At 45.9% G+C, this 72,089-nt stretch overlaps 1 non-coding gene across 1 annotated transcript; it reads left to right on the forward strand.

The window, feature by feature from the left end:
- Window positions 1–25,245: 25,245 nt before the first annotated feature.
- Window positions 25,246–25,429, forward strand: LOC123373478. Its single transcript, XR_006580758.1, has one exon. It is a non-coding gene; the product is annotated as a U2 spliceosomal RNA (small nuclear RNA).
- The last annotated feature ends 46,660 nt before the right edge of the window (window positions 25,430–72,089 follow it).

Genomic DNA, 72,089 nt, shown 5'->3' on the forward strand with positions numbered 1-72,089 from the left:
CAAGCCCCACTTCTCCCTCTATAAGCACCCCTCACTCACCATTTCGTGCTTCTGCTGTGTTATGCGTTTGGGAAAAGAATGCTAAAGTGAGAACTCCCTCAGTGTAACAATTCATGTCTGGAGATAAGTGAATACAATGCTGCCCGTGTTAAATGTTGTCATTTTCTGTGTTTCTACAGTGACCTTGGACTACTGGACTGCCAGATGTTTCAACATCACAGAGGCTTCAAAATTTGAGAAAAAATCCCCGAAAGAGCAAAGAGGACATGCTGAAAACTGTTCTTCATCACTCTGCTACAGAGAGAAAGGAATTGAAGGAGTGGAGAGAGAAGGAAAGCAAGATCCGCCAGAGGGAAAGCAGGATCCGCAAGAGAAATGCAGTGGCCAAAAGGAAAAGCACAGAGCAGCTTCTAAGCATCCTGTCGCGCCAAGCGGACTCTATCGAGTCACTCGTTGCCATGCAAGCAGAGCACTACCGTGCTACTCCCCCCCCGTCCCAAATCTTTTTGCCTTGTGCCCCAATGTCAGCTCAAACCACCTTTCCCCAGCATTCAGGTTCTTACCACCACCAGCTGCCTCCAACACCTGTACGCTCACCAACCAGCCCTGATACCTACCACCCTTACCCTCTGCACTCAACTCCCATCACCATGCAGTATATGCACCCTGAAGTGCAGGATTCGTTAAACAGCACTCCAGACAGGACATATGCAAACTTGTGACTGTACAGTTCACCAACCCACACCCCTGCCCTCTTGTGTTCATGAAATGTTGTGTGTCTGTCTGTCAAGGAAGTTTTTTTCTTTTCAATAAAACAATTCTTGGCTTTGAAAACAGTCTCTATTATAGCAGATAGTGAAAGATACCTTAGCCCAGTAAAGAAAGAGGCACTGCAAATCATTTTAGGGATAATAGAATAAACAGTGTAAACAGTGCAATTCACTCCCCATGCAAGGCAGCAAACATTACTGTTGGCTTTCAGCCTCAAATTCTTCCCTCAAGGCATCCCTAATCCTTGAAGCCCTGTGCTGGGCCTCTCTATTAGCCCTGCTCTCTGGCTGTGCATATTCAGCCTCCAGGACTTGAACCTCGGTGGTCCATGCCTCACTGAATGTTCACCCTTCCCTTCACAAATATTATGGAGGGTACAGCAAGCGGATATAACCGCAGGGATGCTGCTTTCCCCCCAAGTCTAGCTTCCCATACAAGCAACGCCAGCGTGCCTTTAAACGGCCAAAAGCACACTCCACAGTCATTCGGCAACTGGCTCAGCCTGTAGTTGAACCGGTCCTTGCTCCTGTCAAGCTTCCCAGTATAGGGTTTCATGAGCCAAGGCAATAACGGGTAAGCGGGGTCTCCAAGGATCACAATGGGCATTTCGACGTCCCCTACTGTGATCTTCCTGTCTGGGAAAAAAGTCCCTGCCTGCATCTTCCTGAACAGGCCACTGTTCCGAAAGATGCGTGCATCATGCACCTTTCCAGGCCAGCCTGTGTAAATGTCAATGAAATGCCCGCGGTGATCCACAAGCGCCTGGAGAACCATAGAGAAATACCCCTTACGATTAACGTACTCTGATGCCAGGTGGGGGGGGCAGAATAGGAATATGCGTCCCATCTATCGCCCCTCCACAGTTAGGGAAACCCATTTGTGCAAAGCCATCCACAATGTCCTGCACGCTCCCCAGAGTCACGGTCTTTCTTTAGCAGGATGCGATTAATTGCCTTGCAAACTTGCATCAAAACGATTCCAACGTCGACTTTCCCACTCCAAACTGGTTCCCCCCGACCGATCCGGTAGCTGTCTGGATTTGCCAGCTTCCAGATTGCAATGGCCACCCCCCGCTTTTTTCCACCGTTAGGGCAGCTCTCAATCTTGTGTCCTTCTTGCGCCGCAGAGTGGGGGCGAGCTCAGCACACAGTCCATGAAAGTGGCTTTTCTCATACGAAAGTTCTGCAGCCACTGCTCGTCATCCCAGACTTCCATGACGATGTGATCCCACCACTCAGTGCTTGTTTCCCGAGCCCAAAAGCAGCGTTCAACGGTGCTGAGCATTTCCGTGAATGCCACAAGCAATTTAGTGTCACACGCGGCAGGAGAATCGATATCGATATCATCGTCAGACTCCTCACTGTCACTTTGGAGCTGAAGGAATAGCTCGACTGCCAAACGTGTTGTGCTGGCGACACTCATCAGCACAGTCCTCAGCAGCTCGGGCTCCATTTCCCACAGAAATCGCGATTCACACACAGAGCAGAAAGACACTCACAATGGCGCCAAACGTTGCCAGAAAGACAGACTGCTGGGATGTGAAGCGATGCACCACGGGGCGTTGGAACAGGAAGCGGAATGACCCACACACTTCCTTCCCCTTCCCACAATACTCAGGGCCAAAACGGCGCCAAAACGGGACGAGGTGCTCTGTGGGATAGCTGCCCACAATGCACCTCTCAATACAGCGCTGGAAAGTGCTGCAAGTGTGGCCACACTGCAGCGCTGGTAGCTGTCAGTGTGGCCACACTCCAGCGCTGGCCCTACACAGCTGCATGACCAGCGCTGTAACTCCCAGCGCTGCAACTTGTAAGTGTAGCCAAGCCCACAGTCTCCCACAGTATTCTTGCCAGCAAGTTAAAGAAGTATGGGCTGGATGAATGGACGGTAAGGTGGATAGAAAACTGGCTAGATGGTCGGGCTCAACGGGTAGTGATCAATGGTTCCATGTCTAGTTGGCAGCCGGTATCAAGTGGAGTGCCCCAAGGGTCGGTGCTGGGGCCGGTTTTATTCAATATCTTCATTAACGATCTGGAGAATGGTGTGGACTGCACCCTTAGCAAGTTTGCAGATGACACTAAACTGGGAGGAGTGGTTGATACGCTGGAGGGTAGGGCTAGGATACAGAGGGACCTAGACAAATTAGAGGATTGGGCCAAAAGAAATATGATGAGGTTCAACAAGGACAAGTGCAGAGTCCTGCACTTAAGGACGGAAGAATCCCATGCACTGCTACAGACTAGGGACCGAATGGCTGGGCAGCAGTTCTGCAGAAAAGGACCTAGGGGTTACGGTGGACGAAAAGCTGAATATGAGTCAACAGTGTGCCCTTGTTGCCAAGAAGGCTAATGGCATTTTGGGTTGTATAAGTAGGGGCATTTCCAGCAGATCGAGGGATGTGATCATTCCCCTCTACTCAGCACTGGTGAGGCCTCATTTGGAGTACTGTGTCCAGTTTTGGGCCCCACACTACAAGAAGGATGTGGATAAATTGGAGAGAGTCCAGCGGAGGGCAACAAAAATGATTAGGGGGCTGGAGCACATGACTTATGAGGAGAGGCTGAGGGAACTGGGATTGTTTAGTCTGCAGAAGAGAAGAATGAGGGGGGATTTGATAGCTGCTTTCAACTACCTGAAAGGGGGTTCCAAAGAGGATGGATCTAGACTGTTCTCAGTGGTAGAAGATGACAGAACAAGGAGTAATGGTCTCAAGTTGCAGAGGGGGAGGATTAGGCTGGATATTAGGAAAAACGTTTTCACTAGTAGGGTGGTGAAGAACTGGAATGGGTTACCTAGGGAGGTAGTGGAATCTCCTTCCTTAGAGGTTTTTAAGGTCAGGCTTGACAAAGCCCTGGCTGGGATGATTTAGTTGGGTTTGGTCCTGCTTTGAGCAGGGGGTTGGACTAGATGACCTCCTGAGGTCCCTTCCAACCCTGAGATTCTATGATTCTATGATTCTATGATTTAAGGGTGAGATTTTCAAAAGGTGCATAAGGGATTTAGGAGCACAAGTCCTAAAGTTAGTGAGATTTGTGCTCCTAATTCATTAGGTACTATTGAAAATCCAGCCCCCAGGTCCCAGATCAGCAAAGCACTAAGCGTGCGCTTAAGTTGCCATTAAACTCAATGGGCGTTAGTACAGGTTTACGTGTTCCGCTGAACAGGAATGGATTTAAGCACATGCTCAAAGTTTAGCACACAAGTAAGTGCCCAAGCCTTTAAAGAGCAGGGTTTTCAAGTCCTGGCCTGAGTAGCTTGTTCATTTTCACACACCAGTCTCCCATTTCTCATTATCATCTGAACTTGTGCATGGCACAGCCAGCACCAGTGATGTGTAAGGGACACAGAACCCTTCCACTGAGAGAGGGCCCTCCCACTTCTCCCTCCCCTGGTCTCTGGTGGCTGCTGACACATGGGATCTCCTGGGACCTCATAGGTGTGACTGGCAGAGGAGACACCAGTAAGTCTCCTTTCTCTGGGAGGAAACGCCAGGGTAGAGAGACGCTCCACCTGAGTAAAGGTGAGTGCATTCGGCATGCTCAGCATGCATCCAGAGAGAAGCCAGCTTGCTCCTCCTCACAGAGATCCCCAGAATAGGGGCAGGAGAAGAGGCTGCAGGTACTAGCCAGATGGGGGAGGTGGGAGATGTGAAGAGGAACAGCTGAGTTACACCTCTTGCCCTGCAAACAGCGGCCCCTGTAGTGAGTTGGGAAGGGACTGAGCAGTCTGCTTTCCTATTCATCCCTGCCTCGCTGCAAGGATCAGTTGCTGCTGAAGCTGGGACAGAACTAAACTGCCTGCAGCCCACTGAGGCTCTAGCCTTGAGGCGAAAACCCTCCAAAGGACTGTGCCAGCAGGTGCAGCTAGCTGATGGCCTGCGGAAGCAGTGCAATGGAGTTCTGCATCCCTTTGAGATCCCACCGTAACGAAGAACTGTCTGACACACAGTACTGCCAACCTCCAGGGTTCAAAAATCATGAGATTGACTTAAATATCATGAGAGCTTTAAAATGAGACATTTGGGGCTGTTTTGATTTGTCACCTGATGGTAGGCCTGATTCCACTCTCACTTACACCAGCATAGCCCCATGGGCTTCAGTGGACTTAGTCGTGCTCTACAGCAGTGCGAGTGAGAGGACACTCAGGTCTGTTCTCCATGGGTGTGCCCCTAGAGTGGCTCTGGTGTCAGGATCCTTGCTTTGTCCAGAGGATGCTCAGGCCAGTAGCATAGAATCCACACCCCTCCTTTGAGACAGTTGTGCAGCGAGAAGACTGAAGCTACACAATGACACTGTTGGATACATGGAGGCCATCACCGTGACTGCTAAGAATCCTCTTTTTTCTCTTCTTTTTCCACACAGGAAAACTGCATGATAAACTGCCTGCATCAAGATCCAAGACGAAGTCTTCATCCATAGCTCAATGGCATTAAAGGCTGTGGTTGCTCTGTTTACCCTTAGGAGAGCTTTCCCTGTTATACCAATGACCAATTCACTTATTAGAACCCCAGCTAATAAAACTCCTTGGCCGCTCAGACTAACTAACCGAAAGCACAATCAGACGTTACCCCGGGAGAGAGTCGTTACCACAGGCTCTGAGCAGCCCCAGCACTGATCTGCATCGTGATAATGGGAAAGAGGAGGACAAAGCAATTTGCCTCATTTTCATTCCTGGCGCAGAACGCATGCTTCCATGAACAGTACATGACCTGTCCTTTCTGTTATTTCACCAGATACAACATACTGTTCATGAGCTAGGAATTTAATAGCTCTGAATATTGCTCTCATTTTCATGCCTGTTGAGCCTACATTACATATTGGATATAGATAATCGTCAACATTGATTAATTCCTGCTGCTCTCAGTGCTAGTTGTCATCAGAGGTGTTTCTCTCCCCTTTTGTGCTCAGGTTGCGGATGCAATAATTCAACCGTGTAACTGAGGTGTCATATCGTAAGCCAACCTTTCCTCTCCATGCTCATTTCCCAATACTTGGGAAACATTAGCATTCAGCTAGGATGCAAGGGGGGAAATGCATGACTGCTAATTTAAATGGACAATACCTGTCCATGCCACACTCAGATAGAGCTGCACCAGCATCACTGGGCCAGAACTTTTCTGCTACATTTTTCAGTCATTTTAATGTTTTGCTCTTAATTTCTTCTGTAATTAAAACTTTTGTGTGAAAGTGGGAGCAAGCAAAAAGCTTCCTTCTTTGACTCTTCTAGCAAAGGCTGGGCAGGGTAAGGAGTTGTGGCAAATCATCTGGTTTGAAATGAGGCAATTTCAATTTCAAGCCTAAATCCATTGTAGAGAAATTATATTTGGTGTCTGCAAAGAAAGGGTAGCAACTAATTTATAGTCCAGGAGAGTACTTATGTGAAATCTCTACAAAAATACTGGCCATTCAGAATCAGGGCAGTGATTCAAAACCACCTATTTTGGTTAGCTTGAAAGGGGTTTTAAATCACTTATTCAGAATGTCAAAGCCATATTATTGCAGAGATTTTACCTAATTGCTCAGCTGCTGCTCTTGGATCCAATATATTGTGTGTATCAGTCAAAGGGCTTGTCTATGCTGGAAATTTTTCCAGTTACATTGGTATAACTCTCCATGTGGACACACTTATTCTGGAATAAGAGTGCCCTTTTTGGCTCCATTTAAGCTGCTTCCAAAGGGACAAACTACACTGGAAAAAGGTGTTCTCATAATGCTGGAATAAGAGTGTCCCCACTGGGAGTGACACCAGTATAAGCACTTTAAATTCATACCCTACTTTATACTGGTATATTCTTTCCCTGTAGATAAACCCACCAACACTCCTCTAACACAACCTCTTCTGACTCTGACTCATTCTTAAATGCCACTCTTCTGTCCACTGTTAAGGAGTCTGTGGAGGAGACTGTTTGGACTGGAATTTGACAAGTACATGCAAAACCCCAGTTTCCATTTCTTGGTCTCTCTGTACAAATAACTGTTGGCTTTGGTCTCCACCTTATATGTTTAATGGAGGACAAGGTGGTGGTAGGCATTTCACAATGTTCACCCACATATCACTGCTAGTTCTCTCAGGTTAGCAGTTAGTCTGGTGTGTTTCTCTATGGAGCTGAACATGGATGTTATGCTTCTGGAAGTCCCTATGAGCAAATATACCTCTGTGGACTGTAGGTTTGCCATAGCTTACTCTTTTACTGCAAATATAGAGAATAATATTGGACATTACTACTGTGAAAATATTGAAACAGGTCCACAATACACATCTTGATTATTGGCTTTGCTTCAGACTCAGAAATATTTCTGTTCTGTTTTTTCAGCATTATTTATTATTATATTCAAATTCTGAGTACATCGAGCACAACATACTTTGTGAATTTCACAAAGAAATCGTATATCCTGACTCATAACCTATGAATGAGTATAATCAATAAATCAGTATAATCACCAGCAGCTGGATATTTGACAGTCACTGCCAAAATCAGGGTGGAGAAGGAGTAAAAAGGTATATAGGAATTGCCAGACTGGATCAAACCCAAAGTCCATATAGTCCAATATTCTGTCTCTGATACGCTCCAAAGCAAGGTGTAAGAACCTTTCAATAGGCAGACAATCTACCCTGAATATTATGTGTCATACTGATCTCTAATAGCTGGAGACTGATTTAAGCTCTAAAGCACTCGGTTTCATATCACTTCCAAAACCATCATAATACATTTTGACATTTGGATATTCTTGCTATCCATAAAAATATCCTATCCCTCTTTAAATCTTGCTAAATTCCTGGCCTCAAAAACTTCATGCGACAAGGAGTTTAACAGCCTAATTACACATTGTGTGAAAAAGTATTGCCATTTATCAGTTTTGAATTCACCACTTTTCAGTTTCACTGAACATCTCTTTATTCCTGTGTTTTGAGACAGGGCAAACAGAAGCTCCTGATCTACCTCTCTATTTATTATTTTATATACTTTTATCATGTCCCTTCTTATTCATTTTATTTGCAAAAGAAGCAATGAGACACAAGAATATTGATGTCTAAAAAGATGACCCTGAAACTCAAACACAACTGGAAAAGAAGGGGATGCTTTAACTTCCTACAAACAATTGGTACTTCCATAAATCATATCATTCCACCTTCCTTTGTTTAATTTATGAATTATGGTTAATACAAGAACATTAACACTCTGCATTGTTTCTATTCTCCTGGGGGCTGGTGTACATCAGCAACTGTGGCAATGAAGCAATGTCAATTTACACCAGTTGAGGATCTGGCTTCCTGGAGTAAAACATCAGGTGACATATCCGTGTCTAGCTCGAGAGTCCATCTCAAAGTCTTATTTGCATAGCAGACCTGGATTTGCTTTTGGAGTGTTGACAATTATTTTGCTCACTGTGACAGGCAAATATCCACAGTTCCCCATTTGTCTCAATCGTCAAGAGTGTGCAGGCACATTCACAGGAGAAGATGTGAATCTTTGCATTAACCAGGAACAGTAGCAGTAGAGTAGGATCAGCATAAGTGGAATGTGTGGAGGCAACATGCCAGGCTACCCCTTGGAAAACACCCAGATGCAGCCACTATGGGCTGACGCAAGCTGCTTTTCTTTTGCAGCATAATACTTAGAGCCCGATCCTCAACCTGTGTAAATCATTATTGCTCAACTGAAGTCAATGGCATTATGACAATCAACACCAGCTGAGGATCTGGGCCTTAGCACTATATTAACCCTTGCACAAAGCTTTTATAGGTTAATCATGGAGGTGAATCCTCTTCCTGTCTACATTCAAGGGCAAGGGCTACTAAAGTTAAAGAAGTGAGCAAGTGGATTAAGCTGAGATATGCAAGTTGGAACATAAGAACACAGACTGGAAGAAGCTTGGAGCTGTCTGAGGTCTCAAAGGGGAGAAGAGAAAATGCACCATGTGTACAAGAGACCAGGGCCGCCCAGAGGGGGAGGGCAAGTGGGGCAATTTGCCCCAGGCCCTGCAGGGGCCCCCACGAGAGTTTTTTGGGGCCCCTGGAGCAGGGTCTTTCACTAGCTCTGGGGGCCCTGGAAAACTCTCGTGGGGCCTGGGCCTCCGGAGCTTCTTCTGCTCCGGGTCTTCGGCGGCAATTCGGCGGCGGGGGGTCCTTCTGCTCCGGGACCCACCACCGAAGTGCCGGGTCTTTGGCGGCAATTCGGCGGTGGGGGCCCCCCGCCGCCGAAGACCCCAGACCCCCTGAATCCTCTGGAAGAGACAAAATAGAAAGCTAAAACGCTAAACGTTGTAAAGCTAAAACGCTGGTGGAGGGCTACAAAATCCTGAAATGGTGTCAGAGTTATTCTGGAGGAAACCACGAAGAGGCACATGACAGAGATTACCAGAAGGTCAGATAACAGATGGGTGAGTGTTGGAACGAGGTCACTATCCATACAGTAAGTGGATATGCACTACAGTTAGGGGACTATGAAAAGGTAAAAGAGGAGTTTTTCACTGGGTCATTGTGCTTTACTGGAAACATGCCACCCAATGAGAAGACAATTCTCAGCAGAGATCTAACTGCACATGTTAGCACTGAGAAGGCTGTGTCTGAAGTATTCCATGGAGGGCAAGACAGTGGAACCAGAAACTCTGAGCGGGAAACAGTCCCACAGACTTGTCTGGCATGGGACAAGGTGATTGCAAACACAAACTTTCAGAAGAGGGAAAGTCACCTCACAGCCAGTGGAAGACAAAAGTCCCAAACTGATTTATTTTTAAGAAGAAGTGATCAATCACAAATTATCAATTGTAAAGTGGATTGTGAACCAGCACAGACTTTTTCTTATGGACTTCGGAATGCAGAGACCTTGGAAGCATTGAAGCTCTGGACACTGCAAAAGCCTAACTGATGGAAACTTAAAGGAATAAAACTTATGGGAATAAAAAAAAAATCTTTAAACAAAACATAACGCAGAAACGTCTTGACTACACACAGGGACGTATGGAGAATAATTCGTGCCATCTAAAATTAATGCTGCTGGAAAAGGTACATGAAGTCTGAGGAGTGATGAAAACAGTGCTGAAAAAGATAAGAATGGAAATTTGACAGTGGAATCCTCAAATTAAAGACTCTGTTGAGAAGCAAAAGGTCATCTTTAAAAAATGGCAGGCCAGTGGCTTGAACAGTGATAAGAGAGTGTACATGGAGGCAAAAAAGGAAGTGAAGTATTACAGTGAAGAGCAACTCATTATACATTTTAATCTTCAAATCAGTACAAAGCACTACCTTGGAATTTTTCCATCCATTTTACCCGCTGACAAAAATTTCATGTTGCCACAAATATCAGGGCATCCTGAGGTACAAGTTAGTGCCACAGAGCATTCAGAAAGACATAAGTATAAAAGTTTTGCAGTAATAAACATCAGCTTTCAGTAGCCCACTGCTAACTTGTAACACAACTAAGTTATCATGTGTTCTAGTAGTTCACTAGACTTCTTTCTACAGATCTTGTATTAAAGCTAATAACCTTTTGCTGGTTGCAGCCTAAATTTACTATGTCCCGGGTTGCCCATTAGTTTGCCATTTGAATCTGATAGGTCATAAATAACCAGCAATGTCAGAGCTACCAGTAGGGAAACACCATCAATTCTATTATAGTAATTCATTCTGCCCGTTTAGGATCTGCTCCAAAGCACATTAAAACCAATAGGAGTGTTTCCACAAACTTGGAGTTTGGATAAGGACCTTAGTGAACTGAATACAACAGCCAAGGACCCCAGAATGATGGGTAATACTTAGGAAATCTGCATACATAGAGGAAATGTATGCTGAACCTTCTATCAGATTAAACACCAGTCACAACAAACAGATACAAAACAGTGCTCAAAGAAGGGACTCAAACATCCATCAAAGCCAAACAGATTCAGCCTTTGACAACATACAAAAAGAGACCAATAAAAACCACGTCACAAGTCATCATGTACTAACACAACATGCCTTCTTCCCATTAAAAGGACCCAGCCTTACCGCACACTCTAGCAGCAAAGGGTGGCTGGCATTAAGCTCTCAGAGAACATCTGCTTCCTTACAGAACGTGCAGCAAAGTGAGGTTTGTGCTTGTGAAAACTTTAGCTGGACAGACATGGGACCTAAATGCTCATATCACCCACAGTACAGGAACAAGGCAGGCAGTGCAAGTTTCATCCAGTTCTTACCCATGTTCCTCAGCGCTGACCTCTGTAAGAGGGTAGTTCAGTCTCCATGCCGCTGAGACAACGCACCAAAGTGTCGATCAGTGTCAGCAGGGGCAGCTCCAGGCACCAGTGCAGCAAGCGCATGCCTGGGGCGGCAAGCCGTGGGGGGCGGCCTCAGGGCCACCCGGGGGAGGGGGGGCAAGTGGGGCAGTTTGTCCCAGGCCCCGGGCCCCGCAGGGGCCCCCACAAGAGTTATTCAGGGCCCCTGGAGTGGGGTCCTTCACTCACTCTGGGGGCCCCGGAAAACTCTTGCGGGCCCCGGGCCCCCGGAGCTTCTTCCGCTCCAGGTCTTCGGCGGCAATTCGGTGGCGGGGAGCCCCTGCTGCCGAAGACCCCAGACCCCCTGAATCCTCTGGGCGGCCCTGGGAGGCCTGCCAGTTGCTGTGAGGGTGGCAGTCAGGCAGCCTTCAGTGGCATGCCTGTGGGAGGTCCGCCAGTCCCGCGCCGCTGAATCCGCGTGACCAGCGGACCACCCGCAGGCCGCCCGACTGCCGTGCTTGAGGTGGCAAAAAACATAGAGCCGCCCCTGAGTGTCAGCTCAAGGTTTGTGGGGGATTAAGCTTTATTTGCTCTTTTTAATACTTTGGAGCCACCCTTCAGTCCTTGTTTCTTCACTTCCTGGCTGCTCTGAGCATGTAGCAGATTTGATTCTGATTTAATACACAATATTTCACCATGCTCTTTTCTTTTATAACTCTGTAACCCATGTGCCTAATAGGGAGATATCTCTTTAAGAGACCAATTGGGGGGACGTAGGAGTGAGTGGTGTCTGGGTCATTGTTGCTAGGTAGATTAAGCACTCCACATCCAGAAGCTTCTGGAATTGGGTATGGTAGCTTTGGCTACATTCCCGTACAGGGATGGGCAAACTTTTTGGGCCGAGGGCCACGTCTGGGTGGGGAAATTGCATGCAGGGCCATGAATGTAGGGCTGGGGCAGGGGGTTGGGGTGTGGGAGGGAGTGTGGGTAGCGGGAAGGGGCTCAGGTCAGGGAGTTGGGGACTCATGGCAGGAGGTTGGAGTGCAGGAAGGGTTGTGGGGTGCGGCAGGGGGCTCAGGGCAGGAGGTTGGAGTGCAGGAAGGGTTGTGGGGTGCGGCAGGGGGCTCAGGGCAGGGGGTTGGGGTGCAGGGGGCATGGGGTGTGGCAGGGGGCTCAGGGCAGGTGGGTGGGGTGCAGGAAGGGTTGTGGGGTGCGGCAGGGGGCTCAAGGCAGGGAGTTAAGGTGCAGGAGGGTAGGGCAGGGGGTTGGGGTGGAGGAAGGGTTGTGGGGTGAGGCAGGGGGCTCAGGGCAGGGGGTTAGGGTGCAGGAAGGGTTGTGGGGTGCGGCAGGGGGCTCAGGGCAGGGGGTTGGGGTGCAGGGGGGCATGGGGTGTGGCAGGGGGCTCATGGCAGGAGGTTGGAGTGCAGGAAGGGTTGTGGGGTGCGGCAGGGGGCTCAGGGCAGGGGATTGAGGTGCACAAGGGATGCAGGGTGTGGCAGGGGGCTCAAGGCAGGGAGTTAAGGTGCAGGAGGGGTGCAGCAGGGGGCTGAGGGCAGGGGTTTGGTGTGCAAGAGGGCTGTGGTGGGGGATTGGGGGCTCAGGGCAGGGGTTTGAGGTGCAGGAGGGGTGCAGGGTGCAGCAGGGGGCTCAGGGCAGGGCTTGAGGTGCGCGAGGGCTGTGGGGTGCAGCAAGGGGCTCAGGGCAAGGAGTTGGGGGCTCAGGGCAGGGGGTGAGGTGCAGGAGGGGTGTGGTGGGGGCTAAGGGCAGGAGGTTGGGGTGCAGGGTGCAGCAGGGGCTCAGGCCAGGGGGTTGGGGTGCAGGAGGGGTGTGGTGGGGGACTAAGGGCAGAGGGTTGGGGGCTCAGGGCAGGGGGTTGAGGATGCAGGGGGGGTGCAGCAGGGTCTCAGGGCAGGGGGTTGGGGTGCAGGAGGGGTGCAGCAGGGGGCTAAGGGCAGGGGAGTTGGGTGCAGGAGGGGTGCAGCAGGGGGCTAAGGGCAGGGGGTTGAGGGCTCATGGCAGGGGTTGGGGTGTGGCAGGGTCTCAGGGCAGGAGGTTGGGGTGCAGGAGGGGTGCAGCAGGGGGCTAAGGGCAGGGGGTTGGGATGCAGGGGGGGTGCAGCAGGGTCTCAGGGCAGGGGGTTGAGGTGCAGGAGGGGTGCAGCAGGGGGCTAAGGGCAGGGGGTAGGGAGGCAGGGGGGGTGCGGCAGGGTCTCAGGGCAGGGGGTTGAGGTGCAGGAGGGGTGCAGCAGGGGGCTAAGGGCACGGGGTTGGGATGCAGGGGGGGTGCGGCAGGGTCTCAGGGCAGGGGGTTGAGGTGCAGGAGGGGTGCAGCAGGGGGCTAAGGGCAGGGGGTTGAGGGCTCATGGCAGGGGTTGGGGTGCAGCAGGGGGCTAAGGGCAGGGGAGTTGGGTGCAGGAGGGGTGCAGCAGGGGGCTAAGGGCAGGGGGTTGAGGGCTCATGGCAGGGGTTGGGGTGCGGCAGGGTCTCATGGCAGGGGTTGGGGTGCAGGAGCAGCTCTGGGGTGGCAGCGGTGCACAGCAGGGCTCAGGCAGGCTCCCTGCCTGCCCTGGCCCCGTGCCTCTCCCGGAAGCGGCCGGCGCCACGTCCCTGCAACCCCTGGGGGAGGGGGGACAGAGGGCTCTGCACACTGCCATCACCTGCGGTACCTTCCCCAAAGCTTCCATTGGCTTTGGTTCCCTGTTCCCGACCAATGGGAGCTGCGGGGGGTGGTGCCTGCAGGCAAGAGCAGCACACGGAGCCCTCTCCCCCAAGGGACATGGTGCCAGCCACTTCCGGGAGCCGTGCAGGGCCAGGGCAGGCAGGGAGCCTGCCTTAGCCCCACAGCACCACGGTTCCAGGGCCACCCAGAGGATTCAGGGGGCCTGGGGTCTTTGGCGGCGAGTCCCGAGGCAGAAGGACCCCCCACCGCGGGTCTTCGGAGCACTTCGGCAGTGGGTCCCGGAGCGGAAGGACCCCCCGCCACCGAATCGCTGCTGAAGACCCGGAGTGAGTGAAGGACCCCGCTCCAGGGGCCCCGAAAAACTCTCGTGGGGGCCCCTGCGGGGTCCGGGGCAAATGGCCCCACTTACCCCCTCTCCCCCCCCTCCCCCGGGCCGCCCTGCACGGGGCTGGCAATCCCGTGGGCCGGATCCAAAGCCCTGATGGGCTGGATCCGGCCTGCGGGCCATAGTTTGCCCACCCCTGCTCCAGTAGGTTCCCTGTTGCTGGGGTCAGACTCCATGAGGGGGAGCAGTCTGGGCAGCTGCTTTGCAGAAGGCCATGTACCCTGTGTGAGTTGGGAGAAGCTGAGCCCAGGAGCAGGAAGCAGGCTGCTGCCCCTAACTCTAAAGCATTTTGCAGCAGGTTAGTGATATTGCTAACCCTCTATCAGGGAAGCCCGGGCAATGCTAATTATAGCCAGGGGAAATTGGGAGGGGAAAATAACTTCTATTTTAATTGTATGTTTTGAATGTTGTTGTGATTTTAGCCAAACTGTTCCAGTTAAATTGTCTCAACTAGTCTGAGTCACCACTAGTTAGGGAGGAGGGATAGCTCAGTGGTTTGAGCATTGGCCTACTAAACCCAGGGTTGTGAGTTCAATCCTTGAGGAGGCCACTTAGGGATCTGGGGCAAAAATTGGTCCTGCTAGTGAAGGCAGAGGGTTGGACTCAATGACCTTTCAAGGTCCCTTCCAGTTCTAGGAGATTGGTATATCTCCAATTATTACCAACTTTTCTTTAAATGTAGTAATGGGGAAAGAGTCATTTCTACTTTGCTAGTCTCAGTTTTGTCTTTTCTTGTAACAGGATTTTCTTAAATCGAGACACGTAACTGAGTGGTGGGTTAATCAGTCAGCTGACTGGCTAGCAGGGATTTCAGCCGAGGAACAGGCTGCCTGGGTTCCAGCTGACAATTCCTACACGCAATGGAGGGAAGATGTTGTTTTAGACTCAGCAGACTTTCTAAATTTGGTGATCAAAGACACTAACTAAAGACTTAGGTGAACAAAACCTAAGCTTTTGGGAACTTTCAGTTTCTTCTAGCTGTATTTCTGTGGGGACTGAACTGTTCAGATTTTAATTTGTTTTCTTTATTTCTGTTTATGTATAACTGTGAAGGTAATGTCTGTGGATGATAAAATAGCCATGTCATGCTGTAAAAATTAGATTATTTGTTTCTTTATCATAAGATTTTATAAAGTTACTTAATTAAATTCATTTCGTTAGTTCCTTTTGGGACTTGAATGTGGAGAGGTTGACCCTGTCCAATCCTTGATGAAAATCCTTAGACTGAACGCTGGGTCTCCAGCTACTTTCTATGGGAGTTGGGTTTTTTTAAGACACTGGAGATGGGAAATGAAGTGAACTCTAGCCCACATAAAGGTTACAGCTCCTCACCTCTGCACAATGGTAGAAGATGCCACCACTGGGGTTTTTTTGGAAGACAATTGATTTACAAAGAGGAAAGATGATCTTGTGATTAAGGCACCGGACTGGGTATCAGGCTAAGTTCAATTCCGAGCTCTGCTACAACCCTCTGGTGTGACCTCTTGTCAGTCTTGTGATCTCACGGGGTAGATCTACACAGCAAACAACGCTCCCACAGAGTGGCAAGGTTCGTTCAGAGCCGAGGCCAACTGACTTGGGTTCAGCCCAGGCTCTGAGTCTCTCCCCAGTCGCTGGGTCTCAGAGCCCAGGCTCCAGCCCAAGGGGGAACAGCTACACTGCTGCTTTTAGCTCCAGAGAGTGAGCCCAAGTCAGTTGATCTGGGCTCTGAGACTTGCTGCTGCGGGTTTTTTTTTCCTGTGTAGACATACCCTCAGCTCCTCATCTGTGGTCTGGGGATAACAACCCTTCCTTTCTCCCACCTTTTGTCCTATCTGTTTAGACTGTAAGCTCTTTGGGGCAGAGACTGTCTCTCAGTATGCATCTGTACAGTGCAATGGAGCCCTGATCTCAGTTCCAGGCTTCAGGCACTTCTGCAATACAAACACTAATAACTTTTGGAGGTACTGTCTGGTGGTCTCCTCCCTGTCTCCAGATCTGTTGTGTTTAATACATTAGCTGACAGATGGGAGTGTCTGCTCAGGAGAGAACAAGGTCTTGAATATCCAAGGTCTGGCAAACCAGGACTGAAGGGCATTGCCAGCTGTATTGAGAGGCCTGCACAGTAACTGCCTGCATTACTACATGGCTTTAGCCAGTGCAGTTATCACCTGGATTTCACAAGCACCACACTCACATAATACCAACCAGCCTCAATCTGTTTTTCTTTTGAATGAGACAGCATACATTTTGGAACAGGCATAATACAACCAATAACAATTCATAGGGCTTTCAAACCTCATCACAGGACTTGTTACAATCGGATTAAGTGCAGTAACTTCTGAGTCAAAAATGTAAAGTTGTGCAGTGAGACAAAGCAAGACAGAGAGGAACTATGGCAATGGGACTTAAAAAAAGGCAAAACACATGCAAGACACAGAGTGGCTGAGGGACACTCAGAGACAAACAGTGGCTTTTAATTACAAAATTAATTGTTCTCCAGGGCACCCTCACAAGTGATAATACAATCATCAAGTTTTTTTCTTTTTTAAATAGGAGCCAGTAACTCATAGACCCAAAGACTTTAAGGTCAGAGGGACTATCAATGATCATCTGGTCTGACCTCCTGCACAGGGCAGGCCACCCACTCCTGTAAGAGACCCCTAAACACTATGCTGAATGTCATACATACTCATTGCAGAATATATGCATCATATCCAGTTTACCTCATGACATGCTCAGGGTCAGCAAAAGCCCTAAATCCCCAGGTGTCCTGTACAGATACTCTAGGGGCACCATTCAGTTTTAAAATTCATTTCCCTGCGGTACAAACATAGACCCAGCTTCTGCAAATGCATGTGAATAACTTTACATATGAGTAGCCTCATTGAATTCAAGGTTCACCTCCATATACTGCAGGATTAGGGCTAGGGCTGCCGAAACAGCTGGTTTGATTGCCCAGGATATTGACATTTGTGAACAACAATTGACACAGGCATATCACAGATTACAGGTACTGTGGAACTTGAGCAAATGAACATAGAACAATTTACAGGGGAAAAACCAGCACAAAACTCTCAGATCATGGAAGAACCAGCTAAATATGGCAAGAAAACAAACAATTCTCATTTTTACAGTCAAAGAGCAGTGAGCTATTGGTTTTGTGCTGTAACTCTCCCATTGTTCACCGTGCAGTATAATATGATAACATTTCAGTTTAGGCCATTATAACATTATTGCAGTTTTATTTATGGTTCATGAGCAAGAATTTAACAAACATCACTCTAGTAAACTATGTCCATAATGCACTAAGTGTGCAGTATCTAACACATGGAAAATATTAGAACCATACCGAGGACAACAGAGTTTCCTTTCGTAAAAGAGAGGCAACCCCATCACTAAGGCTGTATTTTTCCTCGGCCTTAGAGGGGAACATTAGATTTTCATAAACACACAGTGCAATAGGCAGTATAAGGTGCTAAAGATTATATTGTACCTGTGGTGAGTCCTCAACTGGTGACAGGCTGAGGTCAGGGATCTCTCCCTTTCTGCCATGGGAGGGACCATTTCACAACGGAGAGCTAGGATTCCAGGTTTTCTGATGGCTAGCTTAGCCATGGCATATTCTTGACATCACTTCCATCACCTTGGAATGTGGCTCAAGTCTCTGATGCCTACATGCCCCAAATCCACTCACTACTCGCCACCTGTCATGCCCCCTTCCCCAGTTCACTCGTTACTGCCCACCCCTACTGCTGCTCTGTGGGCTCCTTCAATCTGTGCATGTGCACACTTCAACTAGGCTATCTCCCCAGTCTCTCAACCCCATCCCATTCTCTCCTCGCCCTTCTCCTCCTTCAATCTGCTAACTCCTTCCATCTCCCACCCCAGCCCAATCCACCTCCCGAACGAAGCTGGGGCGGGGGCCTCAGTGGCATCCCCAGCCAGGAAGGGAGCCAGCAGAAGTCTGTTGCTTGCTTCTCTATGGGGAACAGCTGTTTCTCCCCTGGACCTTGTAGAAGGGTCATGCATTCCCTCCCAGAGCTGTGGGGGTTCTTTCCCCACTGCCAGGGCAGGGAAGAGGCCTGTTCAAACCCAGGATCCTGAGTGACTGGGGGGGGAGTTACAGCTGAAGGGTCAATGCTCCCTTTCCCTCCCAGGCTGGGGAGCACAGGGAGGGGTGGAGAGGCTAAGGCTGACAGCAGCTGAATTGCCACAAGCCTGCAGGCAGGATCTCTGCTGCTCTAAGAATAGATCAAGCAGAGCTAATGTAACATAGATCAATGCTCCTGCTCAGCACCAAACTAGGATGGGCATCAGTCCACTGGAGCTTGCCAGGGAACAAGCAAATGACTGCTTGCCTGATAGCTCAGTCTGTGTCTGGCTTCTGGCCTCTGGTTTCCTGGGCTTGTTTACGTCATTAATATGCCTATGTCCAGCACTGCAATAAGTTTCTCTGAAATGCAGTGAATTCCTACAACACATTTTATTAGTGACATTCCCTGCTACTGGCTCTTGGGTCAGATCTCCCATGGCTCCCGGCAATGGATCTTGCTTTGGAGGGGGGGAATCAGGGGGGTCAGAAACTCTAAAGATGGCCCAGGCAGAGCCCAGCTATATCCCCAGTCCTCAGTCCAGTTACTGCACATTCCATGTCCACAAAGCCACATCTTTAAAACGGTTCCTTGATTTTAAATCCACTCACTGTTGTAGCTGCTGTTGTTGTTAGTCTCTGTCGGTGCCAGGCTGTGCTGAACTGGCCCTTCAGAAGTGGCCCTTCCTGACAGTAAATGGGAGAAGAGAGGGGAGGTGGGGAGGGGGAAAGAAAGAGAAGGGAAGGGGATATTTAGATAATCTCACTGACCAAACAGCAAACACTTCAACAGTTTAATGCTATTTGCATGCCAGTTTGTACTGTAATACCCTACCCTGCCCTCCCATGCACCTACTGTAGACAATAGCAATGGAGATGTAGGGCTGCCTGAAGTCCAGCCAAAGAGGACCATTAGCCCTTGCTAAGCCTCAGTCCCCTGGAAATGCTTTGCACTGTACTGAGATCATTACGCCCATGACGAAAGAAGGTAATGGGCTGTCCCTTTTTTACACAAGCCAAGCAGTTCCAACAGGCATGTCCCGGGCATTTCCAGAGAATGAACGTTCTGTATATTGCCCTATCAGCATGCTTGGATCATCTTTCAACATTCCATTCAACAGCCCTTAAAAACGTACGCCAGGTGCTGCATATTCAAAGTGAACAAATCGTCTTACAAACTGATACAAGAGGCGACAAAAAATATTGGCAACATTTCTCTGGACAAATAATAAGCAGGGTCTTTCCTCGGGAAGGAATCACCAAACTCCTTTTTTGTGTTACGAATATGTTTGATTTATGTTGCTGAAACCTTTGTCATCTACGGAGTCTGCTTTTCTTTCACAAACCGTACTTGCTACATAATCTTGTAAGGAATACGCCTGTGCAAGATTTACAGATAGGTGCTTTAGAATCCTTTAATGTAATTACTCCCAAAGATACTACTTTTTAAAACAAAGAGACAAAATGGCAATTCACAGGACCTTAAAGCCTGCTGAGTTGAGAGCACTGCACATTTTAATTTTGGAGATGATACTTACCATGCTTAGGATCCATTACTCATCTCACAGCCTGATTGTCTTCTTGCTTATTACACCAGTGTAAATGAGGAATAGCTCCACTGTTCTCAGTTGAGTTACACTTATGCAGAGGAGTGTAGGATCAGGCCCCAAGGCTATAAAATTAGCAGCTACTGTGGACACGCGCACACACATACATAGTAGCTATTTTTTCCGAACTGTGGAATGATGAGTTTGGCATTAGTTCCTTAGTCTGCATCTGAGTTTGGGAGATTTCCTGGTATGCAGTCCTGGTAATGAACACAGTCAAGCTTCCTCTGTAAAGAGGAACCATCTCTTTTTTAAGCGTTGGTTTCTCTTTAAATGCTCTCCCTTTCCCACGTATGCCTCTAGAACCAAGCTCTTAAGCATCACTTAAGCAATGTACATGGTTGATAAAACAGCATTTGTGTTAATTAAAATAAAAGATATTTTAAAGCAAACATGGGAAGCTAATTCAAGCGCTGAAACATGCATTTGAGCCTTATACTGTCAAAAACCTGCCCATTTTACTCATATGGAAGCAGCAAATGCTGCATTATCACTGACACAAATGCAACTGTTCACCATTAAAGTCATTTCTGCCTTGTGATAAACAGAGACTAAAGAGACAATTCATGCTCAAGACCACAATCCTGCCTCATTGGACAAAGCAGATGAACTTGGAAATAAATAAAAACATGTATTTTGCCCCTTGCCATGCCTACTTGTCATTGCTTTTTCATTTAAAAAAACAAAACACAACTTTCAGAAGTCTTGCAGACAAAATTCCCTTTATAACACGGAAGGGGGGAGATTTTCTAAAGCACCCAAGTGATTTAGAAGCACAAGACTCACTGCTTCTGTAAATCTCCCCCTTCCGTGCTTGGCTCCTACATCACTTGGGTGCTTCTGTAAAGCAGGTAAAGAAAGATATAGCGTTAGTTCTCCTCCGTGTTATCTAGCCAGGCAAACGCAGAGGGACTAATTTGTTCCCTTGGCTGGACTTTTTAAAAAAAAAATCATACATTTTACGTTAAGCTACTTTTTATTATGTGCTATTTTTCTCCCTTTGTCTCTTTGTTGAGGTTCTTTCTAACACATACTAAGAAGCAAACCTTCAAAGCCCTTCACTGGCTTCCCATTCAGCTCAGAGTCCATTTCCAAATAGCCCTTGTTGTTTATAAAGATTCTTCATGAACTTGCTTCAACTTTCATCTTTCCCTAGTTCTGTCACTGGTCCATTTGCATTAGTACTATCACCTCCCTCCCACCCATCTCTTCCTGCCGTCTCACCACTATTTATGCAAGAGCCTTCTTCTCTGCAGTTTCATCTCTTTTCAGTCTCGTCTACCTTTGCCTACATGCCAGCTCTTTAAAGTCTTCCCCACCCTACAAAAGCATTTTAACTTATGTCATTCCATAGGCATATGTTGCTTCATTATGTCTTTTTATTTCTATATCTTATTTTTATATTTCTTTCTTTTTTTTTTGATGAAAACAGATTCTCACTGAAGGGTGCGTCTACACAATAGCTGGGAGGGTGCTTCCCAGCATGGGTAGACAGAAATGCGCTAGCTCTGTTTGAGCTGGTGTGCTAAAAATAGAAGTGTGGCCATGGTAAAATGGATGGTGGCTCAGGCTAGCTGCCCACAGTACAATCCCCTGGGCATGTACTTGGATAGCTAGCCTGAGCCACCACAGCTGCTCTGCTATTTTTAGCATGATAGGCTCAAGCAGAGCTAGCACGTGCTGCTAGCCATGCTACCCATGCTGTGAAGCGCTCTCCCAGCTGCAATGTAGACATTCCCTGAATCACATGACTCCAGCAGTTATGGCTTTAAGAAAAAACACCAAATATCACGAGACTCACAATAAAATCGTCAGAGTCAGCAACCACTGCACATCTCTCAACTATGGGCCTTGACTTCATTCGGCATTGGATCAGACCCGTTATGGCCTCTTTGCCCAGCTGCTAAGGCTAATGTGCTTCAGCAGTCTGTCCTTGTCTCAGCTGTAGGGTCGCCAATTTTCTACTCGCACAAAACCGAACACCCTTGTCCCGCCCCTGCCCCGTCCCTCTTCCAAGGCCCACCCATGTCCCACCCCTTCTCTGAGGCCCCACCCCCTGTGTGCTCTCCCCACCCTCACTCACTTGCTCATTTTCACTGGGCTGGCTCAGGGGGCTCCGGTGCAAGAGTGGGTGAGGGCTCCAGCTGGAGGTGCAGGCTCGGGGTGGGGCTGGTCTGGGGATGAAGGGTTTGGGGTGTAGGAGGGTGCTCTGGGCTGGGATTGAGGGGTTTGGAGGCTGGGAGGGGGATCAGGGCTGGGGCAGGGGGTTGGGATGCAGGGGGGTGGCTCAGGGGTGCAGGCTCTGGGTGGGGCTGGGCTGGGGATGAAGGGTTTGGGGTGTAGGAGGGTGCTCTGGGCTGGGATTGAGGGGTTCGGAGGCTGGGAGGGGGATCAGGGCTGGAGCAGGGGGTTGGGATGCAGGGGGGTGGCTCAGGGGTGCAGGCTCGGGGTGGGGCTGGGCTGGGGATGAAGGGTTTGGGGTGTAGGAGGGTGCTCTGGGCTGGGATTGAGGGGTTTGGAGGCTGGGAGGGGGATCAGGGCTGGGGCAGGGGGTTGGAATGCAGGGGGGTGGCTCAGGAGTGCAGGCTCCGGGCGGCGCTTACCTCAAGCAGCTCCTGGAAGCAGCAGCCATGTCCCCCCTCTGGCTCCTACGCAGAGGTGCGGCCAAGCAGCTCTGCACGCTGCCCTGTCTGCAGGAGTTGCCCTGGCAGGGCAGCATGCGGAGTACCTTGGCTGCTCCTATGCGTAGGACCCGGAGTGGGGACATGCCGGCTGCTTCCTGGGAGCCATGCGTCATGGAGGCTAGCAAGAAGCCTACCAGCCCCGCTGCATGGTGCCACCAACCGGACAATTTCTAGGTAGAAATTCCATGCTCTAATAATAAGAATATAGTGGTAGGGATATATGACCAGGATGGTGATTGTGACTGTGAAATGCTCAGGGAGATTAGAGAGGCTATTAAAATAAAAACTCAATAATAATAATGGGGGATTTCAATTATCCCCATATTGACTGGGTACATGTCAGCTCAGGGTGGGATGCAAAGCTAAAGTTTCTTGACACGTTAAATGACTGCTCCTTGGAGCAGCTGGTCCTGGAACCCACCAGAGGAGAGGCAATTCTTGATTTAGTCCTAAGTAGAGCACAGGATCTGGTCCAAGAAGTGAATATAGCCGGACTGCTTGGCAATAGTGATCATAATATAATTAAATTTAATATCCTTGTGGCAGAAAAAACACCACAGCACTCAACACTGTAGCATTTCATTTCAGAAAGGGGAACTACACAAAAATTAGGAGGTTATTTAAACAGAAATTAAAGGATACAGTGCCAAAAGTGAAATCCCTGCAAGCTGCATGGAAACTTTTTAAAGACACCATAATAGAGGCTCAACTTAAATTTATACCCCAAATTAAAAAACATAGTAAGAGAACCAAAAAAGAGTCACCGTGGCTAAACAACAAAGTAAAAGAAGCAGTGAGAGGCAAAAAGGCATCCTTTAAAAAGTGGAAGTTAAATCCTAGTGAGTAAAATAGAAAGGAGTGTAAACTCTGGCAAATGAAATGTAAAAATATAATTAGGAAGGCCAAAAAAAAATAGAATTTGAGGAACAGTTAGCCAAAGACTCAAAAACTAATAGCAATATTTCTTAAGTACATCAGAAGCGGGAAGCCTGCTAAACAACCAGTGGGGCCACTGGACGATCGAGATGCTAAAGGAGCACTCAAGGACGATAAGGCCATTGCGAAGAAACTAAATGAATTCTTTGCACCGGTCTTCATGGCTGAGGATGTGAGGGAGATTCCAAAACCTGAGCCATTCTTTTTAGGTGACAGATCTGAGGAACTGTTCCAGATTGAGGTGTCATTAGAGCAGGTTTTGGAACAAATCCAAGAGTTCTGAAGGAACTCAAATGTGAAATTGCAGAACTACTAACTGTAGTCTGTAACCTATCATTTAAATCAGCTTCTGTACCAAATGACTGGAGGATAGCTAATGTGACACCAATTTTAAAAAAGGGCTCGAGAGGTGATCCCGGCAATTACAGGCCTGTAAGCCTGACTTCAGTACCAGGCAAACTGGTTGAAACTATAATAAAGAACAATATTTCAGACATATAGATTAACATAATTTGTTTAGGAAGAGTCAACATGGTTTTAGTAAAGGGAAATCATGCCTCACCAATCTACTAGAATTCTTTGAAGGGGTCAACGAGCATGTGGACCAAGGGGATCCAGTGGATATAGTGTACTTTTCAGAAAGCCTTTGACAAGGTCCCTCACCAAAGTCTCTTACGTAAAGTAAGCTGCCCCGGGATAAGAGGGAAGGTCCTGTCATGGATTGGTAACTGGTTAAAAGATAGGAAACAAAGGGTAGGTGTAAATAGTCAGCTTTCAGAATGGATAGAGGTAAATAGTGGTGTCCTCCAGCGGTCTGTTCTGGGACCAGTCCTATTCAACATATTTATAAATGATCTGGAAAAAGGGGTAAACAGTGAAGTGGCAAAATTTGCAGGTGATACAAAATTACCAAAGATAGTTAAGATCCAGGCAGACTGCGAAGAGCTACAAAAGGATCTCTCAAAACTGGGTGACTGGGCAACAAAATGGCAGATGACATTTAATGATGATAAATGCAAAGTAATGCACATTTGAAAGCATAATCCCAACTATACATATAAAATGATGGGGTCTAAATTAGCTGTTACCACTCAGGAAAGAGATCTTGGAGTCATTGTGGACAGTTCTCTGAAAACATCAACTCAATGTGCAGCGGCAGTCAAAAAAGAGAACAGAATACTGGGAATAATTAAGAAAGGGATAGATAAAAGGACAGAAAATATCATGTTGCCTCTATATAAATCCATGGTACACCCACATCTTAAATACTATGTGCAGATGTGGTCACCTCATCTCAAAAAAGATATATTGGAATTGGAAAAGGTTCAGAAAAGGGCAACAAAAATGATTAGGGGTATGGAACGGCTTCCGTATGAGGAGAGATTAATAAGACTGGGACTTTTCAGCTTGGAAAAGAGATGATTAAGGGGAGATATGACAGAGGTCTATAAAATCATGACTGGTGTAGAGAAAGTAGATAAGGAAGTGTTTACTACTTCTCACAACATAAGAACTAGGGGTCACCAAATGAAATTAATAGGCAGCAGGTTTAAAACTAATAAAAGGAAGTATTTCTTCACACAACACACAGCCAACCTGTGGAACTCCTTGACAGTGGATATTCTGAAGGCCAAGACCATAACAGGGTTCAAAAAAGAACTAGATAAATTCATGGAGGATAGGTCGATCAATGGCTATTAGCTAGGATGGGCAGGGAGGTGCCCCTAGCCTCTGTTTGCCAGAAGCTGGGCATGAGCGACAGGGGATGGATCACTTGATGATCACCTATTCTGTTAATTTCCTCTGGGGCACCTGGCACTGGCCACTGTCGGAAGATAGGATACTGGGCTAGATGGACTTTTGGTCTAACCCAGTAGGGCCATTCTTATGTTAATCAACGGCCCGGTCAGCAGTGTACATCCCTAGGAGCTAAGATCAAAGTGTAGTGTCTGTTCTTATCAGTGTAAATATCTGATAGGTCCTTTATTTGAGGACTGTATGTTAAATTGATTTTTGAAACAAGGGGATGGAATAGGAGCTTGCTCTGTCCACCCCATGCATTGACCTGGTATTGCAGTGTCTCCAGGACCAGTGGGGAAAAAAATACACACACACTGGGCTGATAATGAGTCCTGAAGGGTGTGTTTACACAGCTAGCAGCATTCCAGAGCAGTGAGGCTTAAAGCTCAAGTTGACGGACTCATGCTCGCGAGGCTTGGGATATGGTGCTAAAATGCGTCGGGTGTTCAGACTCAGGCTGGAGTTTAGGCTCTGAAGCACACTCGCCTTCCTAGGCTTCAGATCCCAACCCCCAGCCTGAGGCCAAATGTCTATACGACTTAGCACCGAATCTGTAGACCCAGTCTCTGAGACTGGCTGCCACAGGCTTCTGCTTGCTGTGTAGACAAACCCTTTACAAAAAGAAGTCTTTGATTAGAGAAAGACATTTTATCACAGGTATTGTGATATCTGGTGTTTTACTTAAAGCCCGAGCTCCTGGAGTTGAGTGTTAATGTCTGATTTTCGACTTTCATTCAAAAAGTTTCTAGCCCTCATGATTGTGGAGAAAAGCTTGAAAATGTGACCCCGAATACTCAAAAAAACAGATGGCAAATTAAAAAAACCCAAAATGTATTATTTTAAAAAGCTAATGATTTTTAAGGCAATCTTATGATTTCAAGGGATCGGGGATTTGGTTTGTGATTTTGGAATATTTGGGGTTGGTATAAACACTGCATTTGTGTAAGTATAATGCCCATGCTACTTAGCACTGCATTGATAAGTTTGTTAATTGTGACATATTCTCACATACATACATGCTTTACAAAGAGTTATTTCACAATCTTCTTGACCCATGGAAAGACTTTCTTTTCCATACTTATGAGCTATACCTTACAATGTAAAACCACTTCATATACTGAGCTGCACACTAGATTTGAAATGAGCTACAGAAGATTATGGCTTGCTGTTTTTTCCAGTTCTTGTTATCTCTGGAGGAAAAAAAAATTATGCAAGATATTTTATCTTGCATATGATGCTATAACATGCAGACTATCATGCTATCCTAAACAGAAACGGCCCACAGATATGAGGTTGAGGTTCAGATCTGAACATTCCTGAAGCACAGGCATTTTTAAAACATGGGATTTTGGCTTGAGCTCATCTCTTGTCAGAAACCCCAAACCTTGCTGAAGCCCCATTCATCACTACCTTTCAATTTGTTTCTAGGCAGCATTATGGAATGGATTTTCAATAGCTCTCAACGCCGGCTTAACTTTGCTCTCTTTGAAGATAGTGGTAAATCTCCCATTGGCCTAACTCTGCTCACATTGGTTTAGCAGGAGTGACGATGTCCAACGCTCAGCAACTTTGAAACTCTCAACCTACAGCGGCAAGTGGTGCCTTAAAAAGAGAAACAAACTAACTAACTTCTCTTTCATTCGGCTGTTGCAGGCATCTATCGGATTGTCTCTCTGGTTTCACTCCAAATCCCTTTTGCAACTCAACCAAGAGAACCAGAGCAAACACCATGTGTAAAATGTAAGAGGGAATCATAGACTAAGACTATGTCTACAGTGCCAAGCTTTTTCGCTCAAATTATATCACTTTTAGTAAAGTGCTTTAATTAAACCGCTGTTGCATGTCCACACTGTGCTCCTTGTGTCAGCAAAATTCATTCACACTAACAGCTCTTGCAATGACAAGAGAGCAGTGCACTGTGGGTAGCTATCCCACCGTGCACCTGGTCATAGGGTGCTTTGGGAAGGGTTTGCAATGCCTCATGGGGCAGGTACAGCATCACATGATGCAGGTTTCTCAATCCCATTGTTCCATGGGCATCCTACTAGATTGACAGCCACTTTTCAACGGAACTGTGGGACATAGTGGGGGAGAGTGTGTGGGGGGGGGGGAGGAGAGACAGACAGTGTGTGAGGGGGAGAGTGAGTCTGTCAGCATGCTCTCTCATAATTTCAGACAGTGCCGGTACACACACACACACACACACATCCAGCCCTGCCTGCCTGCCTGCCTCTGTGTTCCTAGTGCAGGAGACAGCAGGGGCATTCCATGTTAATGATTTGGTCTTTGGTTCCTGGGAGCAGAGCAGCACCGCACACTGGCTATCAGAACCGAGCTTTGAAAGAAGAGGAGCTCAGGCCTGCTGAGTTCAAAACAATGAGCAGGGCGGTCACTTCAGGCATTGTGGGACACCTCCAGAGGCCAATTACAGTGAGAAAAGCAAGCAAGGTGTTTACACTGGTACTTTGGCGATAAAACCTTTGTCCAAAAAGCCTTATCCCTTTCCTCAAGCTGCCATTTGCAGCTGAGGAGGTTTGTCGCAAAAAGTGGCTTTGCAGTGTGTACACCTCTGCTGTTTCATCGCCAAAAGCTGCCGTTTGGTGAAAACACTTGGCGTGCAAAATTGTGAGTGACTGTTGGTAGCTGTAAAGACAAAGAAAATGGAGGAATGGGCATTTTGTACCCCCAGGAATCCCCTTTGATGTGTAGCCTCTGGATGAGTAATGTAGTAAATCTGCTGTATTTCACGGATAAATGGGCCCACAGCCTACCTGTGGAGTTCTTAAATATTTTCAATGACAGTAGCAGCACAGAGTTTATACAGTGATGGATAAGGGTAATTCTGCCTTTTGAAAGCAAGCAAATAAATCATTTCTGCGTGTCCTAAACATTTACAGCCACAAAAAGCAGATTTCTTCAAACAGTTTTAAACAACACACATTGAGCTCACTTTTCATGCCTTTTAGCTGTGATCGAATTTTATGCAACGGGGGAAAAATAATCGGAGAGAAGTAGTATAGCGTCACTCTCCAGACTCCAAACTGCTCTTATGTAAGAGTAGAAAAGCTGTAACTTAATTGAGTCTAATCTTGGGGATAACCAGGGGTCTTTTTGTGTGAATCAGACTAAAGTCATTGATTCATTAAGGTCCAAATTCTGTCCTTGGGTGGATGCATGAAGTGTTCACTGAAATCCACAGGTGTTAAGTGCCTGTGTCTGACCCACATGTTGAAATGTAGCCAACCATCCTACAACCTTTACCCTTATGGAAAAATACCATAGGTTTTACTACAGAATGAAAACGTTCCTATATAATTTTTAAACTAATCTATGGAATTCCATAATAGGGACAGAATGTTCTGTTAAATTGTATAAAATGGCTTAAAAATTACATAGAAAGGATAAAATTCTCTATTAAAAACGATACATTTCTAGAAAAACATCTATAGACCCTACTGTATTCAATTTCTATAGAAGCCTGTCACATTTCATCACTATCAAATTCCATAGGCCTTTCCCCAAAAGTCACATGAGTAATATTTATTTATACCACTGGACCAGCTCCTCTCCTCACCTGCACAGGTGTCAATCAGGAGCAACTCCACTGATTTAATTGGAGTCACACTGGTTTAAAATAAGTATACGTGAATTCAGTGGGATCGCTGAGTTGAGACAAGACTGAGTCCTTTTGTTCTGTTTGCAACCTAGATTGAAAATACCCCTTTTGCACTTGCATCACAAACTCTTTCTCTTACCTCACCCACCATTTCGACACAGAATGCAAACTGCATCTTCCCTTGGCAAATCCTTCTGATCTCCATCCACTCACACCAATCCTTCCTAGATTACATTACAGTATATCTAGTATATTATTACAGCACCAAGAGGCATCAGCTGAGATCAAGGGCCCCACTGTGCATCTTTTCATGATCCAAGATCAGGAGTTGTTGAGGGCAGAGACTGTTGTTGTTTTTTTAAACTTGTTTGTACAGTACTTGGCACAATGGGATCTCAATTCTTGACTGGGGCCATTAGGCCCTACTGTAATACAAGTTGTAAATAAATAAACTCCCATAGAAGGGAAGCTCTGTACATGGCAGCCCAGCAAGATCATCCCCAAAGGGGAAGAACAGTTAATATTGGGTTGCAGAATGCATTTACAAATGTGATTCTGCCCATTTCAGGGAACTTTCTAACAAGCCTACAGTTTTCATGTTTTCAGGCAATAGACAAAACAAATGAGTATCTAATTACAGCAATTTACAACCTCTGCATCCCTCAGCCCCCCTGTGACACAATCAGCACTAAAAGTTAATGGACCAAGATATTTTGTTCTATACCAAAAGAAACTCCAACAAGCAACATGCCAGCTATATAGAAGTGTGGATAACACATCTTCCAAATGGGTTTCCTTCACCAGCTATTCTACCAGAGCCAGCTACAGCCAGCAAGCAAGGAAGTTTATATTTATCATTGCAGGAGAGGCAAAAATACGGCTAACAACTAGCATTTTGTGCTGTTCCCTGCTGCTAGTCAACGGTGAATTCACTCTGTTCTCATTCTTTGCATGATTAGATGCTGTGACTGACTGCTTGACACCACTAGAATTCAACTTGACCGTGACACAGTTGCCAACTTGGATCAAGGAAACCATTCATTGTTATAGCCAGATGGCATAAGAATGGATTATATTCTACAAAGGTTTGTATACTGTGCTCATCGCTGTAGTATCAGAGCACGGTCCAGTTGTTCATTAAACGACATGACTAACATCTGTCTTGGGGTACAATTTTCAAAAGCTTCTAAGTCATTTAGGTGCTTGTGAAATTGTTACCCTAAGTCAATACAATTAAAAATGTTAACAAAGCTGCCAATTCTCACTTTTCCAGTTATTGTCAAAATGGCAGAAATCAGTCACACGTAGCAGCAGTTGTCTCCTGCTAGATTGATGTTCTAAAAGAAACCTTCCTGAAGATCTGTCCAAATGACCTGCTACAATAAGTAGGAGAAACAGAAAACTTGTACATCTAACTGAGCCGAAAGTCTTTTCTGAAATTAAAATATCAGATATTTTAAAACAGTTCTTTGGAAGGCTCAATCCAAGGGCTAACTGCCTCCCTGGCTGCTGGCCCACAAGGGATCAGGGACCTTCCTGGCTTACACAGCTATGGAGGGTCTGACCAAATGAGGCCCCGTCTCTGACCTGAATCTGTCCTCCTAAGAGAGGAATCTCCTTTGCCAGCATGACACCAAGCTCCATACCATATACTGCAGTCAGGGTTATGGGAATTATGTCAGACAACCTGCTGGCATCATAACATGAGGCAATCCCACAACATGCATCCTCTAACACAAGGACAGGCTGCTCTCCAACAGATTCAGTCAATTAAAAATAGAATGAAATTTATTTTCAAAGGCCTTCTTGCTACAGTAGCCACTGGTTTGAGAGAGCTGTTCTCCAAAGTTATATCTTGCAAGCACAGAAAGATTTGAATATTACATTTGCAGAATATGATTGCAAGGAAAATGTGGAAATATATGTGTAGTGAGGCGGCCTGGCTCCCAGGCGCACCTGAGAGGGACAAGCCAGACCAGCGGCCTCAGTGGGCGGAGCCACCGCCGCCTGTCTCCGCCCCCCGGAAGTCAAGGGGCGGGACAGGAAGTATAAAAGCCCGGGCCCAGCGCTCAGTTGGAGCCCGACCGCGGGAAAAGACAGACGCTGGTGCCCGAGCTCCTGCCGAACCAAGCCTGCCCCGAGCCCGGTACCCAGAGGACACCTGGTCGAACCTGCCCCTAGCCCGGTACCCAGAGGACGACTGGCCGAGCCTGCCCCGAGCCTGGTACCCAGAGGACGACTGGTCGAGTCTACCCCAAGCCCGGTACCCAGAGGAGGACTGGCCGAGCCTGCCCCAAGCTCGGTACCCCGAGGAGGAGTCGAGCCCACCTGTGCACCCGTCTCCTGAGGAGCCCATGCTGGTAGACCCCCCTGCTGAAGCCGCAACGACACAGGTACCAGTGGAGGGGGAGATTGGAAGTGGCCTGGGGACAGCCGACCCCAGTCTGGCTGCCGCTGAACCTGAGCCTATGTCAGTGTGTTGCGGCCAGGATCCCCACTGACTGCAGCGGATCCACGCCGCTGTTAGGGCCCTGGGCTGGGACACAGTGGAGTGGGTGGACCTGTGTCCCCCCTGCCACCCCACTCACGGGTGGCAGTCTCCCCTTCAACCCCAACGCTCAGGCTTAGGAGCCTGGACTTACCTGAACTGCTGCTCAGCCCTGCCTGAGGGTCTGAGCCCTGTGTTTGTTGCTGCCCCGCCCTGAGCTAGGGCCTGGGCTTATAAACTGAACTGCTGCTCAGCCCTGCCTGAGGGTCTGAGCCCTGTGTTTGTTGCTGCCCCGCCCTGAGCAAGGGCCTGGGCTTATAAACTGAACTGCTGCTCAGTCCTGCCTGAGGGTCTGAGCCCTGTGTTTGTTGCTGCCCTGCCCTGAGCAAGGGCCTGGGCTTATAAACTGAACTGTTGCTCAGCCCTGCCTGAGGGTCTGAGCCCAGGACTACTGCCTGTTGCCCCGCCCTGATCCAGGGCTGGGGCTTAAAGTACTGTTTACTTGCTCAGCTCCTGTGTAGTGAGGCGGCCTGGTTCCCAGGCGCCCGAAGACGAAGAACGACCCCTCACCTGACAAGGGGACCCGCACCCGGACCCTTACAATATGCATATGGATATAAAGGAACTGGGTATAGCAAAGGTACAGCTGCTGTGCAGAAGATCACACTTTCACAGGGACCAGTCCAAAACTATGGAGCAAGAAAGGAAGGATGGTTCAGTGGTTAGCACACCAGCCTAGGATTTGGAAGATCTGCATTCAAGTCCCTGCTCTGCCTCAGACTCCCTGCATGATCTTGGCAGGTTAGGTTAGCTTACCTCATCTGTAAAATGGGGACAATAGCACTGGACAATAACACTGCCCTACCTCACAGGTGTGCTGTGAGAATAAATACATGAACGATAGTGAGACACTCAGGTAGCTGGGGTCAGATAAGTACCATAGGTAGAACAAATGTCCACAGAATCTAAGAAACACCAAGACATACACTACTTTCTCCTCTGGCAGGGCCAGCTCCAGGCACCAGCACAGCAAGCAGGTACCTGGGGTGGCCAACGGAAAGGGGCGGCACGTCCAGCTCTTCGGTGGCAATTCGGTGGTGGTAGAGTGATTGTGGCTTTTTTTTTTTTTTTTGCCGCTTGGGGCGGCAAAAATACTGGAGCCAGCCCTGTCCTCTGGGCGAAAGTTACAGTTCCCTTCACTGCTGTAAACACACAGCATGTATAAATAATATTTTTAAAATTACACATGCAATTTTTCCTCTCGGGAGAAGAATAAAAGTACTACATGAAACAGATCTTAGTCATGTTACTTAATGCATCCCTGGAAAGTGATCAGATCTTGCAATGATGAGCGTGGCATCAGACTAGCATGAATAAAGGTGTGAGACTTTAAAAAGTTCAGGAAATACAAGTTGACATTTTCATTATTATTTATTTGTATTATGGCAGCACCTATGAGCCCCTATCTCGGACCAGGACCCCACTGTGCTAGGTAAAATATTGAATAGATGCGCATGTGATGATAAGTATGAGGCATTACATATCACAATGCATATGCACAAGGGGGCTGAACTGAAATTGCAGAAGCAGCCTGAATTCTGGCATGTCCTAATATTTGAGTGCTTGACAAAATAATGTTATTTTAACATAGTTTGTGTTGTGCATAATAAATAATAATAATTCTCTGTTACCACATTTATTACTTGCTTGGTCTGGAGTCTAAACTTCCTATGTCACTTACAAAGCAATTCAGCAGATCTTATGCAACTGCAGTGAATGTGGCTATAAATAAAATTGCTGCAAGTAGTATTGATATTATTCAGCATTATGAATATGGGAACTGACTGACAATAAAACTCAAGACTGATTAACTCTATGGCCTAATGGCTCCATGGCAGCTGCAGCCAGAAATCAATGCATTAGGTCAGTGAAAAGCAATCTGCTGATTTTCCCTGTGAAAACTCTCTGAGGCAGAGCAGTGTTGTGCTCACTGTTTTTTGCTTTAAAGAGCTGTCATTTCTATAGCAAACCGAACGGAAAGCCAAACCGGAGGAGAAAGCATCTGACATCACCTAAGGTGTATGGGGACATTTTGGCAAACCAGTAAAGTGCCTGAAACCACTAGGGCTTATTGCTAAAAGCAGCCTAGTCAGCAGTCTCAGCTTAACCAAGGCAGGAGGGGAGGGGGTTTGGGTGCCACAGAAAGAGCAGCTTGACCCCGAGTCCTTCCTGATAAGAACTGCGTTGAAGTTGCTGTAACATGCATTTTAGAAGAGCAGGATGTGTCCCAGGAATGTCTATTGGGGCCTCAAGGCTGCAAACTCTGGAAAAAACCACACCTGATTAATCAATAATCAGAAAGAACCTCTTGTTTGACCATTGAAACTGCTTACTTAAGTTTTCTTTAAGGGACATGTCATTCTATTACCAATGTATAAATAAGGGGAAAAAGTTTGAGATAGACTCTTTTGGACTCTCCCTTTGGATACATCTTGTGGTCCCCACCAGCAGATGGAAGATTTGGCCACCAGAAGCCTGTCACTGTGTCACTCGAGAGCCACACTCAGCTTTGATAATTATCAAGGGCTGGGGGTGTTTTACTAACTTGTTGTGGATGTATGTAAGTGCTTGAGACTAAGTAAAGTTTAGCTTTAAGTGAAAGCACTCTTGTGTTGTCCTGTTTGTGCCAGCCATCTATCAATTGGAGAGCCGTGTCTCCCCTGATTTATTTCCTGACACCACCTCGCACAGAGTAAAAGTTACCAAGAGCTTTGGGTTGAAAGAACCCAGGTAATAAAGGAACCACGGAGATAAACTGTTTACAGAATTCCTCACCCAGGGTGCATGATGAATTCACCATGGCCCCAAATAATAGTTTTAATACACTTTAATTAAGATTAAATTTCATGTGCCCTGAAAGCACAGACCCAAACACCACCTTCCCTGCCAGAAACACCTAAAGAAAAGGAAATCTCTGCAAAATACCTTTCCCCAAAATCATTCTATCAGGGGCATTGGGTTTGCCATCTAGTTTAGGTTTTTCCATGATTTCCAATCACTGTAGTATCTGAGCACTTTCCAACACCCCTGTAAGTACGGCAGTGCTGTTATCCCCATTGTACAGATAGAGAACTGAGGCACAGAGAGGCTTAGGCCCAGATCCTCAAACATATTTAGGCTCCTAATATCCATTGATTTAATTCTTTAAGTGAAATCCGTGGAAGTTAGGAGCCCTGCTCTGGGGAAGTGATACTCAGTCTGGAGCGTCAGGAAACTCTTCAGGGCCCTCACATGTGGCATCCACTGATTGATCATAGCTCCTCTTCAGTACTTCCACAAGCCTGTGGAGCAGGCTGGGGGCAGGGTCTGCAACAAAATGAGCATAGTGGCTCCCTAGGACTCCACCTAGGACACAGGGAGGGAGGGAGAGATGGAGAGACCTCTCCCAATAGCCAGGTAAGGGCTAGAAGGCAGGGAAAGACTGGAGGCCAGAAGAGGGAGGAAACAGGATGCAGGAAGCCAAAAATAATCCCATTTTATTGATGCGATTTTGTTTTCCACATGGTTGCCTCAACATCCACATGATGGTGAGACATGATGACACACATCATGATGGAAAAAAGGCCATTGCAACTGATTTGTCTGTAGCTCCGTTCAATGACAATGTGGCCTGTTGCTCTAGGGGTTTCGCTGTTCTAGGTTACTTGGATGATGTCTGCTCACTCCCAACTCAGTCATTCTGTGAGGAAAAGTTTGTTCTTACGGTATTTACTCTACAATCGACTAGCGAATCCTGGTATACACACAATGACCAAGATTTTCAAAAGTGACTAGCAATTTTGGCAGCCTTAAGTTTTGGGTGCCTAATTTGAGGCCTGGTTTTGTGCTGAGTGCACAGTCCCTGAAAATCAGGCTCCCCGAAGGTGTGTCAACTTGGGCCCCAAAAATTAAGCCTACCAAAATCGCTAGTCACTTTTAAAAACCTAGCGTATGCTTTTAATATGTAACAGTTTCCTGAATGTGCCTATAGGGGGAGCTTTTCAAAGGCACTTGGGTGCCCTAGCAATCCACCCCATGCCCACCTCCGCCTCACAGACTCTAGACTCATCTCAATGATTACTATTATTCTCCTGTTTCCTTTGGCTGTGGCAAAGCCAATCAGCTGATACAAATCTCTATTCCACAGGAGAAATTACCCTGAGAAGGGAGGGAAATCATTTCCCAGACTGTGGCCTACCCTAAAAGATGAAGAGGAGGCAGTGTGCAGGTGAGGGATGGTTCTGCCCAGAAGATATGATCCAGACACCATTTTGCTTCAGAATTAATTTTAAGAGGAGAAGGGTGCCATGACTGAGGTTGTTACTCTTGGTGCGACAATCTATACCCTCCCTTTTTGTTCAATCTGTGTGTGCTGCCCCTGCGTAGAAGTTCTCCTCAACTCTTTAATGAAAAACTCTTCTTTCAAAATGCCCTTTGCTTTAACTGAATAATTGAAATGCAATGCGCTCTCTCGGTCTTCCTATACATATCCTGATAGCCAATTTATTCCATCTGCCTCTAATACTGGGAAGGTCTCATAAGAGCACATCTGTTACAGTGCCATATCAGTTGAATTAAAGAATTTAAAACTGCAGTAAGACCTGGAGTTGGAAACTTGCACTGGATAATTTGTAATTTTCTGCATATTAACAGTTATATTTTCTTCCCTGAACACTTGCCATTAAACAGCACGATCAGAGACTGCTAAGCTTTAGGGCCTCACATTCTGTCAACTAATGTGCTATTTTTTGTAATCCTTTCTCATCCTTATCTATGCACCACACAATTTAGCTGTTGCCTTTACTTGTACATGTAATCAGCAAAGCTTTTATCATTAAGTACCAATAACTGAAAAGCTAATTCAAGCTAAATTATTTATAGATCAGACCAATGAGAAAACCCTATTTTAGATCACTGACTCTTTTTTGTCATGCCTCAGATTAAGTTTCACCTGAAAACAAAGGGAAATCGTACACAAGATATTGCAAAGACACCAGATTCTTTTGCATATTTTAACATATTTGGACAGTGTTTCATTGGTTTCACAGCAGCACTGTACAGTCTGTGTTTTGTAGACAGATATACACTGGGAGCAACCACATGGGTGTCACTCGGGTGGAATTATTTCATTTCCACCGAAGTATCACAAGTGCAAATTTCAGTATCTCACTCTGCTTCTCAAAACAGGTAGGTCTTTGTATTAACTGTGTAACATCCAACACACAACCCAGTGAGGAACGCAGAACAGTAACTAAACCTGGTAACAAGAGGGGGTGATGTCAGAGTTGTGCTTTAAGCACCAATCCTACAGTTTGGGGTGTGGGAGGGGTTAAGACTGAGGGTGGCTGGAGGCCATTTCCTTGGTTTAATCTGGAGCAGCCTCTGGGCTTTTTCCACCAGAAATGTCCTCTGTGCTGGAGTCCAGGAGTGGTGGGAAGAACCCTCTGATTTAGGTGGATTTAAGGCCCCCTTGGTGAAGTGGGAGTATCAACAAAGGGGCCACAGCAGGACTGAGAGGCTGGCCCACAATGCCCAGCTGTAAATATACAATAACTAGAACTAGGCAAGGTGTTATCCATAGTCACAACAGCAGAGCTGAGCTGAGAGCACAAATTTCACTGTAACACGATGGAGCAATGAGCAACAGGTTAGGTCACCACAGGGCTTAAATTCTCCTAGATTATTTCCCGGAGTCCTGTATGCGCCCCCATTCAGGGCTCTGAGCTTCAGCTGTGGCAGGAGGTCTCAGGGCTTTAGCCCCATGGGGGTTAGGGTCACACCAGGGCTCTGGGCTTCAGCCCATTAGGGGAGGGTGGGTGCCAGGGCTAAGGGCTTCAGCCACGGGGCCCCACAGACCCCCTGAAACCGGCTCTTGCCTATGGCTGCCAACTTCGTGATTGCAGAAAACCAAACACTCTTGCCCCACCCCCTGCCCTGCCCCTTCCCTGAGGCCCCCGCTGGTCACTCCATCCCCCCTCCCTCCGGCACTCGCTCTCCCCCACCCTTGCTCACTCGCTCATTTTCACCGGGCTGGGGCAGGGGGGTGGGATGTGGGAGGGGGTGAGGGCTCCAGCTGGGGGTGCAGGCTCTGGGGTGGGGCTGGGGATGAGGGATTTGGGGTGCAGGATGGGCCCTGGGCTGGGGGGTAGTGCCGAGGGGTTCGGAGTGTGGGATGGGGCTCCAGGCTGAGGCAAGGGGTTGGGGCACAAGAGGGGGTTTCGGGTGCAGGCTCCGCCAGGTGGCACTTACCTCAGGTGACTCCTGGGAAGCAACCAACATGTCCGTCTCCTAGGCGGAGGCATGGAGCGGGGGCAGAGTGCAGAGCCGCCCTGGCCACCTCTGTGCCTAGGGGCCGCAGGGACACACCGGCCACTTCTGGGAGCTGTGCAGAGCTGGGGCAGGCAGGGAGCTTGCCTTAACCCCCTGCACTGCTTACCGGACTTTTAGCGGCCCAGTCAGCAGTGCTGACTGAAGCCACTAGGGTCCCTTTTCGACCAGGTGTTCCGGTCGGAAACTGGATGCCTGGTAACCCTACTCTCGCCCCTCCCCCCGAGGGGTCTGAAACTATTTACTGGAGCTCCGTTCTGGACAGCTCTGGCTGAACTGAGCCCTGGGTCAGTCGTTCTCAAACTGTGGCATATGGGTAAAAGCCACGGACAGCAGCCACCTAGGCCTGCCGCAGCTGCCCAGGTTTATGCAGCTCCCAGCCCTGCCCCCACCGCTGCTTGGGGAAGAGTGCATGGGGTAGAAAAATCAGTGGCTCTCTTCTGCTGAGAATCACAGGTGGGGCTGTACAAAACTTGCCAGCTTTGGACAGCCACGCCCAGAGAAGCAGCCAGGCTGGCTGGGAAGCAGGTATAATGCTAGGGCTGCCCAGAGAACAAAAGTGACATTTTGCAAAAAATGTTGAGGTTTGGGAAATTGGTTTTTATTCTGCCTCAGACCCACACTGAGACCTTCTGAAAATTGTTATGACAAAATACAATGGAAAGACTCAGCCACAGTAGCCAATAGCCCAGTGTAAAACTGACCCATGGAGACCCACATTTAAATCCTGTTCTTCTTGATTTGGAGCAGGGACATGAATCTAGGTTTTCCATATGCCAAGTGAGTACCGTAACCCCTAGGCTCCTGGGTGTGGAGTCGGGGAGGTGATGCATGGCCAAAAAGGGTTAAACATCCGCAGGATAAATGAGTCAAATGCAAGACTTACAGGCATGTGGGGAGATAATGTTTGTGGTTTTGTGTATTTATATATATATGGGCAGTGGTCAACAATGTAATCAACAGTCCCTGTCTATGCTGCATTCTGCTAATTCAGAGATCAAAAGAACATCCTAGCATTTAAATGAATTGTAAACACGGGATATCGCTGTATTCGTCTCTCTTTGAAATGTACAGCCAATCATCTGTGAATGGTGGAGAAATAGGCAATTGCCTTATGTTAATTTGTAGAGCTAAGTTTCCGTGATGGACCTACTTCAAAGTTGCCCTAATTACCCATTGTAAGCCAAGGGACTCTGACTTGTCAAAGAAGCCTTGAAATTGTATAAAAGATCCTTGGGTCCCAATCCTTTTGATCTCAGATCTGCTTGAGGTTTCATGCAGGGGAAGCCTAAGCCACAAGGACTGAGATCTTAGTTCTGACTGGACCACCCAGAAATATAAACATTGGACTATAACCTATGGACTATTTCTGAAAGAATTCTTTGCAACTACAAAGCTCACCATCTCTGCTATGAATCTGACCTCAATAATTGAACTCATGTCTGTATGCATACTGATGTTTTAACCATACTTTCTTTCTTTTCTTTTTTTAATAAATTTTAGTTTAGCTAACAAGAATTGGCTGAGAGCGGGTATTTGGGAGAGATCTGGAATATTCATTAACCTGGTAGGTAATGTGTCCAATCCTTTGGGATTGGTAGAAGTTTTTCTTTTATATGATGAAATAAGATTTTCAGTAATCTTCATCATTCTTGACATGGGTATCTGGGTGGAGGCCTGAAGCTGGGTTACTTTAAGGGAACTGTGTTGTTGGCTTCTGTGCAACCAGTGAGGTAATAAAGAAGCTGTTTTGTGCTGGCTTGGTAAATATAAGTATTAAAAGTATCCACCAGCTTCGGGGATTGTCTGCCTCATACTTTGCAGTTCACCCTAATTGAGTGACCTCAGAATGCCACAGGGGGTCTCTCTCTCTCTCTCTTTCATTCTCTTCAACCACTTCCCTCCACCTCCACATATCCTGTACCCGAGAAACTTTCCTGATGAAAGTCTCATAAAAATGATACATTTCTGTGAAAATGTAGATGAATCTGTATTTTCCGATGAAAAAAATGTTTCAACAAAAATGCCCAACCAGCTCTAGTCTACACAACACAGGTGTTTTCATAGCAACTTCCTTCTGTGCCGGAATGTTCTTAAATACACTCAGCTGTCAACAAAGAGTGCTTAACCTGGTTAGATATGCAGAGGATGAAGTACGGATTAGAGCTATTGTACGAAGCCTGACAATCAGACTTATATTTTTAGTTGGCATTAGCATTTTAAAAATAGCACCAAAATCCACAAGGGGCAGAGAGGATAAGAGCGCTTGAAATAACGCAAGACTACTCCAAGGTATAGCGAGTGTCACTCTCTCTCACCTATGTCAACATTGTGCTAATCTGAGTTTGAAGATTTTTTTCACTAGTACTTGATAATGTCTCTCAAAGGAGACTCGCACAACACTTCACAAATATTAATTAACTAAGCTCTTCTATGTCCAGACGGGGCAGAAAGCATTATATATCTTTACAGCTGCCTACCCTGAGGCACAGGGGCCCAGATTCTCAAAGGTATTCAGGCTCCTAACTTCCTCGGGAATCTGTGTAACAGACACCACCTTTGAGGATCTGGAAAGCCTAAGTCCCTTGACCATTGTCATATAGCATGTCAAAGCCAAGTATAGAACCCAGGAGTCCACACTCTCAGTTGCCTGCTATAACCACACAGCCTTCCTTTGCCTGCTCAGGAAGAGAAAAGGGAAGCTTGCTGCCCTAAATTGCATGTAGCCCTGTTGCAATGACACCTGCGGGACTTTAGAGGGGCACAGGAATCACTCCTGGAAAACTCTGCCCCAGCCACACCTCTGCCTCCTTCAGCACACTCCTGACCCACAGTGGAATGCTCCTGGCACCTGGGGATACTGGGAAAGCAGGGCAGAATTGGCTCTGCATCTGGCATTGTGGCTTTGTCCACTGTGGGTATTCGTGGGGAGCGCCACAGGCCTTCTCTGCAGCTCCTTTGTGTCAGAAGGGGGGCCCAGTGCAGCAATGGAATTCAGCCATCAGGAGGGATCCTGCCAGGAGAAGTGGTTCTCATCACTTAAAGGAAGGAGAAGAAAAAGACTGTTCAGGGAATGCAGCTGCAGGCCAACCCTCCCTTTGGACATTCCATCTCTAGGGCCCTCAAGGAATGACTGGGAGGGGCTCGGCAAGTTAACCAGAGAAACATGCCTTGGAAACATGTCTTGGTAAAGTCAGGATCTCCATACCAGGTTTCAAACTTACTGGAATATGCATGGTGCTGCTTGCACTCTGAATGACTAAGGAATAGTGTCATTTCCTCCTTTTACTGCTGAAAAGAAAAATTAGGTATCTGTTGAAAAATAACTTCTCACTCAAATTCCAGATGCATTTAACTAAATGAAAAAAGGTCCCTTTGTGCACCAAAGCTTTAATTACATTATTACTTCTGAATATTTTATATTCAACTATTTCAAGACCCAAACCTTTTTCTTTAACCAAAGAGCATACTAATTTTAAACACGTTGGCAGTGCTGTATCACTGGTGTGCCTACAGTTCTCAGATACTCTGCAGTCCACATGAACTCCTGGGACCTGAGTTTCCATTGTGATCTGCAACACTCCAGTGATGCAAACTCTCCATAAAGCCAGTGGAAACTCCCAGGGGTATAGCAACACCTCCTTACAACAGAGGGGCATGGTCAGAGAAACAATATTGTGCAGATCCCTAGCTGCCAGAATGGCCTTTTGTGCTATTAAAATGATCAGAGGATCAGAGGTCTGGAAAACACATCTTCCAATGGAGAGAATGCAGGGGCTCCATCTATTTAGCTCATCAAAGAAAAAAGTTAAGAGGCAATTTGACAACAGTCTGGAAGTACCCATGCAGGGAAATGGTCTCTGACATTAGGGGGCTCTTTAGTCTTGCATACAAAACCATAGCAAGAGTCAATGGGTGGAAGTTGAAGTAAGAGGCATTCAAATTGGAAATAAAATGCATCGGTGAGGTAATTGTTCAAAACAATTAGCAGGGCTGTAGTAAATATGTGGAGTCTTTAAATTGAGACTGGATGTCTTTCTAGCAGATGTGCTTCACTGAAACTCTGAGTTAGTAGTGTACACAACAGTGTACACTTCTGAGCACAGAAAAATAATCCCTCCACCGCAAGAATTCCTGGGTGAAATTCTCTGGCCTGCTTTATGCAGGAGGTGAGACTGGATGATCACAGTAGTCCCTCTAAGCCTTATAAGTTATGACTCTTCATTCCCAGAGACATACAGGCATGTGAGCCTCAAATCCCAGGACCAATCCCAAATAGAGTTGCATTTAATCAATGTACTGTTTAAGGAAGAGGAGAGAGATATAAAGCTTCAGGAAAGATTTTACTCTTATTCAGATGTATAAGACATACAAGAAACTGCTTTACTTCAGGCAAGGAAACACAAGTGACAAAAGGGAAAGGATGCCTACAGTAACCTGACATGTCAAAAGTCTACAGTTTGCACCATTTGCTGTTCTCTCAGATCAAGATATGAGTACGGTCTTGGAAGGTTCCCTGAACAACTTTCTTCACTCTTCAAAGAAAGATCTGTAAGTCCTCCTCACCCAACAGGGGCTTTCCTACAAATTCAATCTACATATGGATTCATATTGCACCAGTCACCATGGTGTCACAGTGCCTTCTCTTTTGTTGTCTCCCATTTCGTCTGCCCTTTCTACCCAGATCCCTCTTAGGTCATGACTGACTTTGTTCCTTATAGCCTACCGCCTCCTTGGAGAACCCTCAGAAAACCCAGTGTTTCTCACTAAAGCGGCACTGAATAGGTCCTTCCGGTCCCGGAGCTCTCCCCTCATACTGTGCTGAGTGGCAGCCACTACCTCAGTTTCTCTGCCTACCTATGCTTCAATTTCCTCCTGAGCTGGTAGGGAAGATTAATTGCACCCTCTGGTTAGCTTAGGAATGTCCTCTCCCTGTAGGGTAAGGGAAAGTCCACACAAAACACTAAGACTTCTTTGCCCTCCCCAAGTGTGCATGCAGCCCTCTCCTTTGGATACAGGAAATGAAGGAGGGCCTCATCCCACCACTCAGTGATCCCCAATCAGTAAGCCAGTACCCACACTGGACCTAGGCCTATACTGCTGCTCTTCTCCCAGGCTTTTTGGGTAGGGAACCTCTTAAAGAGACATCAAAACTTCACCTTGGCTTGCACAGATTCCAGTTTAACTGAAATCAGAGATTCTTAACAAGTTCTCTGTTGGGAAACTTAACCTTTCTAAAGACCCTTGGGCTCTTAAGCACAGCAGGGCTTGAAGTAGTCATAACTTCTGTACCTGTTCTCCCTACCTCCAAGAAAAGTGCCACCTGCTCCATGGAATTTATACCAGCCTCCAAACTTGAACATCCCTTAAAATGTGTTAAATACATTTCATTTGCTTAAAAATCCACTTAATTAGCAAGATAACAAAGCCTCTAATACTAATCTTTGTCTGATTGTTTTGGTTTGAGCCTCTCTTCCCCGCAATCCCCGCATATCCAAAACCTGAGAGCCTTTTAGGAACAGAATGGGAACGAAAGGTGTTTTAATTTGATTTCTCTTTGTTCTCTGCCAATTGTGCGTGGACCAGTTGAGATCGTCGGGACCCTGGTACACACATGGGAAGTATTATGTTTCACGTGTACCCCACAGAGCTAACTCAGCAATAATGCAAGGAACCTACAGGCCGGTATCCTGTAAGACATTGGCTTATTCGTGATAGCTTAAGTAAAGTAGTCCTATCACCCTTAACATAAATAAAATGGCTCGACAGTTACCCTAGATTTTGGGTAACTGGGAACAGCTTGCTCAAGAAAGGGAGTTGGCATGTAAACACAGGAACACTGAACTGATACTGGCCTTGTATATTTTATGATAGAATCATTGACAGACGTTTAACCATAAACTTGCTTTAGCAACAGGTGATGTATATGATAATGAGCAAATAGGCACTAATATGTTAACCTATAAGATAAGTGCACCCCAATATTATGAGGGAGAGGAAGTTAGATTTGCACATAGAAGGCTGAGCTCTGAATTACTCATGATGGTGCCCAGGCACTATCATAGGCCAAGCTACCATGTGGCATGGAATACCTTCCATCATTGACCCGTCAGCTCTTCATTGTCATCTACCACCAACCTTTGGGTGTTGGAGTTCTGGACCATTGAACTCATTTGGCATGCCAGGAATAGGCATGTCTCTCACCACCAGGTCCCCAAGGAAGGGTGTGAGTACATATAAGTATATGAGCATATGCAGAGGATGACACCAAAGATATCCCTAATACTGCTATTTGTTTATGTGGTTTGGAGTTGTCTTGTGTTTATTAATTGTGTTAATACTAGTGGCTAAGGCTTGGCTTTGCCCTCAGTGTGAGTGTCTTTGCCAGACAGCCCGGGGCTCCCAATAAGATATTGAATTTGTTAGTTTTAATTCTTTGGAGCCTGATTCTGGGACAAGAACCCTAGTACCTCCAGCTTATTAAATTAGTATAAATTGGCAATTGATACAATTATTATTAACCATTTGAAAGGATCAGGCTACACATGGCACACACACAGTTAGATGGTATCAGAGGGGTAGCCGTGTTAGTCTGGATCTGTAAAAGCAACAAAGAATCCTGTGGCACCTTATAGACTAACAGACGTTTTGCAGCATGAGCTTTCGTGGGTGAATACCCACTTCTTCAGATGCAAGTCATCTGAAGAAGTGGGTATTCACCCACGAAAGCTCATGCTGCAAAACGTCTGTTAGTCTATAAGGTGCCACAGGATTCTTTGTTGCTTACACAGTTAGATGCCTACTTTCGCCGTCTCCGACTCAAAGAATACTTCCAGGACAACACTGAACAGCGCACTAATACACAGTTACCCTCCCACCAACAGCACAAGAAGAAGAACTCCACATGGACTCCTCCTGAGGATCGAAATGACAGTCTGGACCTATACATTGAATGCTTCCGCCGACGTGCACAGGCAGAAATTGTGGAAAAACAACATCGCTTGCCTCACAACCTAAGTCGTGCAGAACGCAATGCCATCCACAGCCTCAGAAACCATCCTGACATTATAATCAAAGAGGCTGATAAAGGAGGTGCTGTTGTCATCATGAACAGGTCTGACTACCAAAAGGAGGCCGCCAGACAACTCTCCAATACCAAATTTTACAGGCTACTTCCCTCAGATCCCACTGAGGAATACACTAAGAAACTGCACCATCTACTCAGGACACTCCCTACACTAACACCGGAACAAATCAACATACCCTTAGAACCCCGACCAGGGTTATTCTATCTACTACCCAAGATCCACAAACCCGGAAATCCTGGACGCCCCATCATCTCTGGCATTGGAACTCTCACTGAAGGACTGTCTGGATATGTGGACTCTGTACTCAGACCCTATGTTACCAGCACTCCCAGCTATCTCCGTGACACCACTGATTTCCTGAGGAAACTACAATGCATTGGTGACCTTCCAGAAAACACCATCCTAGCCACCATGGATGTAGAGGCTCTCTACACAAACATCCCACACACTGATGGAATACAAGCTGTCAGGAACAGTATCCCTGATGATGCCACAGCACAACTGGTTGCTGAGCTCTGTGCCTTTATCCTCACACACAACTATTTCAAATTTAATGACAATATATATCTCCAGATCAGTGGCACCGCTATGGGCACCCGCATGGCCCCACAATATGCCAATATTTTTATGGCCGACCTGGAACAACGCTTCCTCAGCTCCCGTCCACTCACGCCCCTTCTCTACCTACGCTACATTGATGACATCTTCATCATCTGGACCCATGGGAAGGAGACTCTGGAAAAATTCCACCATGATTTCAACAGCTTCCACCCCTCCATCAACCTCAGCCTGGACCTATCTACACGGGAGGTCCACTTCCTAGACACCACGGTGCAAATAAGTGGTGGTCACATTAACACCACCCTATACCGAAAACCTACCGACCGCTATGCCTACCTTCATGCCTCCAGCTTCCATCCCGGGCACACCACATTTTTTAACGTCTGTTAGTCTATAAGGTGCCACAGGATTCTTTGCTGCTTCATAAAAATATAAATACTCTGGCTGGAAGGGTGCAAAACTTTATTTCTTAGGATTCAGAATAACACAAAAGAAACTCAAAACATAGAGAGACAAAGCAGGCTGCTCCCTAAATCAGAGAGGCACAATTCACCTCCAGCTTATTCTAGGTTCCCTGTCAGCAGAACTGACTGCTCAAGGTCCAGATTGTACACTTCCCTAGCGAGCCCCCTAACCTGAAAGCAGGACCAGGAAACCCTTCCACTCTTAAAGTGACAGTTTGTCATTTCCAACGCAGTCCTCAATGTACTACAGAAAGGTGCAACCCGTACCCAGAGAGGCAACACGAATTGCAAAAGAAGTGTGAAAAATAGATTCTATCTGATGTCCCATTGCACGGACAAGCGTGGACAGCTTGTTCCGCAGGCAGTTCTAGAGCATGCCTTCTGATCTGTTCAAGGGTTGGCAGGCTGATAAATCAAGAAATACAGTACTCTGTGGCATGGAAAACAAAACAGGGCTGGCTTATTAGGTATCTGGAATTTGGACATGGGCTGTGATATTTGACAACTTGTATGAGAGTTACATTGCCCGGGGCTGCTAAGCAGGTTATGCCTCCATTGCTTCTTGTGTTTCAGCAATGAGCCATCATGACACTTATAGCAACACCTGTCAAAAGTTTTCTGGATTTGGTGCACTCTATTAGCCACCACATTCAGCAGGCCATGCAAAGCTGACACAATATGTATTTTCACCAGACTTAGAATCTAAATTGTGCTTCCTATTTTGGGCACATTTTGCAGTTCATGTTTGTCTCCAGAGCACCGTTTTGTGTCTCAGGATATAACCATCTCCTACATGCAGTATTTTGCATCTGGTCTGACTACTGAGAAAAAGTATAAAAGGAAACAATTAAAGAAGTTTGTAATATTTAATAATAATTTAATGATTAATACAATACTGCTACAACTAACAGGGCTATAAAAAAAATCAGCCACACAGCACAAAAATGTTCTGAACTCTGTTTTCAGTAATTTAACAGACAAACAAGACGGAGTTGAAAAATTGGGTTTAATCAACTAACATTAGAACAAATGAAATGAGATGATAATTGCACACATAGTTGATTGGTTTTGCATAGCTCACCTCACGGATAGCAGTGTGGTTAAGAGGACATAGTTGTCTAAAACAAAACCACAGGCACAAATGATGAAGTAACATTTGCACCCGTCTATTCAGATGCCTAGGAAAAACTGCCTGGCAGTGTACGTCTGAAGCCGAAGCATCCCCTCCTCCAGCCTGCAGGCTATGTGCTGTGGTACAAATCCTTTTCTCAAGCACTACTTTTCTAATCCATTGACAGACAGGTACAAATTACACCTGTAGAATTGTACAGCTTCCCAGTATGGGAGGAAATGAAGCCTCTGGGCCACAGCCCGCTAAATGATTTCCATGACACCCTCCAGCAAGAACTCATCCAAATAGCCAGTTTATTTTATTTAGATGTGACACCAGAAACACCAGTAGGGTGGCTGCAGTAGTGACATGGTTTCTAGGGGTTCTTTGCACAGGCCTCAATGCAGCAGTCCATTCCTATTCAGCAAACAGCACTTCAGCCCGTGCTGTGATGCTTGACAGAATTTGGACTTTAAAGCGCTAGTTTGCTCCTCACTATAAGAATCAAGCCAAATAAACCCCATGATTTTTCCTGCTACTGGCTGTGCTCTGGGAGGTTTTATTTTTCATCTTTTTCTTTTCCCCCTTAGAAAGCTTTGCCAGCCATTATGCAATGAGAGCTTTTCCTCTTTCTCAAGCATTGCAGCCTATGACATTCCTCAATTTTGTTTGTATACACGGCATTCAATTTAACCAACTAGACATTTCTACCCTTAAAACATACTGGGCTCAAAGGGGCACATGAACAGTTACTGCACATTTTATAGTGGACAGGAATTTGGTCCCAATTCAACAAAGCACATCCTTAATTTTAGTCAATAGAGTAGTTGGCAGAACTACTCACGTGCTTAAAGTTAAGCACGTGCTTAAGTGCTTCCCTATACTGGAGCCTTAAAGATGACAGAAGATGCCCAATGAAGGACCAAAGTTTGCAGATCTCACTGAAGTCAGTGGAAGCCCTGGCTGTGAAGAAAAGGACGAATTTGGCTCTCTAGTTATGGGTACTTTGTGCAGTGATTGTAATCTAAGGGTATGTCTACACTGCAGATAAACACCTGCAGCTGGCCCATGTCAGCTGACTTGAGCTCCTGGAGTTTGGACTACAGGACTATAAAACTGCAATGTAGATGTCTGGGCTTGGGCTGTAGCTAGGGTTGCCAACACTCCAGAATTGGCCTGGAGTCGCTCATCTGATGAAACCTCCAGGAATACACCCAACCAAAGTTGGCAACCCTAGCTGGAGCCCAGGCTCTGAAACCCAGTAAGGAGGGAAGGTCCCAGGGGCTGGGTGTCTACACTACTATTTTATAGCCCTTCAGCCCAAGTCAGGTGACACAGGCCAGCCGTGGGGGTTTAACTGCAGTGTAGACATACCCTAAGATACATTCATTTTGCACAGGAGAGGTTGTAGTTACTGGAGAAGTCTATATGCCAATTAATCACAGTTGTAAGAAAGAGCTGTTTATCTCCAACACCAAAACTCCCCTGCTAGCAGAGGAATTACTTTCAAAATGTGTGACTGGATAATGGTAAGTAGTTAAGCTGCGATATAAACTGATCACACTGTCATTCACAGAGGGGTTTACGTGCCAAACAAATAGCACTGAATTGTAATGATAAATGTGCAGGGTTAATTTACTTGTGACACTAATGCCAAAAGCTGGGCTCAAACTGCACTTTGTGGAGTGAGTGGAAGCCCTGCCAATTCACAACCGTTTTTCAGACATCTCAGCCTGCATAAGGAGTACTGTGCAAGTTCCTTGTTATTTTTGAATCAATTGTAAATATCAGTGTCATATAGCGGCACACAGCTCAGTGAATTCTGTACGCAGGCTTTCAGGTGTCAAACACCTGGTCCGTGAGTCAATGCCAGCCTGCTTTATGTATTTTTTGGCCCAGACAGCACACTCATAATCTGCAGACTCTAAAGGCATGTCTATACAGCTCACAGCAGTGCACCTCCAAGACTGGGTCGACAGACTTGGGCAAGCAGGTTTTGTACCACCACACTAAATATAGCTGTGTCGATGTGGCAGCTCAGGCTGGACCTTGGACTCTGAAGCTCACCCCACTCCCTAGGCTTCAGAACTCCAGCCACAACTTAAAAATGCTGTCTGCACAACTACTGTTAGAGCGGTAATGTGAGCCGCAAGAGTCAGAGTATGTCAGCCTAGGTGGGGAGGCTCACTGGATGTGCAGATGTACCCTAAACTTTCATTTTCTTTTTTTTTTAAAGGGTATTTCTAGTCCTCGTGATTGCAAATGAAAACAAAAAACAGAGTATTACCAATTTAGTGTTGTCTTCCTGAGTCCGAAGACAGCTAGAACAAATGACTTCCTCTGCAGCATGGGGCACGGGTCACTTGCTGGAGGATTCTCTGTAGCTTGAGGTCTTCAAACCACAATTTGAGGACTTCAATAACTCAGACATAGGTTAGGGGTTTGTTACAGGAGTGGGTGGGTGAGATTCTGTGGCCTGCATTGTGCAGGAGGTCAGACTAGATGATCATAATGGTCCCTTCTGAACTTAAAGTCTATGAGTCTAAAATCTATGAGACAGGTGAACTCCCTCACCCCACCCCCATTCATCTTATCAGTCTTGATGCTAAATTGTTAGGTGGCCTTGAGGGTAAGATACTGGAATAGAATGCAGAAGACCCCTGTTCTGTTCCGCACTCTATCACAGGGCTGCTGTGTGCCCTTAGGCAGGTCATTTCATATGTCTCTCTACCTCTGTTTCCTTTCCCTTCCTTTGTCTGTCTTGTCTATTTAGATTATAGCCTCTTTGGGACAGGAACTGTGTTTGACAGTTTGCGTGGTGCCTAGCACAGTGGGCCCCAGATATTAATGGGGTGTCTTGGTGCTACCATAACACAAATAATAAATAATGTATGGCCATGCTGAAATGCTCTATGGAAATTCTGTAAAAAATAAATGAGTTAACTATGAAAGACAAACAATCACAGAATGTTTTGTTCCCTTTTGGAGATGGAGAGAATCTGTGGCCAAGCAGAATTTAGGATGACAGTTTCCACTTGGTAAGGAAAGCAGCTGAGTGGAGCATTTCGACTCTGAGCTCTTTGTGGCAGGGGCTATCTTTGTGTAATGTTTGTACAGTGCCTGGTCCACTGGCCCCCATCACTGATCAGCACTATCCTTTGGCACTACCACTGTAGAAGCAAGAAGAATAGGATTTGCAGATTCAGTGCCATCCATCATTTCCAGTCTAAATTGGACCCTGTTAAAAACAAATACTTGTGAGCTCCCAGGACTTGATCTAAAGCCAATTGGAGTAAATAAGGGTCTGTTGATTTCAGTGGGCTTTGAATCAGGCTTTGTTCACTCAGCACTGGCCTAACTCTGCTCCTGTTGAATCTATTGGCCATTTTGCTATTGATTTCAAGGGAGGAGAATTAGGCTAATAGGAGTTTTACTACTGACTTCAATGAGAGCAGAGTTAGACCAATGCTGAGCACCTGTGAAATTCTCACCCTTCATCTTTCGTCTCCTTCTGATTTCCATTCATTAACCTGAAATTATATCGCAATTCTACCCCCAAGTGTGACAGCTGCCTTGCAGGGTAAAACAACGGAAAGGTTAGTGAGCTATCTTCTGTTTAAAGCTCCTGAGTAACAATGTTCTGAAAACAGGATGGGGAAAGGGCCAGGAGATAAGCAAGGAAATGGAGAGAATTAAAAAGATGCAATTCTGATTTTTTTTTAAAACCTGCACATTTTAAAATGATGGAAACCAGAGACTTGGAGCATGAGGTAACTTCCCCCAGCATCCTGCTTTCTAAAAATATCAGTGGCATGTCTTCTTTTCCACCTTAATAAAAGACTGATGTTAGGGCTTTTACTTAGGTCAACATCTACACTGCTTCCATTTGTCTACTGTCTATTTTCCTCCGCATGACACAGATGTTGTTATCAATGATAACCAGAATCACAGGGCTGTATCAAGTTCCTGAACTTTGCAGTCTTGAGTGGAGTGGGGGAAGAGGAGGAGAGATTTCCAGAAGTTTGCAATCATCTATCCAGCTTAGAAAAGTAGAAGCTTGTTTTTCACAGAGAAAATTCAGACCAACAGCAAAAATATTTTCTTTCCGGCTATGACTGTTTGCTGTATGCTCTTGCATCTAGGGCCCCAATTCAGGAAATCATTTAAGCATATGCTAAGTCACGTGCTTAGAGTTAAGTAAATGCTTAAGTGCTTTCCTGGATTGTGGCCTGGATGTTTATAGCAGGGTTCTCTACATCCCACTATCATGTGGTTAATCTTTGCTCTCTGCTACTGTACCAGCATCTCATCCAGGATGCATTTTGTTGGTCCTAAGCTTGTGCTCACTAGAAAATTAGGAATTGTTAGAACATGACCTTGAGGTGTTAACTAACATGAGGTTAAACAGGACATGCTGCTGCTACCCCTTTTGGTTGAAGCCCTGAGTACTGCAACACGGAGCAGGCTGGAACCTAATGTACAATGAGCTAATGTCTTTTAAGCATGTTTAAATCTGCATCCAGTTACTGAAAAAAAACCTCATCTTGAAACTCTTGGATCGATGTCCAAGTGGAATATTGAAAGTGCATGGAAATGGTTGACTAAGTTGCAGAATAGCAAAAGGTCTCTTTCAAATGTTCCATCATCAAGTTCTCCGAAGGTTTCTTTGGAGACATGGACCTTTCTAGGGGAAGAGAAGACTGTTGGACCTGCTACTGCTTAGATGTCATCTTACGGAGGACAGGAGCCACACAAAGGGTTTTTTTCCCCGCTCTCGTGGGGAGATTATTAAGGTTTCAGCAGTTTAGCTGGCTAGAAGAAGTTCAAATCAGAGTTGTACTACAGGCAATGAACTACAAAGACTAGTGGCAAGTGTACCAGGAGGATAGTTTCCTCTTTTTGCACATATTCACCCACATGCTGCTGTTTATCAGCTAGCTGTAAATCAAATGACAGAGCTCTTATTGGTTGACCATTTCACAAAGTCATTAGCTAGTCAGATTTGTTTTAACTAAGATATTTAATGGGAAGCAGCATTGTCTGCTGTCCAGATCACAGAACAGAAAATTAGGAGACTTAGGGTCAAGTTCTAGCTCTGCCAGTGACTTACTCTGTGGCTAATGGCAAGGCAATCAACACGTCTTGGTCAATGTGTCTTCTTAATTAACAATATGCCTGGGATCAATGGTGCCAAGATGACATTTTTTTGTCTTGTGGGCTGGCTATGGCAACATCTCTACATTGCTAACATGATCACAGGTACAATGTGGCAACTTGCTATAATCACATCATCAGTTTAACAGACTAATCATGTAAGATACTGAGTGCCCTAAACTCCCATTATCTTCAGTAGGAGTTGATGACACCCATCTCTCGGCACATAATAGTTTAGACAGAGCTCTATAAAATCGTGACTGGCATGGAGAAAGTGAATAGGGAAGTGTTACTTACTCCTTCATGTAACACAACGACCAGGGGTCACTCGATGGAATTAACATCCAGCAGGTGTAAAGCAAACAGAAGGAAGTACTTCTTCACATAATGCAACATCAACCTGTGGAACTCGTTGCCGGGGATGTTGTGAAGACCACAAGTATAACAGGGTCAGGGCTGCCCGGGGGGAGGGAAGGGGGGCAAGTGGGGCAATTTGCCCCAGGCCCCACAGGGGCCCCCACGAGAATACAGTATTCTATAGTATTGCAATTTTTTTTAAGGACGGGGCCCGTGAAATTGCTTTGTCCCAGGCCCCCTGAATCCTCTGGGCAGCCCTGAACAGGGTTAAAAAAAGAATTAGATAAATTGATGCAGGATAGGCCCATCAATGACTATTAGCCAAGATGGTCAGGGATGGAACTGCGTGCTCTGGGTGTCCCTATACCTCTGACTGCTAGAAGCTGAGACTGGATGACAGGAGTTGGATCACTCAATAATTGCGCTGCTCTGTTCACACCCTCTGAGGCATCTCACAATGGCCACTGTTGGAAGACAGGATACTGGGCTAGATGGTCCATTGAGCTGACCCATTCTTATGTTCTTAGTCTCATGTGGACTGTAATTCTTTGGTCTAATTTCAGTTGTTGGGTTTAGTGTGTAAGTTCTGGTGGCCTGTGACATACAGGACGTCAGACTAGATGATCTGGTGGTCCCTCCTGGTCTTAAACTTCATGAATTGGGTCCTAAATAGTGTGATCCAGTGGACAGGACACTGGACTGGGACCTATGCTATTCCTGTCTCTGCCACTGACTTGCTGTGTGACCTTAGGCAAGTCACTTCCCTTCTCTGTGCCTCTGCTTCCCCTTCCACCACTCTGTCTATCTTGTGTGTTGAGGCTGTAAGTTCTTTGGGGTATGTCTCTTACTATGTGTCTGTACAGCACCTAGACCAGTGGGACCTGATCTCAGTTGAGGCATCTAGGTGCTTCCATAATACAAATAATAAGTAATAATTAACTGGTGGCATTAAGTACAGGCTTGCCAGCTTAAGTCCTGCCTGCTTATGATGACTTGTCAAATATCTTTCTAAATATCATGCTTTGATGTGGGTTTGAATTTCTGAACAGAACTGAGATTTGGTTCAAAGAAATACATATTTTCTCAGTAACCTGGATCGCTCTCTTAAAGATATGCTGTAAATTCCATCCCATGTTACTGGGCTCCACAGCGTTCACAGCTGTAGTGTGAGGAAGAGCAATTCCTGGAATGACTGGATGAAATTTTCACACCCTCTGTTACATAGGTGGTTAGATTATATGATCATAGCACTCCCTGCTGGCCTCAGAATCTGAGAGTATCTATGCACCGATTTAAGGAAGAGTTAAAAAGCATGACCATCTCCCTCTTGGTTGTAAAGGAACTCATCCTGGCATCATTGCTGACCCATTGGAAAGAAATAAGGTATCAAGAAGCATTCAGTTTAAAAGGAGGTGTGTAAGGCATTAGAGCCTTTCCAGCATTGCAGGTTTCTCAGGCTGTAGTGATCACCAAGCACTTTTGGAAGTAAGTGATGTAAGCCGTAGATAAAGGCATGTAGTTAGCTAATTTCCCTAGAACAGTGGCAATGAGCTGAGATGTGTTCTAGAATCAATATATGCCAAAATAGTGATGTGTGTTTCTCTTCTCAAAACTACATTAACTGGAGTAATTCTGTATTGGCGTTGCGTGGGGTTGTAAGTCATTTGACTTAGAATTTGGCTTCATGGACAAAACACTCTTGTAACCTACTCTAAAGCACTTTGATGAACAGGTTTTAGGCATCATCTCTTTACAATCAATTGGCCAAGTGATCTAACGAATAAGATTGGCTCTGAAAGAGGCTGATTCCAGGGCTGAATTTGCCAGCAGTCACTAGAAAGGCATAAAAGGAATAAAGCAAATTTAACAGGACACACAAAGAGGGTGGCGAGATTGACCAGTAGTTTAATTGCCAGACCTGAGCTAAGAAACCAGGTGCATCCTTACCATGGCAAGATTTTTCTCTAATGCTCCATCTGATAATCGTATTGTACCTTGACTGAACCACAGTTTAGCCATGTGCTATGTTACTATATAATCAAAAATGTTCCTTGCCACTGAACTGACCAGGTTAATTGGATGTACATAATCCTTCTTCTTCCCAGTTACATTATTGGGAAATCAATGAATGATTTTGTACCTTGAGGCAGTACACTCATCAAAATTATCTTGTTTGCCAGTATTGGTGATTGTTGATTTAATACGTCCTGGAACCACATAAATAATTTACATCTTGGTTCTCCTGCTAACAGACATAAACATGTTGGTACGAGTGATACTGACTGTCACAGGAGAAGAAATATGCTTCAAGGAACACATTGTAAATTAAAGCCTTTAATATTCTATTACTGACTTGCATCAAATCTCCCATAATATTTCAAAAAAGTTAATTTTTTTCATGTGAGAATGAAATTATCATCCTAAAATTCATCAGTTTGAAGGCCAGAAGGGACCATTACATAATCGGAATGGGATTAATTATTTAAACTCTCCCTTTTCACATGCCCCAAATATTTATAGCTATCCATACAAGTGGTGACTGCTAAGCATCAAGTCACATGGCAACCCCAGACTTTCTTGGTGGTGTGTGAATAGGGGTGGTCTCAGGTTTTGTTGGCAGAGAAGTGGCTCAGTGTTGGTGTGAGTTAAATGGGAGTTGTGCAGGTGGAGCAGCGACAGTATCCAGCCCTTAACTAGCTGTGTGTCTTCTCTACAGATTCTTATACTGTACTCATCGCCATAGTATCTACACCATGCACACTCGTTTACATCCCTCTTCATGGGCTCAGTCAATGGGAGCTTTGCTGTTGTCAAGGAGAGCAGGATCAGGCTTTTAGGCTCCTTTCCTGCACACACTTATGCAAGGAAGTAACCTTACGTACAGGAGGAGTCACAATGGAACTCAATGGGACTAACCTGATGAATAATGTTATTTGCACACGTGTGTGCAACAGTGATGCCGTAGTGCTCACCCATAGACTTAGAAATGGAAACACCTACTGCACATGCTCAAAGTGCAATTTTAAAGGGTCATTATCTATCTCAAATCAAAACCAGCTTTGCTTTTCAAACTCAAAGTCATTCCAAAGTCTAGTAGGACCATGGCAAGTTTGAGACATTTTTTCTGTAGCCCTGTCTAAAAAAACCCTCATTTTTTCCAGTAAAAAAAAAAGTACCTGTTCCCCCAGCCAACTGATGGATTTGGAAATGTGTGAAATGATTTCGCTCAATCCTTTCTGGCGGAGACCAGGCCTGGGTAATTTCAGCCAAAAAGGAAGAGGTTGGTAAAGTACACATGCATGAACACAAAGATAGTAGTAACAGCTTTGTGACTATAACTGCAGTATGTAGTAGAGGCTACCATTCAGAGACTTAAGGCCAGAAGGGACTATTATGATCATCTAGTCTGACCTCCTGCATAAAATAAGCCAGAGAATCTCACCCAATAATAAGCACACTAAAAAATGCTGAAGCCTAAATTTGAAAATTTCACACAATATGAAAATACCTAGGGTGCCCAGATGTCCCAATTTTATTAGGACAGTCCTGATTTTTGGGTCTTCTTCTTATATAGGATCCTATTATCCCCCACCCTCGTTCCGATTTTTCACATTTGCTTTCTGGTCACCCTAAAAATACCTCTTCAGTGTAAAGTTTCTTTAGCAAGCATACACCTTACAAACGTACCTCTGTTTGAAGGACGTCACTCATTTTGGCCCCAAAGCTACCTCTGTTCAACATAAATATGGGGCCCTCTCAACTTTTACTGCTGAAATTTGTTCATATCAGAAATTCAGGATCCCATAATAGCGGGTCTAAAGGGAGAGCTATTGATATGGAAGGAAAGAATTCCACATTATTTTCAGTTGCCTGCATGAATAATTTGTGTCTCTCCCTCTGGCACACATCACATCTCACATCACTGACTCGTATGGAAGATTTCAGAGAACTTCAGTTAGATTTCAGGAGACAGTCACTCGCCATTTAGAGCTAGGTTGTGCCATTCAGACACAGCCCTGCATTAACTTTGGAGCAGAGCTACACCAACCCAGGCAGCAGACCATGAAGCAGTCTGCCTTGGGGTGAATGCCTCCCAGAGCCCCCCAGTACACAGAGATGGCTTTGATTGTGAGCTTTTTTGGGCAGGGTCTCTCTTTTGTTATGTGTTTGTACAGCTACCACAGTGGGGCCCTGATCCACGATTGAGACCCCATGTGCTACTGTAATGCAAATGAATATATAATAATAATACACTCCTTTGAGGGGGACTGTAACGGGGTGTACCTACTCCGCACCAGCCCCGAAAGGGTTAACTGTGCTTTGCAGGCTGAGGAAGCCCCACCCCTCAGACTCTGCTGGCCATGCTCAGCCTGGCGGCAGAGTATAAAAGGAAGCAGCCCAGCTCAGTCTAGGGGGTCCACTGAAGAGAGAGGACACAGACTACAGGACCTCCCCAGGGAGTGGCTGCAGGCACAATTCCAGGAGCAAGGCACACAGAGGCCCAGACGGACTCCACACTGCCTGACGAGCCCCAGGAAGAGACCACACCAGTGGGAGCTAGGCCATTGGAGGACCCCAGAGACCCAAGGGAAACATGGAGATTTGCTGAGGGAGAAAGGAGAGGAAGCAGCCCAAGGGACTTAGGATCTTCTCCAGTGAGTGAAAGAGGGAACTGGTCAGTGTGTTTCGGGAGGATCCCCACTGACTCGGTGGTGAGCACCACTGCCAAGGCCCTGGACTTGGACTCAGAGGAGCAGGGAGAGCCCAAGTCCCCCTCCCCTGGGCGCCACACTCCCCTAAGTGGTACCCCACTTTCCCAATGGGTCAATAGGCCACACAATCCTATAGAGGTGAGCTACCCTAGTGACTCTGTCCATTAGGCTCTACTGCCTGAAATGAAGGGTAGCTTACTGACTCTGGCCATTGGGCTGCACTGCCCTGAGAGGAAGGGTCACTTACCGACTCCATCCATTAGGCCGTACTACCACGTTTGTAGTCAGTGTCACAAACATAGGATCTGACAATCTGCTATTCAGTTCTTTTTTTCCTTCTTCACCCCATACATGACCTGGTCCCTGTAACGGGATATACCTACCCCACTACAGGGACAAGTGTATTCTTCAGCTCTTCTTATCCTCTTTGGGACACTATGTGTCTCAAGAGGTGGGGTGGAGGGAAGATGGGTAAGGAGTAGTGCCAGAGCACTACTCCTTCCCCAGGACTTGGGCAGTCATCCTTAGTGGTTGGAGCCAGAGTCAGCATCACAGAGTCAAGCCAAGGGCAGAGCCAGAGTTGGCGTTTGGGGCATTCAGGAACCAGGCAGAGAAGCAGAAACCAGGGACAAAGTCAGGAGAGCAGGGCTCAGATATCAGATGAGAAGTCAAAGTCTGATGAAATATCCAGCCACAAATTCAACAGGTAGCAGAGACAACTTCCTGTACCTCCTTCTGGCTTAAATAGTGCAGCCGGATAAATCATTAGGGCCGAGTGATCTTCCAGTCAGGACAACCATGAGCAGTGCCTCTGGTAGGGCCAGGACTCTATTAGCCACTCAGCCTGCTAGTTAATAACAAGCAAGATGCAAAGGTTGCCTGGGGATCAGTGGACCTAGGTTCAAAACCTGTGGATCTGTTTACAGAGTAGCCACAACACATCCTGAAACTCAGGATGCAAAGGTTGCCTGGGGACCTGTAGACCTAGGTTCAAAACCCATGGATCCATATACAGAGTAGCCATGACACATCCTGAAACTCAGGACTGCAATCTGCTCAAGATGGAGAAAGGTCAATACACTACACTGTAGCCCTAAATAAATACTGATTTGTTTTTAAAGGTGCCATGGATCTTTCTTAACCCCTAAAGCTATGTTTTATTGATTAGAGTCATTTTATCAACACACAATACAATCAGAATCTGGTCAGACTTTATTTAAAGTTCTGTTTATAAATGGCTTATAAAGGGTTAATAAATGATTAATAGCTGTTATAAGCATGCTACAGATATTAATATGTGTTACAGATGGTTATAACCCACAGTGCTAGAAGGTAATATATAGGATCATAAGCAACCTATTGACCTGCTGGGCTCAATTAATTAGTTAACCGTTTATTAAAAACATTGATTAATCATTTATTAACCCCTTTAAAATGATTTATAAATGTAATTGTAACAATGTGCGACCCAGTGTCCTATTGAGCCTAAAGTAAATATGAGCGGGGCACACAATTCAGTTTAAAGCATCACCACATTCTTCTCTGTGTTTGCCCACCCTCCCGCTGACGAAGTTCTGAAAGTATGTCATTTTTGTCCCACTTTCAATAAAACAGGCCAGCCTACGGTTTACTAACATCTGTTTCTGTATTCTTAAGTCCTGATTTTAACTAACACCTCAGTAAACTGGAGGAAATTTGGATTTAGCAATATTTTCATGTGTTTTTCCCCCTCCGCTCTGGAGGAACCTAAGGTCTCCCATTTCTTCACAGTGTAAAACTAATAACAAATTAAGGGTCCACAGAGGAAATAAACCAGGATGTTGTTTAAATCTCGTATGGAGGAGTACGGGCTCCTGCTCCCATTGGAATCAATTTATGTTTTGCCATTGGCTTCAAAGGAAGCAGCATTAAGCTAAAAATACATTTGAAGCTTTCAAATTAAAAAATTCTCTGCTCCAGATGACATATATATGCTGAAGTTTAACAGGCCCAAGAAATGGAAAGTCAGATATTGCTGTAATAATACAACAGTGGTACAATAGAGGAGGACAGTTTTACATGCCAGGGTTCTGTTGTAAACAAAAGAGTGTTAAAGGTTTAAAACTGCAGGAAAATAAGTGTAGACCAAAGTGCCAGATAATACGTTCAGATTGCTTGGTTTTGTTCCTGTTATTAAAAACAAAAATGCATTCTGGCCAGCAGCTGTCATAGCAGAGTAACTAAGAGACTACACCGAAAGCCAACGGTATCCCTACAGACTGGATTTCCTTGTGCTGGTGGGAAGCAGAAGTGTGAACACTACCTCTGTGGAAAGGAAAGGAGGCTGGGGATCATCTGAAGGTGTGCACTGGTGCAGCTCCAACGGAACTACACTGATTTATACCAATTGAGACTCTGCCTCGCTATGAAAGGGCTTGAGCAGCAGATCAAAGCAACTGTTCAGTGCTTTAGATGACAGAAAAGATCATCCTGGATTAGTGTTTGTATTACAGTAGCACTTAAGGGCCTCAAACATGGATCACAATCCACTGTATTAGGTGATTTGGGAACTAACAATACTTAATCTAAAAGACACAAGAAAAAGGTCTTGTAGCAAGGACATATTTTGTGTTTAAAAGGCATCATATGAACAATGTAATTATTTGAGCTAGTTGAATATTTAAAAATGTGAAATATTTTGAATTTGTTTTAATTTCAGAGTGAACCTGTTGCTTGCAACATTTTTCACCATTAAATCATACTCTTTATCAAAGTTGATAGCAAAACGAGTCGCAATATTTTTTGTTCACGGAAAACATTGATAACTATTTACATAACCATTTTGAAATAGATTTCAACAAAAAATGACAGATTTTGTAAAAAATAAAAAATATTTATAGCGTTGACAGTTTTTGCAAAAATAGGCTATATATTTTGACGAATTATTTATTTATTTAGGACAAATCTTAACAGCTAAATAAGTTATTTCCTAGCATATCTGAAATGGAAAATCTGGAAACTGAGAAGGATCTGGTCTTTTGGATACATCCACTGCTTGTGCTTTATTCCTGTTAATGTGAAAACCAGAGATGTCCCAAAAATATCAGCTATATTCAATAATGATATATATACAAAAATACCATCAGCATATAAACTGATTTTGTATTCTTCCCTGTTTATAGCTACACCTTCAATGGCTGAGCGCTGACGTATGCACATTGCCAGTGGTTCATGAGAGATTAAAAATGATGGGCAAGAGGGGACAGCCCTGTTGAGTCCCTCTTTCTTGTTGAAATGTGGGCAAAATAATTCCTTTCATTGATAGTGAAGCAAGGGGAGAGTTGTATAATACACTGACCTATTCAGGAATATTGGTTCAAATCAACTTCTTTTAGGACTGCCATTAGACAAGGAAATGCAATCCTATCAAAGGCTTTCTCTACATCTAGCTATGGAGGAACATCTGAAATCTGAGCTTGCTGGATCGAGTGAGTAATTTTTCTTGTATTATTACCTGCCAATCTTCCTTTAATGAAACCATCTGATTTCAGTGTATAATTGTTGGGATGATGGTGTTCAGTGTGATCACTAAAATTTTTGCAATCTGTATTCAATAGAGAGACAGGGCAGAAGTAGACACAACTGTGACCAACTTTGTTCTTCTTGAATAATAAAGAAATTAAAGTAGTTCTTGTCACAAGACATGGCTCCTTTTTGGAATGTTTCAGTGAAGACCGTTGAAAGAATAGAAGATAGCTGATTATAAATTGTTTTGTTGCAATCTTCCGGAATCCATATGTTTTACTGCCCGTTCGATCTCTTGCATTGTGAAAGTATTGTTCATAAACACCACTTGTTGTGAAGTCGGGGTATTAAAACGTAGGCCTTCAACAAAATGTTCAAATGTATTAGAGTCAAGTGGGTTGTCTGATTTATATAAATCTTGATAGAACTGCTTACACTAATTATTTATATCTGTTGGTTCAAGGATGGCACTCCCGTCTTCTTGTAATAAGGAAGAAATATTGTTGTTGGCTAGTGCCATCTTAAGTCTCCTGGCAAGTTGTTCACCTGCTTTATTCCACATTCATAATATCTTTGTTTAACCCTGTTGAGTATAATTTTGACTTGGCTGGATAAGCATTTGGTATTGATTAGAGAACATAAGAGGTTTTCATGATTTGGGTTAGTCTTGTGCGTTCTCTGTAACTCATCTGTTTCCTTGGCCAGACAGGCTAGTAACTTGAATCTCTGTCTCTTCTTTTGGAAGGTCTACTTTATGCATTCATCCCTTACAGTAGCTTGCAGAGCTTCCCAAGAGGTGCCATCTGAGGTAACTGAGGGCTTATTTTCTTGTATGAAGTCAGAGGCAATTGAACAGAATTTTGCATCCTTTAGTAGCAGAGTGAATTTGAAAATTTTTAACGAGCTCTAGTCAGATATTTCAGCTATAACTGACAAGAGCAGTTCATAAAGGAGAACAGGTCTAAAGAAAATCAGTCAAATCTCCAAACTATAGTATTGATACATCTTTTACTAATTAAGACCTGAAATCATACGTAAATATTTAAACAGAGTAGTAAATTCTCAGTTATACATAATTACAAAAACATTTGTCTGGGCAGGACTTTGCCTTAATGTATAAATCATGCTTTCCATTATTTGCATGGTTTGAAGAATATCTATTGCTTTTAACATGGCAGTATTAAAAAAAAACTTGTAAAGGGGCAATTCCTTAATTGCAAAACAAAGCACCAGTAAAAGGAGCTTTGCTCACAGGAACAAGGCGCAAGGACTCCTCTCTTGCCCCCTGCAGGCTGGGATCAGCTACGCAGAGCTAGACTGAGGCTTCTACTTTGGGTATTTAGGGCTTGATCCTGCACCTCAGACGTCCAGGGGACTTTAATGTCAGCACAGTTAGGTCAGTGGGAGTTTTGCTATTGACTTTAGCAGAAGCAGACCTAGGTTAATTGGTGTTTTGCCATGGAGCAGGATCAGTACTTGTTTATTGCATCTACCCATAATCTGTCCCCAGCTACTACCTCTTTGGCTGGCTGTTCTGTGCCTCCTAGGGAGACATGAGGCCAACCAGGGCTGCTCCTCAAGGAGCTAGTGGAGTATCAGCTCCATATGGCTGGGTAGGAGGAGGGTACCTACAGCAACTCTCACTTTTAGTTCATCTCCAGTGCTGGGGAGCCACTCAAAAAGGCCACTTTGGCTAGACATCCCACCTATGCAGCTGAATTGTAATTTGAGATGTCCGTTTGCCTTCTCGAAGATTGATATGTCTGTCTAGTCTAATCTCCCTTGAGTTATTATCTATATTTTAAAGGCAAAGGTACAACTGTTGTAAATGCTGATACTCATGTATGGGTAAACTATTTCTAGCTTTCAGCTTAACATCTTTATTGCCACTAGGGGACAGATTTCATTTTTGAGACAATGAAAGCGGCAATGACATCAGACATATTGGAGGATCACCCTCAAAAAGGAAAAGCCCTTGCAGCAATGTCTGAAACTTCAAACACTTTGTCTTTTGTAGGAAAAAACAAATTAATGCAAGAAAATGATGACAACCAAGCTCCAATCGTGGCAAAGGGCCATCAGGACTGGAGCTGAGAACCTGACCACTTTGGTTCTACTTGTGGTTCTAGTCTTCCAGAGTGGAAGGCTATGATGTCATAGCAAGTTTTCATTCAGTGTGGCCCTGGTTTTCACATGTGCGAAGCACTCACAGCTCCAGCTGAAGTCAATGGGAGCTGCAGGTGTTCGGGCTCGGTTTGCTCCTGTGAGACAGAGCTATTGTACAGCTATACAGGCACATAACTCATCTCAGCAAATTTATATCCTTATTCATTTTAAACAGCCTAGTTTTGAAGATGTTCTCGTGCTAATATTCAGTTGCTGAAAATGGACATGTTCTTGCTTCCTTGTTAATGAAATGTGATTGTGTGTCAATCTGCAACGGGTGTGATCTAAAACCTCTCTCTTCAATACTCCTAAAACAACCATTACCTGACCATCTCACAATCCTTAACATTTATCTTCACAGTGCCCCTGCGAGGGAGGAAACTGCTGTTATCTCCATTGTACAGAGGAGAAACTAAGGCACAGACAGGCAAAGTGACTTGCCCAGGGTCACACTGTTGTGGACTGGGATGTTGGCAGTCTGGCCTAGTAGACAGAGCAGCAGTCAGGTCTAGTGAGCAAAGCAGGCAACTAGGTTGGGGAACAAAGCTGAGGGTCAGCATCAGAGTCAACTGCCAATTATCAAGCCAGAGTCAGAGGCCAGGGTTGGGAACAGGTCTAGAAACTTCTGATTGGAGATGATGTATAAGAGCAGGAACTGGAGGAGAGGCAGGGATCAAGGCCAGTGCAGGAACACAGTGGGAACAGGAGCGAAAGCAGGGGTGAGGCACGAGCAGAGCAGGAATTAGGAACAGGGGTGGGTGCAGGAGGCGGCACAAGTAGAGTCCAATGCAGCCACAACAGGAAACAACTTTGCTGCTCAGACAACTTCCCGTGCCTCCTTCTGGCTTAAATGACCTGGCCTGGACTAATTGGTGGAGCCTGGGCAATCCTCCAATCAGGGCTCCCCTGGGTGGTGCCTTGGCTGAGGCTGTCATCCTACTAGCTTTTTGGCCCACCAGGTTTCAGCAGACATTGGGTGGAGGCCAGGATGCAGCAGATGTCTGGGAACTCCCAGGCCTGGCTCAAAGACCTGGGACATCTCTCTCTCTCTCTCTCTCTCTCTCTCTATGGGTGAGCAAAGAACTGAACCCAGGCCTGGTCTACACTAAGCATTTAAACCGGTTTTAGGAGCGTAAAACCGATTTAACGCCACACCCATCCACACTGAGAGGCCCTTTATATCGATATAAAGGGCTCTTTAAATCGATTTCTGTACTCCTCCCTAACGAGAGGAGTAGCGCTAGTATCGGAATTACCATATCGGATTAGGGTTAGTGTGGCCGCAGATCGACGGTACTGGCCTCCGGGTGGTATCCCACAGTGCACCACTGACCGCTCTGGACAGCAATCTGAACTCGGATGCAGTGGCCAGGTAGACAGGAAAAGCCCCACGAACTTTTGAATATTTCCTGTTTGCCCAGCGTGGAGCTCCGATCAGCACGGGTGGCGATGCAGTCCGAAATCAAAATAAAAAAAGAGCTCCAGCATGGACCATGCGGATGTGATCGCAGTAAGGGCAGGCAAATCTGTTCTATCACCGCTCCGTTACAGAAGACGAAATTCAAAATCATTTTTAAAAAATCTCCACACAGACGCCATAGCAGGGACTCAGCGCACTGCTGCGTGACAAGCGTAACGGAAAGCCAAAGAATCAAATGGACGCTCATGGAGGGGGGACTGAAGCGGGGACTGGAGGACTCAAGCAATCATAGAATCATAGAATCTCAGGGTTGGAAGGGACCTCAGGAGGTCATCTAGTCCAACCCCCTGCTCAAAGCAGGACCAAACCCAACTAAATCATCCCAGCCAGGGCTTTGTCAAGCCTGACCTTAAAAACCTCTAAGGAAGGAGATTCCACCACCTCCCTAGGTAACGCATTCCAGTTCCTCACCACCCTACTAGTGAAAAAGTTTTTCCTAATGTCCAACCTAAACCTCCCCCTCTGCAACTTGAGACCATTACTCCTTGTTCTGTCATCTTCTACCACTGAGAACAGTCTAGATCCATCCTCCTTGGAACCCCCTTTCAGGTAGTTGAAAGCAGCTATCAAATCCCCCCTCATTCTTCTCTTCTGCAGGCTAAACAATCCCAGTTCCCTCAGCCTCTCCTCATAAGGCATGTGCTCCAGCCCCCTAATCATTTTTGTTGCCCTCTGCTGGACTCTCTCCAATTTATCCACATCCTTCTTGTAGTGTGGGGCCCAAAACTGGACACAGTACTCCAAATGAGGCCTCATCAGTGCTGAGTAGAGGGGAATGACCACATCCCTCGATCTGCTGGAAATGCCCCTACTTATAGAACTCAAAATGCCGTTAGCCTTCTTGGCAACAAGAGCACACTGTTGACTCATATTCAGCTTTTCGTCCACCGTAACCCCTAGGTCCTTTTCCGCAGAACTGCTGTCCAGCCATTCGGTCCCTAGACTGTAGCAGTGCATGGGATTCTGCCGTCCCAAGTGCAGGACTCTGCACTTGTCCTTGTTGAACCTCATCATATTTCTTTTGGCCCAATCCTCTAATTTGTCTAGGTCCCTCTGTATACTATCCCTACCCTCCAGCGTATCAACCACTCCTCCCAGTTTAGTGTCATCTGCAAACTTGCTGAGGGTGCAGTCCACACCATCCTCCAGATCGTTAATGAAGATATTGAATAAAACCGGCCCCAGCACTGACCCTTGGGGCACTCCACTTGATACCGGCTGCCAACTAGACATGGAACCATTTATCACTACCCATTGAGCCCGACCATCTAGCCAGTTTTCTATCCACCTTACCGTCCCATTCATCCAGCCCATACTTCTTTAACTTGCTGGCAAGAATACTGTGGGAGACTGTATCAAAAGCTTTGCTAAAGTCCAGAAATAGCACATCCACTGCTTTCCCCTCATCCACAGAGCCGGTTATCTCATCATAGAAGGCAATTAGGTTAGTCAGGCATGACTTGCCCTTGGTGAATCCATGCTGACTGTTCCTGACCACTTTCCTCTCCTCTAAGTGCTTCAGAATTGATTCCTTGAGGACCTGCTCCATGATTTTTCCAGGGACTGAGGTGAGACTGACTGGCCTGTAGTTCCCTGGATCTTCCTTCTTCCCTTTTTTAAAGATGGGCACTACATTAGCTTTTTTCCAGTCATCCGGGACCTCCCCCGATCGCCATGATTTTTCAAAGATAATGGCCAATGGCTCTGCAATCTCATCAGCCAACTCCTTTAGCACCCTCGGATGCAGTGCATCCAGCCCCATGGATTTGTGCTCGTCCAGCTTTTCTAAATAGTCCCGAACTACTTCTTTCTCCACAGAGAGCTGGTCACCTCCTCCCCGTACCGTGCTGCAGAGTGCAGCTATCTAGGAGCTGAACTTGTCTGTGAAGACAGAGGCAAAAAAAGCATTGAGTACACTAGCTTTCTCCACATCCTCTGTCACTAGGTTCCCTCCCTCATTCGGCAAGGGGCCCACACTTTCCTTGACTTTCTTCTTGTTGCTAACATACCTGAAGAAACCCTTCTTGTTATTCCTAACATCTCCGGCTAGCTGCAACTCCAAGTGTGATTTGGCCTTCCTGATTTCACTCCTGCATGCCTGAGCAATACTTTTATACTCCTCCCTGGTTATTTGTTCAATCTTCCACTTCTTGTAAGCTGTTTTTTTGTGTTTAAGACGAGCAAGGATTTCACTGTTAAGCCAAGCTGGTCGCCTGCCATATTTACTTTTCTTCCTACACATCGGGATGGTTTGTTCCTGCAACCTCAATAAGGATTCTTTAAAATACAGCCAGCTTTCCTCGACTCCTTTCCCCGTCATGTTATTCTCCCAAGGGACCTTGCCCATCAGTTCCCCGAGGGAGTCGAAGTCTGCTTTTCTGAAGTCCAGGGTCTCTGTTCTACTGCTCTCCTTTCTTCCTTGTGTCAGGATCCTGAACTCGACCATCTCATGGTCACTGCCTCCCAGGTTCCCATCCACTATTGCTTCCTCTACTATTTCTTCCCTGTTTGTGAGCAGCAGGTCAAGAAGAGCTTTTCCCCTAGTTGGTTCCTCCAGCACTTGCACGAGGAAATTGTCCCCTACATTTTCCAGAAACTTCCTGGATTGTCTGTGCACCGCTGTATTGCTCTCCCAGCAGATATCGGGGTGATTAAAGTCACCCATGAGAACCAGGGCCTGTGATCTAGCAACTTCTGTTAGTTGCTGGAAGAAAGCCTCGTCCACCTTATCCCCCTGGTCCGGTGGTCTGTAACAGACTTCCACCACGACATCACCCTTGTTGTTCATACTTCTAAATTTAATCCAGAGACACTCAGGTTTTTCTGCAGTTTCATACTGGAGCTCTGAGCAGTCATACTGCTCTCTTACATACAACGCAACTCCCCCACCTTTTCTGCCCTGCCTATCCTTCCTGAACAGTTTATATCCATCCATGACAGTACTCCAATCATGTGAGTTATCCCACCAAGTCTCTGTTATTGCAATTACATCATAATTACTTGACTGTGCCAGGAGTTCTAGTTCTCCCTGCTTGTTCCCCAGGCTTCTTGCATTTGTGTATAGGCATGTAAGATAACTCCCTGACCGTCCTGGTGTCCCAGTATGGGGCAGGAGCCCTCCCCTCTTGCACTCACCTACTTGTGCTTTCTCCCGATATCCCACAGTGCCTGCAGTCTCCGAAAAGCATTTCCATTCTTGGCTGAGCTCCAAATGCTTCTAGGGTCAAACACAGTGTCCGCGGTGGTTCAGGGCATAGCTCAGCAATTTACGCACCGCCCCCATCCACCCCCAGAAGTGAAAGGGAAAACAATCCTCTCTTGACTCTTTTACATGTCACCCTATCTTTACTGAATGCTGCAGATAGACGCGATGCTGCAGCACTCAACACCAACATCCTTGCTCCCCCCCCCCCGCCATGGGTGGCTGATAGTACAATATGGCTGATATCCATCGTCATCATCAGCCTATTGGCACATGGGGCAGTGCAAAAGGACTGGTAACCATGCCGACTAGCATCAGTGAGGTCAATCAAGGGTGCCTGCTCCTAATTTTTCCTGGTAGATGGTGCAGTATGGCTGGTAACCGTCTTCATCATAGCAACAGGGGGCTGAGCTCCATCAGCCCCCACCCTTCATGTGTAAAGAAAAGATTCAGTTGCCCCTGGACCAGCAGCGGGATGCTGGGCTCCTCTCCTCCACACTGCTTAATGTCCTGTCTGGACTATCATAGTAGCTGGAGGCTGCCTTCCACTCATTTCTCACTAACAAGTCACTGTGTCTTATTCCTGCATTCTTTATTACTTCATCACACAAGTGTGGGGACAATGCTACGGTAGCCCAGGAAGGCTGGGGGAAGAACGGAATCAACAGGTGGGGTTGTTGCAGGAGCACCCCCTGTGAATAGCATACAGCTCATAATTTCTGCAGGATCTGACACAGAGCAGCTGTGCTCTCTGGTTCTATGATACAGTGGTTCTCTAGTACACTTGCCCATATTCTAGGCAGGACTGATTCTATTTTTAGATACCAAAAAGGAGGGAATGACTCAGGGAGTCATTCCCAATTTTGGCTTTTGCGCCTCTGGCTGATCTCAGCCAGGGGCACTTATGACAGCAGCAAATGGTGCAGTGCAAAAGGACTGGTAACCATGATTATCTTATTACCAATTTATGGTATGGTAGATGGTACAGTATGGCTGGTAACCATCTCTGCTGTCATGCAAAAGCAAAAGCATGCTGCTGTGTAGCGCTGCTGAATCGCCTCTGTCAGCGGCATCTAGTACACATACGGTGACAGTCACAAAAGGCAAAACAGGCTCCATGATTGCCATGCTATGGCATCTGCCAGGGCAATCCAGGGAAAAAAGCCACGAAATGCTTGTCTGCCGTTGCTTTCCCAGAGGAAGGAGTGACTGACGACATTTACCCAGAACCACCCGCGACAATGATTTTTGCACCATCAGGCACTGGGATCTCAACCCGGAAATTCCAAGGGGTGGGGGAGGCTGTGGGAACTATGGGATAGCTACGGAATAGCTACCCACAGTGCAACGCTCCAGAAATCGACGCTAGCCTCGGACCGTGGACGCACACCACCGATTTAATGTGTTTAGTGCGGCTGCGCGCACTCGATTTTATACAATCTGTTTTGCTAAACCGGTTTATGTAAATTGGGAATAATCCCATAGTGTAGATGTACCCCCAGACTCTGGAGGCCCAGAACAGCACCCATGCCCCTGGCCTATCCCAGACCTTTTTACACAGCAGTAGTGAGTGTGAATCTAAAAGCTTGTACAGGTGTTTCTGAAGGAGTGGGAAACCACCTTTCCATTTACAGCTAAACAGGATCTATTCTTACAAATGTTGAGCCATAACATTCACACACTCTCCCATTATTTGAATGCCATGCCAGGTGCTTCACTGGACATGAAAGATCTTAGAATGGGCAACTTTTAAAAGGTGAAATACAATCAAACTCTAAACAGGGGAGTTTCAGTGGGACTGCTGCTGTTGGAGGAGCAGGTTTTTGTATATTGTGTATTGTATTTTGTAGTTTGCATGTGTGGAGGCTGGTAGGGGCAGTGTGCTGGGAGAGAAGCTGAGCCCTGCTTAGGGGGCGGGGCTTCTCTGCTTAGGGGTTCTATACAGGTAGCCAGCCAGTCAGGCAGTGGCATAGACAGCTGCAGCGGCACAGCAGCCAGCACACAGAGCTGTAAACAGGGGAGTTTCACTAGGAGAGTTTGTGGGGGAGACTTAGAGACCTAGGCAGAGGAACTGACAGGCTAGTGAAGGGAGTGGGTGGTGGTCTGCCGGTGTTCTGGTGCCTGTTGGGGGTTTGTTTTGGTTTGTGTTTCCTGGACTAACAGGTTTTAGGTGGGAAGGCTATGACTGATACAGAGGCAGCAATGAAAGACACAATGAGGATGACTGGATGTGGAAGCTGCGGCATGTACATGATCCTGGAGGGGGTACCTGAAAAGAGTTTTGTCTGCATGAAGTGTCGCCTGATAGAGCTGATGGAAGAAAAGATCCGAGGACTGGAGATGCAGTTGGAAACTCTGGTAGAGTGTAGAAGAGGGTTCGAGCGGATGATGGAGCAAAGACATGAGGAGGCTGAAGGGATAAGCTCAGACTTGCAGATGGAAACAGGACCAAAGAATTCTGAGGGGAGACTGCTGGGTGAGGAAAGTGGATGGTGGAAGCATGTGACTAAGAGAACCAGGCAGAGGAAAAGACAGGCCAGTGAAGGAGAAATAGAGCTCAGGAACAGGTTTGCAGAGTTGGAAAATGAAGAAGGAGCACAGTAGGTGGTCGTTGAAGGTGAGAGGGCAAGGAAGAAGAGAAAAGCAGCTAGTCCTATAGGAAGAGGGGAAGAATCAATAGAGACAACACCAAATGTGAGCCCCAGGAGGATACGGGATGGGTTGTGGAGGATTGCAAGGGACAATAGCAATCAAGAGGACTTGCAGCCAGTGGGAGCAGGGGATAGACCGGAGAATCACACTGTCACCAGGAAAAGGCAGGTCTACGTGATTGGGGACTCCTTACTGAGAAGAATAGACAGGCCTGTAACTAGAGTTGATCTGGAGAACAGAAGGGTGTGCTGTCTGCCGGGTGCTAAGATACGGGATGTGGACCTGAGGCTGAAAAGGATCCTAACAGGAGTGGGAAAGAATCCGCTGATTGTCCTTCATGTGGGAACAAATGATACGGCTAGATTCTCACTGGAACATATCAAGGGAGACTATGCCAGACTGGAGAAGACACTGAAGGAAATCGAGGTTCAGGTGATCTTCAGTGGGATTCTGTCTGTTCCTAGAGAAAGGCAACAAAGGTGTGAGAAGATTATGGCGATCAACAGATGGCTCAGGCAGTGGTGCTATAAGGAGGGCTTTGGGATGTACGGCCACTGGGAAGCATTCATGGACAGAGGACTGTTCTCTCGGGACGGACTTCACCTGAGTAAGGAGGGAAATAGACTTCTAGGATGGAGGCTGGCACAACTGATTAAGAGAGCTTTAAACTAGGAATTTGGGGGAGATGGTTGGGAGATGTCCAGGTAATCTCCACGCCGGAATTCAACATTGAGAGGGAAGAAAACAAACTAAGAGAAGATGCAGCCGTGGGCAAGAGAATGGACATAAGGAGGAAGAGTAGTACAGATACCAGTCTAACTGGTGATACTGGTGGTAGAATATCTGTGCCTAACCAGGTAAAGAATGTCAGTGAAACCAAACGTCAAAAATTAAGATGTTTGTACACTAATGCGACGAGCCTAGTTAACAAAATGGAGGAACTAGAGCTACTGGTGCAGGAAGTGAAACCGGATATTATAGGGATAACAGAAACATGGTGGAATAGTAGTCATGACTGGAGTACAGGTATTGAAGGCTATGTGCTGTTTAGGAAAGACAGAAATAAAGGCAAAGATGGTGGAGTAGCATTGTATATCAATGATGAAGTTAACTGTAAAGAAATAAGAAGTGATGGAATGGATAAGACAGAGTCTGTCTGGGCAAAAATCACACTGAGAAAGAAAGCTACTAGAGCCACCCCTGAGATAGTGCTTGGGGTGTGCTACAGACCGCCGGGATCTGATCTGGATATGGATAGAGACCTCTTTAATGTTTTTAATGAAGTAAACACTAATGGGGATTGTGTGATCATGGGAGACTTTAACTTCCCAGATATAGACTGGAGGACAAGTGCTAGTAACAATAATAGGGCTCAGATTTTTCTGGATGTGATAGCTGATGGATTTCTTCACCAAGTAGTTGAAGAACCAACAAGAGGGGATGCCATTTTAGATTTGGTTTTGGTGAGCAGTGAGGACCTCATAGAAGAAATGGTTGTAGGGGACAACCTTGGTTCGAGTGATCATGAGCTAATTCAATTCAAACTAGATGGAAGGATAAACAAAAATAGATCTGGGACTAGGGTTTTTTATTTCAAAAGGGCTAACTTTAAAGAATTAAGGAAATTAGTTAGGGAAGTGGATTGGACTGAAGAACTTGTGGATCTAAAGGCAGAGGAGGTCTGGAATTACTCCAAGTCAAAGTTGCAGAAACTATCAGAAGCCTGCATCCCAAGAAAGGGGAAAAAAATCATAGGCAGGAGTTGTAGACCAAGATGGATAAGCAAGCATCTCAGAGAGGTGATTAAGAAAAAGCAGAAAGCCTACAAGGAGTGGAAGATGGGCGGGATTAGCAAGGAAAGCTACCTTATTGAGGTTAGAACATGTAGGGATAAAGTGAGAAAGGCCAAAAGCCATGTAGAGTTGGACCTTGCAAAGGGAATTAAAACCAATAGTAAAAGGTTCTATAGCCATATAAATAAGAAGAAAACAAAGAAAGAAGAAGTGGGACCGCTAAACACTGAGGATGGAATGGAGGTTAA

The sequence above is a fragment of the Mauremys mutica genome, chromosome 6 (assembly GCF_020497125.1).
Source record: "Mauremys mutica isolate MM-2020 ecotype Southern chromosome 6, ASM2049712v1, whole genome shotgun sequence".
Taxonomy (NCBI): Eukaryota; Metazoa; Chordata; order Testudines; family Geoemydidae; genus Mauremys; species Mauremys mutica.